General features: G+C 37.0%; 2 protein-coding genes and 1 pseudogene across 4 annotated transcripts; 1 reads left to right on the top strand and 2 right to left on the bottom strand.

Moving 5' to 3' along the window:
* Nucleotides 1-4,587: 4,587 nt before the first annotated feature.
* GAS2L3 (growth arrest specific 2 like 3) lies at nucleotides 4,588-59,319 on the bottom strand. Of its 3 annotated transcripts, none has more exons than XM_064376820.1 (9): nucleotides 59,256-59,319; nucleotides 37,917-37,964; nucleotides 31,284-31,452; nucleotides 30,174-30,289; nucleotides 19,645-19,786; nucleotides 13,708-13,771; nucleotides 12,934-13,072; nucleotides 10,885-10,992; nucleotides 4,588-9,366 (listed from the first exon to the last, which is right to left on the bottom strand). In XM_064376820.1, the coding sequence occupies exons 2-9, from the start codon at nucleotides 37,932-37,934 to the stop codon at nucleotides 8,050-8,052; spliced, it is 2,073 nt and encodes a 690-aa protein (XP_064232890.1). In that variant the 5' UTR covers nucleotides 37,935-37,964; nucleotides 59,256-59,319; the 3' UTR covers nucleotides 4,588-8,049. The 3 variants fall into 3 exon arrangements, with proteins under 3 accessions (XP_064232890.1, XP_021531242.2, XP_021531241.2); XM_021675567.2 differs by lacking the exon at nucleotides 59,256-59,319 and adding an exon at nucleotides 40,938-41,042; XM_021675566.2 differs by lacking the exon at nucleotides 59,256-59,319 and adding an exon at nucleotides 38,847-38,980.
* On the top strand, nucleotides 33,841-34,161 carry LOC105728723 (large ribosomal subunit protein eL42-like). Its single transcript, XM_012469248.3, has one exon. It carries the CDS (start codon nucleotides 33,841-33,843, stop codon nucleotides 34,159-34,161), a length of 321 nt encoding a protein of 106 aa, XP_012324671.2.
* LOC105708778 (phosphatidylinositol N-acetylglucosaminyltransferase subunit A-like) lies at nucleotides 52,881-54,328 on the bottom strand (annotated as a pseudogene).
* Nucleotides 59,320-60,948: the final 1,629 nt, after the last annotated feature.

Here is a 60,948-nt window from a genome sequence, read left to right on the forward strand (position 1 = left end):
ATTATAATCTCTTAGAGAGCAGTAATTGGGTTTGTCACTATATCCCTAGCACCTAGCTTAGTGTCTGAGTAGACACTTGATATCATAGGAGATCTCAAAGAGCTTGTTTGCTAAATGAGCAAATGAATGATGCTTTACTGTATTGTGGCCAAGCATACTGCTTTAGAACCAATCATAAATACAGATAATAAAAGGAATCTACCGTGCTAGACTCAGTACATTAAAGAGCTGTTGAAGGGGCTAGCACCTGGGATGATTCCCATCACGCCCTGGGACGACTACCTCGATTATTTTGACTTCATTCTGCTGCTCAGAGATTGGTTTTAAAGAAATAAAACTAACAGACTGAATTTCCTCCTCTGTTCCATGTGAGGATTAACTTGGGCGGTGGCAGGACACTTGCTAGTCTACATCAGTGTTATGCTCTCAGTAGCCTCTCACAACCCTGAAAATATTAATAAAAAAAAAACTAGACAATAAATTGGGACCTTTTCAACATCCTTCTTCTGTAAAAATACTACAATCTCTAGATGTTAATGCAACCAAAGAAATCCATAACTTTAAGGCCTCTCATAATTGCCCTCTTTTCCTCCTCCCTCCTCTCCTCTCTAAAACTAAGCAGGTTATGTCTTCAGGCTTCTTCAAGCTCTACCATGCCATTTTCTCAGGAAAAATCCTTGCACTGTAGGTGGGCCCAACAAAATCAAGCTAGAGGTTTTCTTTACACACATTGATGGCTTATTTATATCATTATATCAGTAAAAGGATATTTCCTTCCTTCCTTCCCTTCTTCCACAAACATCTGGTCACTGTGCTAAATACAAGGGGTGTAATTGTGAACAAGTGAGACAGAGTTCCCACTCTAGATTTGGTGAGAGATTTATATAAGTAAATGGGAAATTACAGTGCTAGATGCAATGCAATGATTAAAAAAAAAAAAAAAAAAAAGTAAGGTTGGAAGCATCCAGCCCAGGCTTGCAGGGTCTGAAGGCTTCTGAGTACGTGATATTTAAGCTGAGACATGAAGGGTAACTGTGAGCCAGGTGAAGAGTTGAGATAGGGGAAAAGAATGGGGAAAGTCAAAGGAACAGTGCGCCTGGCTCCTATCTGTTGGCATATCCTCTTAGGATTCCAAACTATTCTCCCTTAACTTGCCCTTTAAGCCTCATAGATTTCAAAGGCTACAATTCTCAGCAGGGTTGATTTTTTTTTTTTTCCTCTTACCTGTAAGAAGTCCTGGGGCTTTATGCATTCACACTTCAAAAATGCTTTTTCTGATGCTTAGGGTAAACAAAAACTACTGCAAATTGCTGTTTGAAGACACTTGCCTTCATTTAATTTCAGTGCTTGGAATAATAAAAAATTTAAATGTCACATTCCACTCCCCTTCCAGTTTACACCACAGGTTAGCTTATTCTTCAACAATTATTTATTGGATTCCTGCATGTCTAGCATGGTGCAATGAATTATTAAAGGAATCTACATAATACAACTTTGTATCACATCTTCAAGATTATGTGACAGAAATTTACATTTTTTTTTTCTTTTGGAAAAAGCCTATGAAACCTGCTCACTCAGAGGACAATCACTGATTTTTAGATTTTTTTTTAAAAAAAGGAGGTTCTAGGGTTACTTACAGTACTTTTCAACAATGTCTATTTCCATTGCACAGTCATAAATTTTAATTGCTAATACTGCATAAGAACTTTGTGCTAGATTTAACTTTTTTTCTCCTTCACTTATCCACCAAATATTTATAGAGCACCTTTATTGTATTGTCCTGGGACTGAATGCAATAATTCATTATTCCAAGAACAATGCTTTGTACACAGTGATTTATAAGTATTAAAGTAAAAAGTGTAAGAATATACTTTTTACTTTAATCTCTAAATCTTCAAGTTTACAATATTTAATAAAGGGTAATTCAAAAACAAAGATTTTTCCAAGAAATAAAGAAAAAGCAGGTGTTTTTTAAAGATGCCATGGAAGTCCAATTTCTGGATCATATTAACATAGAGAAGAACTCAACAGTTTGTGGGAAAGTATAAACAGGTTAAAAAAAATCAACCTTTAAAGTCCAATTAATCTATCCCAGTAGGTATTTTTATATCAACTGAGCAACAACTTTCTTGAGCCTTAGTATCCTCATCTGTAAAAAGGGAGTTCATTTATTTATATTTATTTATTTATTTATTTGAAATGGAGTTTTGCTCTTGTTGCCCAGGCTGCAGTGCAATGGTGCGATCTCGGCTCACCACAACCTCCCCCTCCCGAGTTCAAGCAATTCTCCTGCCTCAGCCTCCCGAATAGCTGGGATTACAGGCATGCGCCACCACATCCAATTAATTTTTTGTATTTTTAGTAAAGACAGGGTTTCTCTATGTTGGTCAGGATGGTCTCGAACTCTCAACCTCAGGCAATCCACCTGCCTTAGCCTCCCAAAGTGCTGAGTGAGCCACCGTGCCCAGTCTCATTTATTAACAAATAGTTGCTGAATGCCTACTACGTACATGCCAGGGACTGGTTTGGGCTTTGAGAGTACAGTGGTAAACAAAACAGATGTAATTCATGCCTTCACGGTGCTTACATTCTATTGAAGATAGTATCCATCTCATGGAATTGTTGGAAAGATTGCATGTTAGGTAATTACAAGTATTTTGTGCTTGCAAAGTGCTATGTAAACCCAAGGTTCTTGAATATCATGACTGTCTTATTCCTCTATCTCCCAGAATAGAAATCAGTAGGTATTAGTAAATGATGGTTTGAGTAGATACTAGACTTTTAACACTGCCACATTTCACTACTAGAAGTATTCAACAGTTACACACAACTCTAATTCATTCTATTCTATTTGTTCATTGTGATATAATTTGTGAAATGATTTACCTAAGGTAATTTAAGAAAATTAATTATAGTAAATAAAACGTATTATATGAAATCCTAAAAGACTACCCACAAGAGGTTAATTATAATAGATAACATTTATTGAGCCTATATATTATGTAACAGGTACTGTGCTATTCTGGAAGAATACAAAAGAAACATTATATATTAATGGTTGTTTTTTTTGTTTTTTTTTTTGAGACAGAGTCTTGCTCTGTCACCCAGGTTAGAGTGTAGTGGCACGGTCTCTGCTCACTGCAACCTCTGCCTCCCAGGTTCAAGTGATTCTCCTGCCTCAGCCTCCCAGGTACCTGGGATTACAGGCATCCGCCACCGTGTCCAGCTAATTTTTATGTTTTTAGTAGAGATGGGGTTTCATCAACTTGGCCAGGCTGGTCTTGAACTCCTGACTTTGTGATCCACTCACCTTTGCCTCCCACAGTGCTGGGATTACAGGCATGAGCCATTGCGCTTGGCCTATATTAATGTTTTATCACTGCAGTCTCTCAAAACAAACCACTTCATTACCATACTTACTACTTTTAAGATAAGTCAATGTCTACAATGTTTTTAATAACTATAATATTTTATGGCTGTACCAATATTAAAATTTTATAATTAACATCCTTATAACTAAATCTTGGCATGTATTATTTCCTCAAGTCTTACTGTGTTTTTCTACAAGAACAAAACAGTATAAGAACTTAAATGTAAGAAAATGTGTGCCTTTGTATTTCCAGACTTACTGCCATGTTTTAAATATTTTCCCAATATTACCCAAAATTTCATAAAGTGAATTTTAAGCTATAATATTTTACATTCACAAAAGGTTAGGAAAATACAAATAAAATTTTGTCTAAGTTGTGTTTTTCTGTTTCCTTTTTTGGAAACATCACAGGAAATACATATGGAATTAACTGCTTTTTATAATTGCTCTGGTCATGAATATAGCAAAAAGATGAGAATATTCAAGAATATTCTCATTGTATAAAAACATGAAATTAAAACACGATTACAGGCTAGGCGCGGTCTCTCATGCCTGTAATCCCAGTACTTTGGGAGGCCGAGAGGGGCCAATCACCTGAGGTGAGGAGTTCGAGACCCACATGACCACAAGACTCTGTCTCAAAAAAAAACAAAAAAGAACATGGAGAAGCCCCATCTCTACTAAAAATACAAAATTAGCTAAGTGTGGTGCACATACCTGTAATCCCAGCTACTTGGGAGGCTGTGGCAGGAGAATCACTTGAACCCAGGGGGCGAAGGTTGTGCCATTGCAGTCCAGGCTGGACAAGAGCAAAATTCCATCTCAAAAGAAGAAAAAAAAAACAGGATTACAGAAATCAAAAATTGGAAATTCCTACTATAAGTTATCTTTGGTGAATACAATGCTTGTATGATCTACAGAATTCTACCTTGACAACCAACAAATTACCACTATTATCTCAAAGATTATTAAATGTGAGTCTGGTCTTTCTGGAACAAACATCCAGTAGATACAGCAACCTGGGGAACAAATACTGTTGATTAATGACAAGGCTCTATAATCTCCTGGGTGCAGTGAAATAAATTTCAGAAATATAAAGAAGGCGTTTTTAATGGCATTCTTCTCAAATTGTGAATGTTCCTATATGCAACTTCCAACATGAATTAAGTGATCATAGTGTACTCAGAATACACCAAAAAAGCAAACTGAGACCTTGGTATAGATGTTTAAATTTTAATACCCAAGAAAACATAAGTTAAAATTGAATACAAATACTGCTAGCATAAGAAAAGAATATATACAAATTTGGATTCAAATGGGGTCATTATGTGAACCTGGATGTAAGAATATATCATAACAACCTGTTGTCGAAGCCTTTTAATAAAGTCACAGATTTTAAATCAGAGAGATATAAAAAGACTGAAGAAAGAACAGTAACTTTTCCTTAAATTCTCTTATCCATAACGAATGGCAAACTCCATATGGACAGTAAAGTTAGGGGTCATCTAAATTATCAAGGCATTTTGAAGACATAAGCCTTAAATACCTACTCTCTGCCCAAACAATGTAAAAATAATCGGTATTCTATTGTGTTCTGAAATTTAATTTTATATATCAGTCATGTTAACAAATTATAACAAATAAAAATAAAAGCATTTTCCATTTTGTTTAAAGTATGCATCATTACTTCTCCCAGGTATTTCAGTAATTTAAGCATAATGCTCATTTCTTTAAACATTAAACACAAAAAAGAACTTAAAATCTTGCATTGTTATTAGGAAGAGAGGGAAACTTCTTCCAACTTCAACAATGTAAAAGCTGTTTTTAAATTGTGAAAATTGTTAGAAACACTAGCTCTTTAGGAGAATTTCAAAATATATCTGAAGAAACTGTCTTTTGGATATTGTTTATTCAAACAAAACTTTTGGCCACGCCTACCACCACGCCCAGCTGATTTTTCTATATCTAGTAGCGGGGTTTCACCATGTTGGTCAGGCTGGTCTCAAACTCCTGACCTCGTGACCTGCCTGCCTTGGCCTCCCAAACTGCTGGGATTACAGGTGTGAGCCACCGTGCCCAGCCTCAAATAAGCAATTCTTTGGTTAATTCTGGAATTTGTGTCAGATGCCTGTGGGATACTTTTATTCCTGATCACACTCAATACAAAACTTAGTGTTGATATACTGTAAATTACATAATTTACATATTTATAAATTACATGGTTATAAATTACATATTGTAAAATCTACTAGGATTCATAGGTTGCCTACGATACCATTCACTTTTTGTTTTTTTTTTAAGTTCTAAAAGTTACTGATAAACAAGTATTACTTGGTTTTATAAGGGAATACATGATAAAATTCTTCCTGTCTGAAAGATGCACTAAATATTTCTGATCACTAAAAAAGTAAAGCTTCCAGCACCTCTTGAACATTGACTTCACTTTCCAAAGATGTACATATTATCTCTCTCAACGCCCAAGTCAATAGTCAAGCTAAACTAAGTATTTGGTGACTGTCTCTCTAAAGAAGAGAAGCATCAATTATTCTGAAAACTAGCCTGCACCTATCTTTGATTTTTATCTGTACTCTTCAAGCAAAAGATCACTTATCTTTATAGATTAAGTTTTCTTGCTTTGTAATCTAAAGAACTTTAGTAGCCAGCTTGAAATGCTTATTCTGTTTGTACATTTGTGTAAACTATTATTTTTTTCTTTAGAAAACACATTTTAGTTTAAAACAGAGAAACACAAACCTGAATACTGAATAACCTATGATAATTGACAATACTGTAAGGTTATTAAAAACACCCTTAAAACTTTTCAAAGTACATTAATAATTTTTAAATAGTCACAATCCCTTAAAAATAAATTATTTACAAGTATCACCTTAGGTTGATGGAGTTTATGCAGGCGTTACATGATCGGGATATGCTTCTTGAGACAGTCTGCCTACAGTGCAGAAAACCTTGAACATATCCTGTCTACCTGCCATTGGAAAACTGAAGGCAGCAAAACTTTATTAACAAAAATTAACATAATTGAGGCCGGTCTCAGTGGCTCATGCCTGTAATCCCAGCACTTTGGAAGGCTGAGGCAGGAAGATCACAAGGTCAGGAGATCGAGACCATCCTGCTGGCTAACACAGTGAAACCCCATCTCTACTAAAAAATACAAAAAAAAATTAGCTCAGGCTTGGTGGCATGTGCCTGTAGCCCCAGCTACTCAGGAGGCTGAGGCAAGAGAATCACTTGAACCTGGGAGGCAGAGGTTGCAGTGAGCCAAGATCATGCCACTGCACTCCAGCCTGAACCACAGAGTGAGACTCCATCTCAAAAAAAAAAAAAAAAAAAAAAAATTAACCTAATTGGAAGAAATTAATTAAAATTGGTATTGTGCTATCTAGAGAAAAATAATCTCATAATTTTTACATATTGTAACTAAAATTATTTTTATATCATCTTAGTTTTAAAGTTGTTACAACATAATTCTGATGTTTCACATTATCTTAATGGAAACTGTCAGATCTGCACTCACAGGAAATTACATTATAAAAAATTATTTTTAATATGCTAAAAGCTACTGTATCAGTTTCCCCTGTCACATTGCACAACATATAAAATATAAGGTGTCTAAGTTTTTATAGATAATATAAAAATTGTTTACAAAATTTGTTTATATATCAATAAGTTAATTTTTTTTTTACCAAAAATATTGGTAACAAAATATTACCACTGTAAATATAGGCCACGTAAAATAATCAGTTCCTTCTGATTTGGAAAGCTTAAAAAAATTAAATAAGGGCCGGGCATGGTGGCTCACGCCTGTAATCCTAGCACTTTGGGAGACCGAGGCGGGTGGATCACAAGGTCAAGAGATCGAGACCATCCCGGTCAACATGGTGAAACCCCGTCTCTACTAAAAATACAAAAAATTAGCTGGGCATGGTGGCGCGTGCCTGTAATCCCAGCTACTCAGGAGGCTGAGACAGGAGAATTGCCTGAACCCAGGAGGCGGAGGTTGCTGTGAGCCAAGATTGCGCCACTGCACTCCAGCCTGGGTAACAAGAGCGAAACTCTGTCTCAAAAAAAAAAAAAAAAATTAAATAATAAGAATTCTACCTAACACAGAGTAATGCCAAGCTAATCATCAGCAGCAATGACTTAGTATTGTTGGATCAGGCAATCCTGATCAGAAAATTAAATTAAGTGCCTTTTGTAGGGCAAATGCCAAACCGTTGCTTTTTTTTTTTTTAACCAAAATGCAATTAACTAATAGTAAGAGCACCACTGTCAATATTAGCAGGTATATAAACTCCATATTTAATACATATTCAAAAATATAGCAACTATTGTTAAAATTCTTGTAGTGTTAAATAACTTTTACATTTCCTGTAAAAGGCAGATGTTAACAAAGATGCTATAGATTGAAAATCATATACATGTCTATTATTAATAAAAACCTTGCAGTGATTTTTCAACTGTTTGCTTCAGAAGGGTTCCTTCTGGTGAATTCAGATATGTGAATTCTGATGAGCCCTTTCCTCATCCCAGCCTCCATCCCCCATATCTTATCCTTAGTGTCTGCACCTATTTGGACAAACACAAATAGGAGAGACTTTTAAGATGTGAAGCTAAGACATTCACTCTTCCTTTTCTGTTTTCTTATAATGACTATGTATTTATTTTCTAGGTTTCTTACTTCCAGTCATGACAAAATAATGGTCATCATCTTCCTTTTTCTTTACAGTAGTTTTTTTATCTCCACTATCCACATCCTTAACAGATGAGGGTGATTTCCTGGTTGAAGCTAGGGTTTTGCCACTTTTGGGAGGCCCTTTAGTTGAATGCTGGCCCTTAGCGACAGTCTGTGCTGACTTCGGTGCAGTTTGTGTTTTGGTAGAAGACTGCGGAAGGCTCACGATGGACAGGGGGGTACGGCTAGGAGACTTCGAGGGGCTGGGTCCTGTCTTCTGGCATGTACTTTTATTCTGAGGCTGCTTTTTGGCAATGGAAACTATATTCTTATCTTTCAATTTCTGTGTAGCTTTCACAGGAGAAACTGAGGACACAGAAACTGGCTGATTTAAATTCAAGGCCGATTTAAGTTTCTGTGCTGGGACTGGCCTTGCTTGTGGGGCTCCATTGGATGGTTGAGACTGTGTTCCTAGACCTATGGCTATGGTTTTGGAACTGGGTTTTGTCATTTTTGCAGAGGGCTGGAAAGAAGGTTTAGGCCTTACAGGTATATTTGCTTTAGGTAGCTTGGGGCACTTTGATGAATCTGAATGTGCAGCTAAGTGAAATACTGCATCATCTCTAGAAGAAATATGATTATGTTTCATATATTTAGGTTGAGTTTTTCCAGAGCATTTATTTGGCAAAAGTGTGGACTCAGGCAGATCTGCTGAATTCTGGGCTGGAATAACCTTGGCCTTAGGGATACTGGGGGATGGAAGACATTTTCTCAGTGACTTAGATACACAAGGTGCAATTCTTGGTGAAGAAGTGTTTTTACCTACTGGATTTAATGAAGCAAGTGAAGATGATACATTGCTTGAAGGAGCCTGCGGTTTTTTTATTACACCTTTTGAAGACCTGAGCTTGGGATGAGAAGGTGCTGCTGGAGAATTTGGAAATTTAGAATGGACTGACATGGAGCCCATATTACCACCTTTCAGTGAAGATGCTGGCAGCAATGCACCTGATGGACATCCCTGTTTTTCTTTGCTTTTTGGAATACTAACTGGGACGCTGGGTTTTGAATTTTGTTTCTGAAACATGCTAACTGCTGACAAAGGATTCATTTCAGGAGGCTGAGGAGTTCTGGCAGGCGAATCAGGTACACTTTCATTAGAAACTCCTTTTTGAAATGCTAAAATTTTTTGTTCTAGTGTGGCAAACTGTAATATTCGACAGGGGTCATATTTCAGCAGAAATCCTTGAAGAGTATCCCAGCCTCCACCAACGCGAACCATGACATGTTTTCCATGAAGCATCTGCCCCCAAAGGAAAATAAAAAGTAAAGCTGTAATACTATGAGGTTTACAGTTACATTTCATTAGCAGTTACAATTTGTGATGTCTGTGATCTATAAAATTCAGAGCATTTGCCAACAGCTTCACTACAAATTGACAGTTTCTTTCTTGTATTATTAACATAATAAACTTAATTCATATTCAATTACCCATCTAACGATACAAAGTCTTCCAATTTGTACGGAAGCTATTTATATATAACTTGCATCCTAAAAATCAAAGTTATTGCAAGAGCAGTATTGTTCAATGAGAAGTTGAATATTAAAAGGAAGGAGATAGGAGAGAAGGAAAGTGAGGGAAAGAAGGAAAAACAAAGACATAGGAAAAAATGCCTCATAATAAGGAAAAAATAATTCTGGATTAAAGATAAAATGACTAAACCATGTACTTCACAATTTAAAATTATTTTCATATGCATTATGTATCAATTTAAGCTTTAAAGCATTTTGGTATAATTTATTATTGTTTTTTTCTTTGCAGATGAGAAAATTATGGTTCTGAAAGATTAAGGAATTTTTCCCAAGTCATATAGCTTGGCCTGTCCTCAAATGTATGAGCTACCCCTAACCCAAATAGTACTTTTGTGAAGATAAGACATCCTGGCTCTGCCAGTATATCTCAAGTTGGGTTTTAGGGCCCTGTCTATTCAGCAGGCAAATCTGCACAATTGTATGAGATTACAAATTTTAACTTTTAAGTCCTATGTTCTGTGCACTACCACATCATACTGCCTTAAAAAAAAAAAGCTAATTAAAGAAAACACATGTGAATGTTTCTGTATGAGCTAGGTAGGGCTGAGGAGGTAATAATAATATGTGAAATAGAAGAATATATGTATGGTGAAATCATACTTTTAAATACTTTTATCTTATTTTCCTAGATTGGAAATAAGATAGCTCTTGTATGGGAAGTGAAAAGAATGATGAATAGGTGAAATTTCAATCTCCTTACCAGCAAAAGGAACAATTAATCAACTGTAGATGGGACAAAGGAAGGAAATGAACATATGTATCAGCATACTGGTATACATACTGATTCTGTGTCAGTGAGAAAAATATTTTCTGTTTAATGCCCAAAGCTTATTATAAACTATAACATTTCTTTTTTTTCCCTATGGATACTCAATCTTATTAGATGTTTTATTTTTTCTTCTTATGATGGAAAATTATTCCTTTTTCTAAGAAAATTTGAGAAATAAGTTCCTTGGGGTCTACAAGGAATTTTCCCCTATGATATTAAATGTCTAAATAATCTTAGCTATTGAAGTTAATTGTTTGCTGTGTAATGAGTGCTTACCTAAATTCATTATATACTCATAAAAGAAATTACTCTTTGTTTCCCTGTACAGTGAAATCCTTCCATTAATAGCATCTATTCCAATTTTTTTTAAGTAAAAGGGGAAGCAAAAGGTTAGTAAAGCAATAAATCCAATTTCAAAACAGTATTTATGTGTAAATAAAATGTAAATAATGGACTTACTCTTATAAAGAGTATTTTATCCCCTAGTCGGTATCGTCCTTCAGATAAATACTCAATAGAAAATCGATGAGAACAACTACAAGGAGGGTCTTCAGCAATATGTTTAACCTAAGATGATGAATAAATACAATTTAGTGCTTGTTACAAAAAGCATTTTGTTTAAACTGCAATATTATTTGATAGCTAAGGAAAACCAAACTCAAAGATAAAAATCTAAGACAGTTCGACGATTTAATCTCTTCTCCTGTGCTTGTTAACAAATATTGAGATTAGACATTGCCAATCTAACAAAAAAGCCAGCAGTGATGAAATCAGTCTCTCTCTCTCTCTCTCTCTCTCTCTCTCTCTCTCTCTCTCTCTCTCTCTCTCTCTCGCATTTAACAAACCAAACCATTGCCCTATCTGAGGGCAAAAAATTGCTTTCAATTTTTCACCATTCTAAGTCCTAATGCGAGAAACACTTTCATTTATCCTTTTTCCCTCTTCAACTACAATAAAAATGAAAAAGTAATATTTTTGTAGCTCTTAATATTTGTCTGTTTCTTTTTCAAAAGTTTACAGCATTTTCCATTGCCAACAGCAAACCCTAAGTACAGTTTACTAGAATTTAAAAGCACCAGGTTTCATAATTTTAAAAAATGTTGCTAATGGGGCAAATGGTATTTCATAGTTGTTTTAATCTGATTTTCTTGATTATCAGCAAGTTTCAACACTGCACTTTCTTCTTGTGTGAACACAGACTTCGCCCATTTACTTACTGCAATGTTTTTCTTATCAAACTTTGTAAGGTCTTTATATAATATGGAAATGAACTCACTGTATTTTCCACTTGATAAAAATATTTTCTCAATGTTTCCTTTTTACTTATCATTCTTTAACGTTATATGAGATTCAAAATAAATTTTATTTTCTATCTACTGCATTCTTTCTGCTTCCCATATTGATAATGACAGTCTACATATACATACACACACACACACACACACACACACACACACGTATATACATATATCAATAGCATAATATAGATATTTTGGCCAGATAAAACAGTTGTTCATTCTGACATATTCTTAATCTGTCTTGCAAGGTTATCTGATAGTTTTACCTAGACTTTTATTACATTAAACAAAACAAAGCAATACTTTAAAAATGTTTATTGGTAATTATTTATTATTTCTTTATTTTGTAAATTTCACACTTTTATAAAACCCTGCATCCTTTAAATAGTTCTAAACAACAGTCTAAGCAGAAAATGTTCATGCTCAGTTCACCTTCACTGCTCATATTGTAGTCACTGCAGGAGACCCACAACCCAAGGAATGGCAATTCTATTAACTTCTACCTAATGAACAGATAAAGTTAAGAAGACTGTCCAGTTGTAACCCACCATCTAACAAGTATGCATATATTGTGCAGGAGAGAATCCTCAAAAAAAACCCCATCAATCCTCCCTCACAACTTCTCCTCCTCCTGTATTCTGCAAGTATCAGTATACCATCTACTTAGAGAAACTTTGGAAATCACTCTAGATTTTCTCTCTCTCTCTCTCTCTCACAAGCAGTCACTAATTCCTGTCAATTCTCCTAACAATTCCTGCTAAATATGTGTTATATTTGTTCCTTTTGCTCCATCCCCACTATTGCTGCTCAAGTTCAAGCTCTCATCTTATGCCTGGATTATTACCATAAAACCAATATAACCTCTACATGACCATGAGCATATTCCTTACAATTTGCAAATCAGATTACAATAGTACCAGACTGAAAAAAGAATCAATGATCTCTTGTGGTCTATAGTACTCTTTATGATGAGTTCCAAGCCCCACCACTCCTCAACTACACATTTATTCCTATCATACACAAGCAATAAGAAATCATCTTTAAAATATAATGCCCTGAATTCATCAGAGAATGGAGAATAGTACTGGTTTATATTCTGAATAAGAAACACTTTCTTTTAAAAATAACATCACCTGTAGCAAACTAGAAGTGCTTAAAACTATGAGACTTCAAGGTATCATGGTCAAAAGAAAGTATAGCAACTACTTACAGCTTCATGTAGCTCTTCATGCTGACAGCATGATTTTGGAATGCTGATGGAATCTTCAGCCCCTGAAGTATTAAGCAAGGTCTCTTCTAACTCAATTTCTTTCTCAAGTTTTACTAACACTGGTGGCTCAACCCCATATCTGAAAAACAATCAGGAGATCTGATCATTCAAGCAAAGTTGACCCAAGCACTTGCCTGCATATCAAGATAGATTTTCTTTCTGAAGTAAAGTCCATATGATCCTCTTCTACCAATTGTTTCACTGGAATATTTGAAAATGCTTTTTAATGTCTCATCGATTGCAAAGTATCTATATGATAATCCTCACATCATAGCATATATTTGAGCTCTGGATGCTCCCAACATTCTGCCTGGGATCCTGAAACATGGCTTCAAATGAGCTGGTGAGTAAAGATAGAACTGAAGTAGGTATAGGAGACACCACGCCTTGGCCTTCTGTCAGATCCTTTCTGTGTTCAGAGGACTTGCTTTGCCTTGAACTGCCTTAGACTACATGCTCTTACCCTATCCTTAATCTAAAAAATTTAAGTAACCACTCCCATAGTTTAACAGTAAATGAATATAAGCCATATTGAGAACCCAGATGTTGACATATGCTCATGCAAACAGAAAAGTTAATAAAGAAACAAAAAGATAAAATATGAAAACAGTTAAGACAATGTTTTTATTTATAGAAAATAGTGTTCTAAGCTAAAATTCAGTAGCTTTAAAATGTTTTTAACATTGAAATTCTAAAATATTGTGGAATACATACCTTGACACAATTCGACCAATTTCAAGAAGACAAAGATACACCTGTCTTGGATCTTTGTGCAAAACTGTGGGAAAATAAAAAGACCTATTTTGTAGAGCAAAATTAAATTTGGAAACAGACTTCTGTCATGGAAGAAGAGAATTAAATAAAAAAGAATAATGAAGACGGTGGGTTTACTTGTTTAGAAAAAAATGAAGAAAATACACTTTTATTTTTCCTACATATTATCTTTGACAAGTGAGTTTTTTTTTTTTAAATAAAAACAACTAACAAGAAGAGAATGAAAAATTACCATGGACCTTTATTTGCACAGCATTTAAAGTCTAAAAAATTAAGGACTTGGTAATATTACTTATGCTTCAGATCTTTCAACAAGAGATACCATTAAAAGACATATATTACTTCAATTTTATTTTAAGCTATCTTTAGCAAAGGATTATGTGCTAATATCTTTCTCAAACTCTTACAAAGAGGAGAAAGTAATTCCTAACTCATTCTAGGATGACAGTGTTACCCTGATACAAAAGGTAGCCAGATGAAGACACCATGAGAAAACTAAAACCCAATATGTCTTATGAATATAGATATAAAAACCTTCAATGAAATACTAGCAAACCAAATCCAGCAGCATATGAAAGAATTATATACCATACAAGTGGCATTTATGGCAGAAATACATTGTTCAATATAAGAAAATCAACCAATGCAATATACTATTAGTGAATAAAGAAAAAACACATACAATTATCTCAAGAGACAAAGAAGCATTTCACCATTTCATGATTTAAAAAAAAAAATGACTGAACAAATTATGAAAAAAAGAAAAGTTTCTCAATCTGATAAAGGACATCTAGGAAAAACCCACAGCCAATATCATTCTTAAAGGTAAAAAGATTGAAAGTCTTCCTCTCAAGTCCAGGAAAAGACAAGGATGTCCACTCTTATTATTTCTACTCAGCATTGTATTAGAGGTTGTAACCCTGGTATTTAAGCAAGAAAAATAAATAAATCATATCTAGACTAGAAAGGAAGAAGAAAAACGATCTCTATTAACAGATGACATAGGCCAGACATGGTGGCTCACACCTATAATCCTAGCACTTTGGGAGACTGAGGCAGGAGGATCGCTTGAGGCTAGGAATTTGAGACCAGCCTGGGCAAAAAAGTGAGACTCTCTCTCTACAATTTTTTTTTTTTAATTAGTCAGGCACAGTGGCTCACACCTATAAATCCCAGCACTTTGGGAGGCCGAGGCAGGCAGATCACAAAGTCAAGAGATCAAGATCAAGACCATCCTGGTCAACATGGTGAAACCCTGTCTCTACTAAAAATACAAAAATTAGCTGGGCGTGGTGGTACACGCCTGTAGTCCCAGCTACTTGGGAAGCTAAGGCAGGAGAATTGCTTGAACCCGGGAGGCAGAGGTTGTGGTGAGTCAAGATGGCACCATTGCACTCCAGCCTAGGCAATGAGAGCAAAACTATGCCTCAAAAAAAAAAAAAAAAAAAAATCCAAGCATGGCTGGGCGCAGTGGTTCATGACTATAATCCCAGCACTTTGGGAGGCCAAGATGGGCAGAATGCCTGAGGTCAGAAGTTCGTGATCAGTCTGGCCAACATGGTGAAATCCCATCTCTATTAAAAATACAAAAAAATTAGCCAGGTGTGGTGGTATGCACCTGTAATCTCAGCTACTCCATAGGCTGAGGCAGAGGAATTTCTTGAACCAGGTTGCAGTGAGCTGAGATTGTGCCACTGCACTCTAGCCTGGGCAACACAGAGAGAAAAAGAAAAAAAAATTAGCCAGGCATGGTGGCACACACTTGTAATCCCAGATACTCAAGAGGCTGGGGCAGGAGGATAAACTGAGTTCATGAGTTTAAGACTACAGTGAGCTATTATCGTGCCACTATACTCCAGTCCTGGGTGACAGAGTGAGACCTTGCCTCAAAAAATAAAACAAACAAAAAAAACAAACAAGTGAAAAACAGGTAACATAATCCTATGTATAGAAGAAAACCCTGAATAATCTACAAAATAACTGTCAGAGCTAATAAGCAAGTTCAGCAAGTTGCAGGAGGTAACATCCATACACAAAAATTAGGTGAATACACTAGAAATGAATAGTTTGAAAATGAAATGAAGAAAATAATTCCATTTACAATGGCTTCGAAAAAGAATAAAGTACTTAGAAATAAACTTAATCACAGAAGTGTAATACTTGTACACTGAAAACTACAAAACACTGTTGAAAGAAATTTTAAAAGATTATAAATACGAACATATTTATAAACATAAAGGCATCTCATGCTCATGGATTGGAAAATAATATTGTTAAGATAGCAACATTCCCCAAACTGACCTACATATTCAGTGTAATCCCCACCAAAATTACAATAGCCTTTTTTTTTTCCAGAAATGGAAAAGCTGATGATAAAATTAATATGGAATTGCAAAGGGCACAGAAAAACTAAACCAATCTTAAAAAAGAAGAATAAAGTTGGAGACTTGCACCTCCCAATTGCAAAACTTACTATAAAACTACAGTAATCAAGACAGTGTATCACTGGCATAAGGAAAGATATACAGACCAATGGAATGGAAATTAGTGTCCAGAAACCCATACATTTATGTACAATTAATTTCAACAGGATGCTAAGACAATTCAATAAGGAGAAAACAGCCTTTTCAACAAATGGTGTTGGCACAACTGGACATCTACATGCAAAAGAATGAATTTGGACCTCTACCTCCCACCATATACAAAAATTAACTCAAAATGGATCCATGACCTAAAAGTAAGAGGCAAAAACTGTAACACTTATAGAAGAAAGCATAGGTAAAAAAATGTATGACCCTGATTAGGCAATGGATTTTCAGATGAACAAAAATATGGGTAAGCAAAAAAAAAAAAAAAAAAGATGAATGTCACCAAAATTCAAAACTTTTGCATATCAAAGGACACTATCAATAAAGTAAAAACATAACCCAAAGGCTAGGAGAAAATATTTGCAGATCCTATCTAACATGGGCCTAATATCTAGAATACATAAAGAATTCTTGCAAGTTAAAAAAAAAAAAAAGGATAAATGACTCAATTTTTAAAATAAGCAAAGGATTTGAATAGATATTCTCCAAAGAAGTTATACAAGTGGTTAACAAGCATATAAAAAGATGTTCAATGTCCTTAGGGAAATGCAAATCAAAACCACAACAAAATGCTACTTCACACCCACTAGGATGGTTATAATAAAAACAAAAACAGGCAATAACAAGTATTAACAAAGATGTGGAGAAACTGGAACGCTTGTGCACTGCTGGTGGAAATGTAAAATTGTACAGCCACTTTGAAAACAGCTCCTCAAAAAAGATAAACATAAAATTACCATATTATCTAGAAATTCCACTGCTAGGTATATTTCCACTGCTAGGTGTACAAATTCCACTTCAAAATTTGCACACAAATGTTCATAGTAACATTATTCATAATAGCCAAAAAGTGGAAACAATCCAAATGTCTACTAGCTGATGAATGGATTAAAAAAATATGGCATATCTATACAATGGAATATTAGTCTACCATAAAAAGGAATAAAGTACTGTTACATGATGCTACAACATGAATGAACCACTGTGCTAAGTAAAAGAAACAGACAGAAAAGCCACATATTATATGATTCTATTTATACGAAACATCCAGAATATGCAAATCCATAGAGACAGAGAATAGTGGTTGCCTTGGAATGGGGGAAGAGAATAATTGGGACTAATTGCTAATAGGTATAGATTTTCTAGAAATGTTCTGAAATTAGATAGTAGTAATGAATGTACAACATAGTGAATATACTAAAAAACCACTGAAATGTGCACTTTATGAATTTTACATTATGTATATCATATCTCAATTTTTATGCTACTACAAAAGAAACCTAACACACTTAAAAATGGTTAAGATAGTAATTTTTTTTTGAGGGGTTTCCCTCTTTCACCCAGGCTGGAATGCAGTGGAGCTATCTTGGCTCACTGCAACCTCTGCCTCCCAGGGTCAAGCAATTCTCCTGCCTCAGCCTCCTGAATAGCTGGGACTACGGGCGTGCGCCACCACACCCAGCTAATTTTTGTAGAGACGGGGTTTTGCCATGTTGGCCAGGATGGTCTCAAACTCCTGACCTCAGGTGATCCGCCCATTGTCAGATCAGCTGCAGCATTAGATTCTCTTAGGAGCTCGAACCTTATGAGATTCTGTTACAGGCATGAACCACTATGCCTGGCCTAAGATAGCAAATTTTATGTGCATTTTAATACAATTTTTAAAATAAAAATACATTTAAAAGGAAATATAATACAAAGGTAAACAGAGATCCTTAAAAAAAATTTTTTAAGCCTGATCATAGAACACATACTAAATGCAATGATATAGTAATTGTGGATCATCTACCTTTCTGTTCCAGTCCTTAAAGTTAGAAACTCTAGGAAACTTCTGAATCCTAATCCAATTATGTGCAATGTGTGCATGAATTGCATGTAGACTGATTCCCCCAATAGAAATGGTTAGTGTTCTTTGATTCATGAATAGCATCTATTACATACCCCAAGCACAAAGTATATGCTTTCAAAGCATAAAAAGCCTACATTTGAGTTCAAAATTCATACCAAAGAGGAATTTATCCTAAAATTTTTATTAAACTTGTTCTCGTAAATACTTTCTAAGTACCTTAAAATAGTATATTTGTTTCATAAAATACCTTTGAGTTGCTAGTAAAGGGTAAAACATTAAGAGGCTTATCTCTGAGACCTTTGGAAAGTAAAACATTAGCTCTTTGGTTCAATGCCTAGAAATGAATTACTGGTATTGACAGTGCTTTACTTAGTCCTATAATGACCTTCAGGACAGTGGAAAGATGCCTTCCACTGAAAATGAAAAGTATACAACAATCTTATGTCCTTTCAGAAACAATAAACTAGAAACTAGAGAATTCAAAGCATTTCCACTTTCTTTTGATCTCTAGAAAGTAGATGTGCCATTACATAAACTACACTGTCAATAATGATCAGCCTATCTGGATCTAAAGCAAGATGCAAAGACAGGGATAAAATAGCATCCCATGCTTGCTCTACACTGGATAGGGGTGCCCAGATGCAGAGCAAATGGGAGGCAGCTTACCCTGTGTGCAGGCAATAAGGGTGTGCACTGTCAAGAGAGAATTTTAAAACAATAATACAACCAACTAAAAGTCAGTTTGCTTTTTACTATTACCACAAACCAGCAATTCTAAACAACGTCAGTGATTTAAAAAAAAAACAAAAAACAAAAAAAACCTCTACCAGGGCAGACAGCTCCCACAGCCACTGCCCATAGCACACTGCTGCACTTACCACATTATGAATTCAGTGTGTGGGGGTGGGGTGTGGGTGTGTATGTACACATACATAAATGCTTTCAAATATAGTATAAAACTTAAATACCTACCACTTTAGTCACTGCACAGATACTTCTGTTGACTTAAAGGAAATGAAAATGACTTAAAGGAAATAAAAGCTAAACACCATGATTATACATTATTATGCCTTCTGTCATTTTCATAATTATCTGGTTAAAGGGAAGTTACTATTAATTTAGACTTGGTAGAGTAATTTTTAATGAAAATATTAATTACTAAAGCATTAGTCCAGAACCCTCCTGTAGCCAACTCATTTAGGAATTTAGAATTTTAAGGCATTATAGATACATAAAATCTTTAACAGTAAGTGAAAAGGTTAATATATTTGATTTAGTATCTGGTTCTCCAGTAGTTTTACATATATTTAAAGTATACATTTTTCTAGGAAAATAAGATCAGGCATTTGCGTCCTAATTTGGAAAGAAATATTAGAGGTGACAGATATTAAGACATCCTAATTAAGCATTAAAAACAAGAATGACAACAATATCACTTACCTAAACCTTCAGATTCAAAGAGGTAAGTTTCATCAATCCCAATGTCCCTACACCAGTGAAGGAAGTTTGCGGTATTGTCTCGAGCAAAGAATGAACCTGATGCAGCATCTTTCTTACAGGGCACTTTTCTCATTGGAAAGTTCTAGAAAAGACAAAATGGTTTCAAAAATGTATCAAGGATATTTTCATTAAATATTCATTGTGATATTACTAAACAAATGTTCAATCCACCACCTGTAGCTAAAAAGTACACAACTTTAGAGAAAAAAGATACTTTCAAAAACTATTTTATCTTACTTTAAAGCAGAGATCCCCAACCCCTGGGCCACAGACTGGTACCAGTGCATGGCCTGTTAGGAACCAGGCCGCACAGCAGGAGGTGAGCAGTGGATAAGCATGCATTATCACCTGAGCTCCGCCTCCTGTCACATCAGCGGCGGCATTAGATTCTCATAGAAGCTCGAACCCTATTGTGAACTGCACATGCAAGGGATCTAGGTTGCATGCTCCTTATGAGAATCTAATGCCTGATGATCTGAGGTGGAACAGTTTCATCCCAAAACCAACCCCCACCCAAATCTGTGGAAAAACTGTCTTCCATGAAACTGGATGATGATCATAGAACACATACTAAATACAATGATACAGTAATTGTGGATCATCTACCTTTCTGTTCCAGTCTTTAAAGTTCAGGAAACTTATGAATCCTAATCTAATAATGTGCAATGTGTGCATGAAGATTGGGGACTGCTACTTTAAAGTATCTTCCAGAAAATGATTCCTAGAAAAACAATTTGGTCAAAATTAGCAGTAGGGTCCCTCACCTCTTTTATAAAATGACACAAGAATCTTAATTAAAATTAAAACTGACAGTCTAATAATTGCAAAGCACATCTCTATGGTAGTCTCTCTATACACAGTTTAATACAAACCTCAAATTATTGCTATGTTAAAAGTTAACAGATAGGCATGATGGCTCACTTGTAATCCCATCACTTTGGGAGGCTAAAGCAGAAGGACTGCTTGAGTCTAGGAGTTCAAGACCAGCCTGGGCAACATAGTGTGACCTCATCTCTACAAAATATTATTTTAAATATTAGCCATGCGTGGTGACATGTAGCTAAAGTCTCAGCTGCTCAGGAGGCTGAGGTGAGAGGATCACTTGAGCCTAGAAGTTCCAGGATGCAGTAAGCTATGATTGGGCCACTATACTCCAGCCTGAGCAATACAGCAAGACTCATTCTCAAAAAAAAAATAAAAAAGAATCACAGACACCCATTTTTGCTTACTTCCTTCCATGCAGATTCATAAAGATGGTTCTGAGTTTCTTGAGAAGACTATCAAATAAGGAAGTAGTTGCTCCCTCTTTATTAAAGTTCTTTGAAAACTGATGATCTAAGTTATACAGAATTTTAATTTTTTTTTTACTATCTGGTCCAAGAGCAGATAATTCTTGTGAGGCTAAGGGATATTTTTGTTTTGGTTTGGTTTAAATTTTCACTTGTATAAGCAATTCATGAATATGATTTTTGTTAATTCAATAGGTACAGTAGGATATTAAGTCTTTCTCCCCCAGTTCTTACCCCCAGTTCCTCTCTTTCCATAGAGTTAACCACTATTACCAGTTCCTTGTACATCCTTCCTGGTACTATTTATTTCCAAAACTAAAATAACCTTCAAAGTTTGTTTCCTGATTAAATACAGAATATACAACCATTGCAAAAAAAAAATCAAACCAACAGCAAAATATAAAGTATCAACTGAAATCCTCTCACTCACATTTTGGTGAGACATCTCTGCAGAACTATACACATATTTGCATCTACAAAACATCACATAAACAAACTATTCTTCAATTTGATTTGTGTGTGTATATGTGCATATATACTAAATGACAGGTTGTAGACATCATCTGGGGTTCAAAATAGCATATTTTTAAAAAAGTTTCTAGTGAATGTGTAATATTCCAATGTATCTGGTTACCATCATTAATTTTTAACAATTTCTCTATTGATGAACATTTACGTTGTTCCTAATTTTTGTACTATCACTTTCACAAACTTCTGATTTTTTCAGAATAAACTCCTACAAGTAGAACTATGTATCAAAAGATGTGCTTTAGCGGGCAGAGCGAGATGGCCCCATACAAACCTACACCATTTGTCTTGCCCACAGGAACACCAAATTTTAACTACTAACTACACACAAAAAGCCCCGTCACAAGAATCAAAAATCAGATGAGAAATCTGGTTCTATGAGAAAGACATTGAAGAGGGCAGGAAAGACAGTCTTGAATTGCCCACTCCTCCCTCCATCTCCTGGCAGCAACCACATGGCACAGAGAATCTGTGCAACTGGGAAAGGGAGAACATAGTGATTGTGAGGCTACATTGACCTCGCTATTGTCCTTACACAGCAGAAGGCAGAACCAGACTTTAGTAGCTGATGCCTGCCCATGGAGAAAGCATTTGGACCAATCCCAGCTACAGGGGACTCACCCATTATAGCAGTCAGAGCTTGAGTTCACACAAGCCTTGCTACCACAAACTGGAGTGCTCTGGGACCCTAAGTGAACTTGAGGGGTAGACTAGGCCACAAGAATTGCAAGTCCTAGTCAAGTCCTAGTGCTGAGCTGGGCTCCGAGTCAGTGGACCAGAGGGGAAGATCATATTACCTACCAAGCCATCAGCCAGGGTAGCTAACTCTCCCCAACTCCTTGGCAGCAGCCATAGGGGGCAGAGAAAGCTGTGCACTTGGGAGACAGAGAGCGTAACAACTGGAGGACTTTACACTGAACTCAGTGCTGCCTTGTCACAGTGGTGACCTGGCAGGATTAATCACCTGCTGAGTAAAGAACCCCTGAGCCCTAAATAACCAGCAATGATACCCAGGTAATATGCCATGGGTGTCGGGCTCTGAGACATGCTAGCTTCAGGTGGGACTAAAAGTATTTCCAATTTTGGTGGCTCCAGTAGAAGACCCCTCCTGCTTCAGAAAGGCAGGGGGAAAAGTAAAGTGGACTCTTGTCTTGTGTCTTAGGGACCATCTCAGCCACAGTGGGGCAAAGCACCAAGCAGGCTCTGAGGGGTCCCTGAGTTGAGGCCTAGGATCTTGGTCAGCATTTCTGGACCTGACCTGGGCCAGAGGGGAGGCCACTGCCCTGAAGTATGAGTATCACGCCTGGCAAAATTCATCAGAAGCTGACTAAAGAGCCCTTGGGTTCTACTGGCAGTGGCCTGGCAGAAACCCACATGGGCCAGTCGTGGTAGAAGCCACAAGGAGAGGCTCCTCTGCCCATAAAAAGAGGAAGAAAGAGTGGGAAGGACTTTGGCTTGCAGTTTGAGTGCTGACTTAGCCTCAATAAAACAGAACATCAGGTAAATTTCTAAGGTTTAAGACTGTAATCTCTGGCTCCCAGACAGCATCTCTGGATCCAACTAGGGCCTGAGGGAACATGACTCTCAAGGGAGCAACACAAACCTGGCTAGATGTGCCACTTGCTGATAAAAGAGCCCCAGGGCTTTGAGTGAACTTAGGTGGCAAGTGAGTGGTGGTTACAGCAGGCCTTGGGCGAGACCCAGTGCTGTGCTGGCTTCAGGTGTGAATCAGCACAGTTCCAGCAGTGGTGGCCACAAGGGTACTTGTGTCCCCCCATCCCCAGATCCAGGAGGCCTAGCACAAAGAGAGACACTCCATTTGTTTGGGATAAAGTAAGGAAAACAAAAAAAGAGTCTCTACCTGGTAATCCAAAGAATTCTTCCAGATCTTATCCAAGAGCACTAAGGTGGTACCTCTGTAAGTCTGCAAGAACCATAGCATTATTGGGTTTGGGACCCAAGTCCCTTTGAATATCTGAAAAGCCTTCCCAAAAAAAAATGGGCACAAGCCCAGACTGCAAAGACTGCAATAAATGCCTAACTCTTCAATTCCCAGACACTGATGAACATTTACAAGTATCAAGACCATCCAGGAAAACATGACCTCACCAAATAAATAAGGTACCAGGGACCAATCCTAAATAAACAAAATATGTGTCCTTTCAGACAGAGAATTTAAAATTTAAAAGCTGTTTGGAAACTCAAAGAAATTCAAGATAACACAGGGAAACACTATCAGATAAATTTAACGAAGAGACTGAAATTATTTAAAAGAATCAAGTAGAAATTCTAGAGTTGAGAAATGCAACTGACATACTGAAGAATGCATCAGAGTCTCTTAATAGCAGAACTGATCAAGCAGAAGAATTATGGAGCTTCAAGACAGCCTACTTGAAAATACACAGTCAGAGGAGGCAAAAGAAAAGACCAAAAACAATGAAGCATACCTAAAGGATCTAGAAAATGGCCTCAAAAGGGCAAACCTAAGAGTTATTGGCCTTAAGGAGGAGACAGAGAGAGAGAGAGAGAGATGGGGATAGAAAGTTTATTCAAAGGGATAATATCACAGAATTTCCCAAACCTAGAGAAAGATATCAATATTCAAGTACAAGAAGGTTATGGAACACTAGCAGATTTAACCCAAAGATGACAACCTCAAGGTATTTAATAATCAAACTCCCAGAGGTCAAAGATTAAAAGAGGATACTCAAAGCAGCAAGAAAAAAGAAACAAATAATATAAAATGGAGCTCCAATATGTCTGGCAGCAGATGTTTCGGTGGAAACCTTACAGGCCAGGAGAGAGTAGCATGACATTTAAAGTGCTGAAGGAAAAAAAAAAACGTTTACTCTAGAATAGTATATCCAGTGAAAATATCCTTTAAGCATGAAGGAGAAATAAAGACTTTCCCAGACAACAAAAGCTAAGGGATTTCATCCATACCAGACCTTCCTACAAGAAATGCTAAAGTGAGTTCTTTAGTCTGAAAGAAAAGGATGTTAATGAGCAATAAGAATACTCTTGTCTCTCTTCAAATTGTATAGATCTTTTGCCTTTTAATGAGTAATAAGAAATCATCTGAAGGTACAAAATTCACAGGTAATAGCACACAGAAAAACACAAATTACTAAAACACTGTAATTATGGCATGTAAAATACTGTCTTAAAGTGGAAAGACTAAGCAATGAACCAATCAAAATTAATTACTACAATTTTTCAAGACACAGACAGTACAGTAAGATATAAAGAGAAACACTGAAAATTAAAAAGCAAGGGGATGAGTTAAAGTATAGAGTTTTTATTGGTTTTCTTTATGCTATTAATAGCATTTGCTTATGCAATCAGTTTAAAATAATGGGTTATAAGATAGTATTTGCAAGCCTCATGGTAACCTCAAATCAAAAAACATACAACAGATACACACAAAAAAATTAAAATTAAGAAATTAAAGCATACCACCAGAGAAAATCACCTTCACTAAAAGAAAGACAGGAAGGAAGGAAAGAAGGAGTCAATCAGAAAACAACCAGAAAACAACACAATGGCAGGAGTAAGTCCTTACTTATCAATAATAACACTGAATGTAAATAGACTAAATTCTCCAATTAAAAGACACAGACTAACTGAATGGATAAAAAAGCAAGATCCAATTATCTGTTGCCTCCAAGAAACACTCTTCACCTATAAATACACATATAGACTGAAAATAAAGAAATGGAAAAAGATAATCCATGCCAGTGGGAAACCAAAAAAGAACACGAGTAGCTATATTTATATATCAGAAAAAATGAATTCTAAGACAAAAACTGTAAGAAGAGGCAAGGGTCATTATATAATGAAAAAGAGGTCAATTCAGCAAGAGGATATAAAAATTCTAAATATATATGCACCCAATGCTACAGCACTCAGATAAATATTGTATTATTTTAATAATTACATTATATATTATTTAATATAATTAAATAATACCAAAAGAAAAAACAAATACCAAAATATTTCTTCTTTAATAAGAGAAAATAAATGCCAAATATAAGAATATAATATATATAATATATTATATTAATATATATATAATATATAATAATATATTATATTTTGGTATGTTTTTTCTTTATTATTTGTTTCAAGAAAAGTTGTCAATTTTCTTCTTAATTTCTTCATTGACCCACTGGTCATTCAGGAGCATATTGTTTAATTTCCATGTGTTTATATTGTTTTCAAAATTACTCTTGTTATGGATTTCTAGTTTTATAAAATTTCTAGTTTTATAAAATACATATATGATTTATAAATAAATATTGTTATAGTATAAAATTATTACAGCTAAAGAGAGAGAAAGACTCTAATACAGTAATAGCTGGAGACTTCAACACCCCACTTTCAGCATTGGTCACATCTTCCAGACAGAAAATCAAAAAAGACACATCAGACTTAATCTTCACAATAGAACAAATGGACCTAAGAGATATTTATAGAACATTTCATCCAGCAGCTGCTTTATTCTCCTTAGCAGATGGATCATTCTCAAGCTGAGATCATATGTTAGGTCACAAAACAAGTCCTAAAACAGTAAACATAAAACCTGAAGTAATATAAAGCATCTTCTCTGACCACAATGAAATAAAACTAGAAATCCATAACAAGAGAAATTTTGGAACCAATATAAACACATGGAAATTAAGCAATATGCTCCTGAATGACCAGTAGGTCAGTGAAGAAATTATGAAGAAAATTGGCAAGTTTTCTTGAAATAAATAATAATGAAAACACAAATACCAAAATGTATGGGATATAGTGAAAGCAGTATTGAGAGAAATTTATAGTTATAAGTGCCTACATCAAAAAAGAAGAAAAACTTAAATAACCTAATGATGCATCTTAAAGAACTAAAAAAGCAAGTGCAAATCAATTCAAAATTAGTACAAGAAAAGAAATAATGAACATCAGAGCAGAAATAAATGAAATTGAAATGACAAAAACAATACCAAAAGATAGACAAAAACTAAAGTTGGTTTTTTGAAAAGATAAATAAAATTGACAAATCTTTAATCAGACCAAAAAAAAAAAAAAAAAGAGAGAAGACCCAAATAAAATCAGAGACAAAAAAGGAGACATTACAACTAATACCACAGAAATTTAAAGGATCATTAGTGGCTACTGAGCAACTGTTCAACAACAAAACCAGAACAGACCAATAACAAGTGATAAGCTCAAAGCCATAATAAAAGGCCTCCCAGTAAAGAAAAGCCTGGGACCAGATGGCTTCACTGCTGAATTCTACCAAACATTTAAAGAAGAATAAATAGCAATCCTACTCAAACTATTCTGAAAAACAGAAGAGAAGGGATTACTTCCAAACTCGTTCTATGAGCCCAGTATTATACCAAAACCAGACAAGGACATAACAAAAAATGAAGACAATCGGTCAATATCTCTGATGAATACTGACACAAAAATTCTCAACAAAATACTAGCAAACTAAATTCAACAATACATTTAAAAGATTGTTCATCATGACCAAGTGGGATTTATCCCAGGGATGCAAAAATGTTTCAACATATGCAAATCAATCAATGTGATACATTGTATCAACAAAATGAAGTATAAAAACTATATATATCATTTCAATTCATGTTGAAAAAGCATTTGATAAATTTTAAATCCTTTTGTGTTAAAAACTCTAAAGAAACTGGGTATAGAAGGAACATACCTCAGCATAATAAAAGCCATATAATGACAGACCCACAGCTAGTATCATACTGAATGGGGGAACACTAAAGCCTTTCCTCTAAGGTCTGGAGCAAAACAAGGATGCCCACGTCCACCACTGTTATTCAACATAGCTCTGGAAGTCCTAGCTAGAGTAATCAGACAAGAGAAAGAAAGAATGGACATCCAAACTAGAAAGGAGGATGTCAAATATTCTTGTTTGCAGATGATATGATCTTATATTTAGAAAAGCCTAAAGACCCCCTACATACACACACACCAAAAAATAAAACTATTAGAGCTAATAAACAAATTCAGTAAAGTTTGAGGACACAAAAATCAACTACAAAAATCTGTAGCATTTCTATGCCAATAATCTGAAAGAGAAAAAAAAAATAATCCCATTTGCAAAAGTCACAAATAAAATTAAATTACCTAGGAATAACTTAACATAAGAAGTGAAATATCTCTACAATAAACAAAACAGCAATGAAAGAAGTTGAAAAAGACACCAAAAAAATGGAAAAATATTCCATGTGCACAGATTGGAAGAATCAATATTGTTAAAATGTCCATACTACTCAAAGCAATCTACAGACTCAATGCAATCCTTATAAAAATACCAATGACATTCTTCATAGAAATAGAAAAAAAATCCTAAAATTTCTATGGAATCATAAAAGATTGAGAATAGCCAAAGCTATCCTGAGCAAAAAGAACAAAACTGGAAGAATCACATTATCTGACTTCAACCAAAACAATATGGTACTGGCATAAAAAGAGACACAGATCAATGGAACAGAAAAGAGAATGCAGATATAAATCCACATACCTACAGTGAACTCATTTATAACAAAGGTACTAAGAACATACACTGGAAAAAGAACAGTCTCTTCAATAAATTTTGCTGGGAAAACTGGGTATTCACATGCAGAAGAATGAAACTTGACCCCTATCTCTCACCATATATAACAATGAAATAAAAATGGGTTAAAGACTTAAATCTAAGTCTTAATCTAAGACCTCATATTATGCAAGTGCTACAAGAAAACATTGGGGAAACTCTCCAGGAGATCAGTCTGGGTAAAAACTTCGTGAGTAATATGCCACAAGCAGAAGCAACGAAATAAAAAATAAATAGGATCACATCAAGTTAAAAACCCTTCTGCACAGTAAAGGAAACAATCAACATATTGAAGAGCAACCCACAGAATGGAGAAAATATTTGTAAACAACCCATCTGACAAGGGATTAATAAGAAGAATATATAAGAGATGAAACAACTCTATAGGAGAAAAATCTAATAATCCTATTTTAAAATGGGCAAAAAAATTGAATAGACATTTCTCAAAAGAAGACACACAAATGGCAAACAGGTATATGATCAATGAACAACATCACCGATCATCAGAGAAATGCAAATCAAAACTACAATGAGATATCATCTGACCCCAATTAAAATAGTTTTTATCCAAAAGACAAGCAGTAACAAATGCTAGCAAAGATGTGGAGCAAAAGGAACCCTCATATACTGCTGGTGGTAATACAAATTACTACAGCCACTATCGAGAACAGTTTCGAGGTTCCTCAATAAACTAAAAATAGAGCTTCCATATGACCCAACAACCCACTGTTGGGTATATACCCAATGGAAATGAAATCAGTATATTAAAGAGATACCTGCACTCCTATGTTGGCTGAAGCACTGTTCTCAATAGCCAAGATTTGGAATCAACCTAAAAGCCCATCAACAGATGACTAGGTAAAGAAAATGTGGCACCTATGTACAATAGAGTACCACTGAGCTATAAAAAAAGACTGAGATCCTGTCATTTGCAACAACATGTATAGAACTGGAGGTCATTATGTTAAGTGAAATACATCAGGCACAGAAAGACAAACATCACATGTTCTCACTTATTTGTGGGTGCTAAAAATCAAAATTGAACTCATGGAGATTAAGAGTAGAAGTACAGTTAGCAGAGGCTGGGAAGGGTTGTGGGAGGTGGGGTGAAGTGGAGATGGTTAAGGGTGCAAAAAAATATACTTAGAAAGAATGAATAAAACCTAGTATTCTATAGCACAACAGGGTGACTACAGTCAATAATAATTTAATTGTACATTTTAAAATAACTAAAAGAGTACAATTGGATTGCTTGTAACACAAAGAATAAATGCTTGAGGAAACAGATATCCTATTTTCTATGATGTGATTTATTACTTATTGCATGCCTGTATCAAAGTATCTCATGTACCACCTACTATGTACCCACAAAATATTTTTGAAAATACTTTATTTTCAGTGATATATATATATATGTACGTATGTATCATCCACTGTCCCACACGATGATACTCCTTTATATTTCCACCAACTGTGTGTAAATTTCCATATCCCAAACTCTTGAAAATACCCTTATGGGAAGAGAGGAAACCTTATCTACTTCAAATCATGACTTCAGGGTTAATCAATGAAAACTGTCTAAAAAAATTATTTATCCAATCAATACTTATAGAATTTACCACCAATGCAATATATGGAGAATATATAAAGAAGAAAATAATAATAATAGCAGCTGCTACTTGTATGCCAAGAACTATCACAAGCTCTTTTCCCATTTAACCCTCAAAACAATTCTATAAGGAAGTTATGTTAATGTTCTCAAAAAGAGTTGGATCTACCATGCATCAAGCACTATGTTAGACACCATCTATACATTCTCTCATTTAATGTGATTGAACTCTTACAAATAAATCCTAAGGGAAATGTTAATCTCATTTTACGAAAGAGAACATTTTTCCAGATCTTGAAAAGGGTTAAGTAAATTATTCAACGTCTCTTAGTCAGTTGGCGTGGAAGTTTACAATCTTCTAGAGATAAGAAATGTACATAAATTAATATGTATCAAGATATAAAATCAATACTGTCAAACATTTACTTACTCCTGATTCTTCAGAATTGCATGTTTTCACCATGTTTTGAAGAACATCAATCAGTTGACATAACAGTACTCCATTATCAAGTTCTTCCAATAATTTTTCTGCCTTAACTTTAATACCTAAAAAGATATTTCCAGATCAGACTCTAAATACTCTTAGAAGGTACAGTTTAAATAGCAAATAATGGCAAGTCAACTTAATGATATTGAAATAAAAATATCTGTAATGCAGAAGTACAGAAAAAGAAAATTCACATCAATTTTATTTCAGTTAAGATGAAATAAATTAACTGCATGTTCATATTCCTTGCACAAGAGAAAGAGTATCTATAAATAAGACAGACTTGATTGCAATTTTAAAATTAAAGACAATACCATAACAAATACCCAGGGAATACCAACTGTTTACTTCTAGAATGCCTTCTTTAAAAGCATGATTAAAATTACATAATAAACTCTAAACATTATCCATCAAACTGATAATAGATAACTATGGGTATTTGGTATTTAATTACCTTGGAAGGGCTATTAAGATATTCCTTTTCATGAGAACCTGATTAATTCTATACATAAAATTATTTAAAGTAAAATTTTTCTGGGGAGAAAGTTTAAAGCATTCAACATATTCTCTAATAGAGTAAAAAATATGATGTCGGACATTCTCCAACCTGACATTTCTTCCTACGTTTCATATGCCTCTATCCTTCAATGACTCAGAAATTGTAATCATTTTACCTACAGTTTATGTTTCACTCAAAAGTTCATGGCTTATACAAGACTCAGGTGGGTGGGGGGAATCAATAAAAAAAAAATTAGACCAATACACTTTTTAAAGATTATTTTAATATTAACAATGAAAATGTCGATTATTCAAAGCTTACAGACCTCTTCAGTTAAATCTCAAATTTCCTACCATTCAAGCCCTAAGATTCAGAGTGAATCAGAGTATTTCCCCAGCTGAAATGTAAGCTTGGTGAGAACAAGGGCATTGAATACTTCATTCATTAAAGTATCCCCAGCATCTATAGCAACCACTCCTTGAAAAAGAGTAAGGCTCTCAATGAATATATATTGAATAAGATAATTCAATTTTGGGTATTATTTCAAGCCTCACCTAATAAACCAGATAACCAGATTGACAGATCTTCTTGCATGGGCAACAAAGTGGCTTCATGCCTCACAGCTATCCACTCATCATACTGACAAACATTAGCCAATCCTGGTCCATGTCTGGGAGTCAGAGGACTCCGTGGACTTAGAGGCAGATCTTCTCCAAACCATACCTAAAGAAAAATAAAACAGTCAACTAAATGAATATAACTTTTGCTAAAAGTCATCATAATCCATATCAATATTTAAATGATGAAGCATAAATCATACATAATAGACACATATAAAAAACTGCTGTAGCTCACAGCAAATATATAAATTAGAAGTAAACTATTAGTCCTAGACATGTAAGTATTTTCTTTTCTTTCTTTCTTTCTTTGAAACAGGGTTTCATTGCTGCCCAGGCTAGAGTGCAGTAACGCAATCATGGCTCACTGCAGCCTCAACTCCCAGGCTCAAGCAATCCTCCCACCTCAGTCACCTGAGAAGCTGAGACACGGGTACATGCCACCACACCCAGCTAATTTTTAAATTTTATTTATTGCCGAGATGTGGCTTCCCTATGTTGCCCAGGCTGGTCTTGAATTCCTGGGCTCAAGTGATCCTTCTGCCTCACCTCCCAAAGTTCTGGGATTATAGGCATGAGCCACTGCACTCGTCCAAGACATTTTTAATATTCAATATTGTGTTCAATGTAAGAAAACCCCTAATTAATGAATGGATTCTACTATTGAGCCAAGAGGGTACAATTCAACAAGCTTAACAAGTTACTTGACCAGAGTTTTAGCATCTTAGCTGTAAGATGGGTCCTGCCTTATAAAATATACCTTTGTAGCATCTGGCATTGAGCCCAGCAGATAGCAGAGACTTAATCAACATTTGTTGAATGAATAAATGAAGCATAAATAGCATTTTGAAAACTTCAAATCACAATAACACTGTTATCTTAAAAAAACAATTTCTAAGTACTTTAGTTTAAAACAAGTGGGTGGCAAACTATAGTCCATGAGACAAATCTAGTCTCACCTGATTTTGTAAGCCCAGAAGCTAAGAATAGTTTTTAATTTTAAAATGGCTGTTTCGAGGTCAAGCACAGTGGCTCACGCCTGTAATTCCAGCACTATGGGAGGCCGAGGCAGGTGGATCACAAGGTCAGGAGTTCAAGACCACCCTGACCAATATGGTGAAACTCCGTCTCTACTAAAAATATAAAAATTAGCCGGGCATGGTGGCATGAGCCTGTAGTCCCAGCTACTCGGGAGCCTGAGGCAGGAGAATTGCTTGAGCCCGGGAGGCAGAGGTTGCAGTGAGCCGAGATCACGCCACTGCTCTCCAGCCTGGGTGACAGAGTGAGACTCTGTCTCTAAAAAAAGAAAAAAAAAAAAGACTGTTAGGTAAGTAACAGCATAATATCTCAATTTTGCCTACTGGCCCACAAAGCATGAAATACTACCTGACCAATTCACAGTTTAGAATAACAATGGACATTCTTTATAAATTTTATAATTTTATAGATGTTATAATCAACATTTGCAAAATCTTGAAATACAATTAGAGATTCTTTAATGTAAGATTATTTATAGAAAAGGCTGTATCAATTCTTCAAATTATAAAAGTAATCATGTCATCATGAAGTCACCTTTTTTTAAAACAGATATAAATATCTCTTGTCCTTCCCCTTCTTGAACAACTTAGAAAGGAATAATATTATTAGAGCCCAAAATGCATAGGAGATTCTCAGAACTGGTGGCTTGGAATGGAGACTCAGAGCTTGAGTGAGGTGAGAGGGCGTCTGGGTATGGGGGCAGCCCTGTGCAAGATGTCAGACCCTGAGTAGAATAAGGAAGGCATCCATTGGGGGCAAAGGGAGAACATTCCAATACAGAGTGTCAGAGTCCAAGTGAGCTGATCATCTACCCAGGGTGCAGGTGGCAGCAACAATGGGAGAATTTATCAACACATGAGGATTTATCAAATGGGAGCCAATCTTCTCACTGAAGAGAGGTTCAAATGTGGAATGAGAGAAGTAAGAATGAATCCTTTGGTGTTGAATTAGAATATCTCTTATCTGAAAGCAAAGAAACTCTCAAAGAGTGCCAAAAGGATACATAAGCCAGCATGAAGGGACTTCTGCTGAACTGAGGGCAATTTGAGCATTGAGGTAAATGATAGAAATGGATTATATCACACTGAATAAAATAGGAAACTGTGAGTTAATACAGATATAAATGAACACACTGAAATTTTAACAAGAATGAGATTTTTACACAGTTTCAAAGTCCCTGCACACAAAATACTTACTACAAAGGGAAAAAGAGTAATTTTACAGTTCAGAAACCTGACAGACAGCATTGTAACCAAATGATGGAGGTGAACTCCATCAATAATGGAACAAATCAAAATCGTATGCCACCTGATAGGATGCAATGAGAAAAATTCCTACCCAATATGCATAACCTGAGTTTAATCATGAAAAAATATCAAGCAAAACCAAACTGAGGGACATTCTACAAAATAACTGGTTTGGAGGTGCTTTCTGTGCTGAGGGCGCTCATGCAAACATGGTGAACGTTCCTAAAACCTGCCGGACTTTCTGCAAGAAGTCTGGCAAGCACCAACCCCACAAAGTGACACAGTACAAGAAGGGCAAGGATTCTCTATATGGCCAGGGAAAGCAATGTTATGATAGGAAGCAGAGTGGCTATGGTGGGCAAACTAAGCCAATTTTCCAGAAAAAGGCTAAAACTACAAAGAAGGTTGTGCTAAGGCTTGAGTGTGTTGAGCCCAAGTGCAGATCTAAGAGAGTGCTGGCCAGTAAAAGATGCAAGCATTTTGAAGTGGGAGGAGATAAGAAGAGAAAAGGCCAAGTGATCCAGTTCTAAGTCTCAGCTTTTCTTTTATGAAAACAATAAAATCTTGAGCTTGTGTTTTTTAAAAAACATATCAAGGTAATTAAAGACAAGCAAAGATTGACATACTGTTTCAGCCTAGTGAAGACTAAAGAGACAATGAAAACTAAATGCAACACATAATTCTGAACTGGATATTACTGGGACAACTGGCAACACTTGAAAGCAGTCTGCGTATTAAATGGTAGTACTGCAGCAGCATTAATATCCTGATTCTGATTATTTCATTGTGGTTGTGTAGGAAGATGTCCTTGTTTTTGAGAAATACATACCAAAATATTCAGATGTAATAGAGTATTAGATTCGCCACTTACTCTCAAATGGCTCAGGCAAACAAATTTCTCTGTACTACACTTGTGACGGCTTTTAAAAAATTTTTTTTAACTTATTTTAAAAAAAGTTTAGGTAAAAGGAATACCAAGTGAATCTAGTCCTTTCTTTATTTTTAAATATAGACCATTTTCCCCTTAAAATGTATTAAACTTATTGAGCTTCATTTGAGACAAGTCTTACTACCCCAGATCAAAAGTCATAGCAGTACCATAGGTAATGCAGACAAACTGGTGGCGGAGATGGCGGGGTGGGGAAACTACTTCCAATCTCCTACAATGAGAAATAAGCAAGTTATATTTTTTAATCCCAAGGCAAACAAAGAAAATGAATAAACACAAGAGGCATGCGGGGGTAGAGAAATCTAATTTAAAAAAAAAAAAAAAACCCTGTCAAAGACAAAAAAGAAATGTAAGTTATTTAAGAGACATTTACTTCAGGAATTAGGGTAGGGATTAGGAAATGAATTCCTAAATACATGAGGATCCTATGAACAGGAAAACGATGTTATTTATTTCTCTGAATTCTCTTAAAATTATTTCCAAGGAAGTACAGTAAAGCTTTACTAATTCTTCTCTTTATAAACATGTCTTACTTCTACTGCAATCCTAGGACTCAGTTTAATGCTTAGCACATAGTATTCAAACATATTTGTTCAATAATTGAGGAATAGATATTAGCATATGACTCTTTGTACCATCAAAATCAAAAATTATCTTACAATCAATTGTATTTGACAGTCAGTGGAATATATTATTTGTTCATTAACCATCTGGCTGAACTGAAAAAAGGCAGAGCAGATGTAAATGTTTGTCAAGGAAAGAAGAGCATGAATTAAGAGGATGGTTTTTTTAGTCATGCATGAAAATGGAGACGCTAACATTTAAAAAAAAGTCATTCTTACTTCTTATCACATTAGAGAGAAGAGTACATGTTGGATTTTCCTACTATTGCAAGCAGACGACTTTAGTAATCACCTGGGATAGTCAGCAGAAATTAGTATTAAAAGTTAGATATTAACCAAAACTGCATGTATGAAGGTTGTTCTCAAACATGCTGAAAGCTGTCATATTGTCATTAAGAGACATTTAATTCATAGGTAACTCTACAGATTAACTTAGGTACATGCACTTGCTTAAATTTAGTTAAAATTTTATGCCTATGTACAAATGGGCCTTTTCACAGAGAGTGATTTCATAGCCTTTGTTAGATTTTCAAACGGAACTATGATCCCAGAAAGGTTAAGAACTATTGTTCACTGGCTTTTATACTATATATTTATTAATCAGAATGAAGGACACAGATGAATCACAAGAACTATCTTAAAGTATGAAATTAATAAAACATCAATTGATAACAGCTATTCACTTGATGTCTCCTCTCTGCAAGGCACTTAATAACCAAGCAGCTGTCTAATATAATTGGCAGAGAAAGAGGCAGAAATCCTGGGAAGTCCTCACATTCAACAGCAAAAACCTCCATGAGACATGTGAAGGGAGGATAGTCCTAGGAAAAAAAAATCAATGAAGACAGCTCTTGGAATCTGGATCAGAGAAGATTTTATGAAACCATTAGACAAACTGTGAAATAATCTACCATGTTAAGAAAATATGAATGGCCATTAGTGTAGAAATGAGAAAAAACATGGGCAATGTGGCAATGATAAAAAAAAAACCTCTATAAGGAATCAAGAAAATATAATTGATAAGAAACTAATGACATTCCTGAGACTTGGATAAAAACAGGATGAACAGAAGTAATCAGTTCAAAAATGATTTTGAGTAATAACACAGTTCTGAGCATATGCAAGGGGATGTGAGAGGACCCGAAGATAAAGAATAAGACCTTTTGGGAGATAGTCATGGATTTCCCAGTCCCAAAAAAAACAGTATGATGGAACTCTATTAGTAGGATAGGCGATTATAGCTGCAGAATATAGGAAGGTGTACAACAGGGTCACATGCAGGGCTGTTCTTAACTATTTGATAAATTCTCTTCTCTAGGCTGTCATCCACTGTTACACTGATAAGAGAAAGGAAAGGAGAGAAGAGGAGGAAGAAGAGGAGGAGGAAAGACTAACTGACTTTTATGACATAGGTACTATCTCTAGGTTTATATCTGGACAGTTTTATCATACCAAGGATACAATCAAACTTCTGATATGCTTGCAGGCAATATATATTCTAGCAGGCCCTTTGCACACGCTATCTAACTGATTCCTCAAAACTACCCTGCAAATTAATCGCTATTATCCTCATCATAGAGGTAAGGAAGCAGAGACTCAGAGGTAAGATAACTTGCCAGAATCTTGGAATCAGAGGGGCAGAACTATGATCAGAATCGAAATCTAATTAATCCAAGTTTTTACTTCCCAAAGCAAATTTTATTATCAGTTGCTTGCTTCTTTCCAGGTAGATCTTCAATGTGACTTTTAAGTTAATATTCAATCATGTTCTATTTATACAAAAGAAAGAAAACCTAAAAATAAGAATAATATAGCAAACAACAACTCTGGAAATCATTCAAATATAAGGTTATTTTGGTTGTCTCATTACACCCAGCTTGCATGCCTCCACCAAAAAACAAACCAAAAAACTCACTCTTCAAAATTTTAATGCCCAGTCATATACAGACATTTATAGAGCACATGAACAACTACTTAAAATTTTAAAAGATACATTTGTTTTCACTGAAAGCTCTTTTAACCGTAAACACATGCTAAATTGTAATGAAGGGAAAAACCACAAAGTATTTCACCTCTTCCCAAGGTGGTATAAATAAGATAGACCTACCAAACCTAAGGTACTTTTACACTTGATCTTAGACAAAAGGCCAAGAAGAGATAACCCTAAAGTATTTTTGAATTTTACAAATATTTAGTATAAACAAAAGTTTAGAATTAAAAGTTTTTGAGAACTAGAAAGCCAAAATATAGTATTTCTGTTATTAAAATGTGATGCTTTAGGCCGGGCGCAGTGGCTCATGCCTTAATCCCAGCACTTTGGGAGGCTGAGGTGGGAGGATAACAAGGTCAAGAGATCGAGACCATCCTGGCCAACATGGTGAAACCCCATCTGTACTAAAAATACAAAAATTTGCTGGGAGTGGTGGCACATGCCTGTAGTCCCAGCTACTCAGGAGGCTGAGGCAGGAGAATTGCCTGAACCCGGGAGGCAGAGGTTGCAGTGAGCCAAGATCGCGCCACTGCACTCCAACCTGGTGCCTGGCAACGAAGCGACACTCTGTCTCAAAACAACAACAACAACAACAACAACAAAACGTGATGCTTTAAAAAGCTAACACAATAAACATTTTGTGATAATCTTATGTTTGCTAACTATTATAGTTCAAGTATATTAATCTCATAATTTAAATATTTTTTCCAAAAAAAAACTTACTTGAATTGCAGGCTGCATAGTCACCTATATTGAACTGAAATTTCTTTTCTGAAAAAAGAACAAAATATTAACATACAGTTAACAATGCAAGTTTTGTTACTTCCCCAAACCCCCAAATTACAAGATTTAGGAATATGTTTATTCGACTGCAAATGCAAAACTTTTCTTCTAGTTAGAATAGTCTGACAATTCATATCACTCCTTGCTTCTTACTTCATAAAAGACTACTCATTTGAAAAAGTAAAACCTGAAACAGACTTTAATATAATATGTAGTTTCTGGCATTATCATCAAAGTAATTCTTGAACCATCTGGACAGTTTTGAAAAAAAATCAACAACAAAATTTAGCTCATATGAAAGTCTCCCAGAATTTTATTTTTCCCTGTGAACATAATGTAAGTATAAATATTACAACAACTGATATTAAAAGTCAAGTATCTTCTGTCATCAAAATCATAACAGGTCATGTGGACTTTGCATAAATTAATAAATTTAACTATAAGCTTATTTTGCTACACAAGGTAAACTGTGAACCAAAAGGCACAATGCCTTCCTATAATAATTTTCCAAAGACAAAAAACAAAAAAAACAGCAACTTTAGCTCCAAAGTAGTATTCCTGAAATCTACATGGAAAAATGTACTTTAATTTATTGAATTAGGTAACTGCAATGCTTTTCTATATTTTCAGAAGGATAAAAGTGAAGAGTTTAAAAACAGTCAATAATATAGACTATATAAAATCTAGGATTTTTTTAATGCTCATAGCAGCATAAACTAGTCTGTTTTTATTATAAACCTCCTTTAAAACATTTTAAGAAAAAATATACAGTAATTATAAAGCTGTAATGCTATTACTTTCCAAGAAAAAGTTATTTTTTCCTCTAAGTTATATCAGACATACCTCACGCACAGTGTCAACTATACATACCACTTTCCTTTCAGGAATATTTCTTCTAGTACCAAAGTTCAACCTGAGCTAAACCATACTGAAAAACCTAATATTATAAGACATTTTCTTTGCAGGAAGGCAAAAGACAACAGAATGTCCTTTTGGATGTCATTTTCTCTTCTCTCCACCACAGCAAAAGGCCAAAGTACAAGAGAGCATTACTAATGAGCTTGTTATGCTTCCCACGAGCTAATTCAGTGGGGAATACATTTTCCTTTAGCATAAATAATCCTTTGTCCCCAACAAAGATCCATTTCTCGGAAGTAAGAAGCTTCCAAGACCATTTTTTAAAAATGCAGCAAAGAAGCTGCTCCTATTAAAATGGAGTTCCACATAATCAGACAAGAGCTTTAACAGTTGGAGCTGCCAGCCCAAAACAAAAGAAAGTCTAAATTATAAGGCGTGTGCAAATCAAGAACAGTGACACATTCACAAAGAAGCTATCATAAGAATGTTTAGTAGTTGCACTTTTTATGGAAAATTCAACAAAATTAGTTTTATGAAAGAAAGAATTTATGTACAATATTTGGTCACTTGAACTTCAGCAAAAGAATCTTTACATATATTTTTAAAATCATTCATCTTGCATAACAGAAAAAACTACTTTTAAGATGACAAAAATATAAGCATCTAGATTAACTTTAAAAAATAAATTCCTTAATAAAATACTATGCAGATAAATTATATTTTCATATATGAAAAGCTATAATATACACGAACATATGCCTTTAATTGATGAGATTTTATCAGTAATTCATCAATTAAGTAATGAGTATTCACTATATTACAGATACTAAGAGCCAGTCTTTGGTATTTTCTAGTCATTCACTGTCATCTTTCCAAGATATTTTTGTGTCTCAGGCATTTGTTTCCAAGAGTAGTTTCTTAGCTCCAGTCCCCAATCTGTATCACAATCACAATTCTTGCTTCTCCTTCATTTTATTACTATTTTCCTCTTTTTTTATCATTCCCTAAAAATCTCTATTTGTTTCATATAAATCAATTACACTAAACCAGTTACACTTCATTTTGCATCTTAATTAGCAACATGTTGTCCTTATTTTTTGTGTTTGTCTTTCTGTATGTTTAGAGAAGCCTATTTCAATTCTTTGCCAACTTGAGGAAGTCTTTTCCCTTAGATTTGGAGGAAAAAAAGACCTCTCATGTAACCAAGTCTAAACTACACTCTAAACCTGCTGGGAATCTTTCACAAGACACTCTTATGCATAGATAGTGCAAAAAATCCTATACTTCTAAAATTCAAGGAAAATGTTGGAAACACAGAATGTGCTCATCCACCTTAAATTTGACCAGAATTTGAGCCTAACGCGTTCATCTTTAAAAATTTCAGTCATGAGGTACTCAAGATTATTTGCATTAAGGCTCTTCATTCTACTCTGATTTCAGATCATAATGAGATTAAAAACACTAACTACTGAACTGATCCTTCGTCCCAAAGATATAGGCTTTGAAACATATATTTTCAATCCTTTCCCACATTATACGATATGATGGGGAGAATTCCAAGTGTCATGGCGCCATCTGTTACAAATCGGAAGTCAACCAAGAAGAGTGGCAAACAACAGAAGCAAAGAAATAAGCTAAGTTTCTTCAGGAAAAAGAATAATATTAATTGCCACTGTACCACATATCCATTCAACACTCAGCCACCAGATTATTGCCAAGATACTCAAGAAGCAAGGATAGGATAAAGTTGAGATAGTGGTTACTACTGAGGAGAGAGAGGAAAATGACCCCAGGGAGGAATGCACAAGGGCCTTTGAACTGTTACCAGTAAGATTTTATTTCAAGATAAGTGGTAAGAACAAAGGTATTATTATACTAGTCTGTATGACTTTCTGTGTGTCAAAATATTTCATCCTTTTTAATGCTTCATTTAGAAAAATAGCTGAAGAATACATCCTTTCTGATTTAGTCAGAAAAAAAAAGTTTCTTAGCTTTAAAATTTTGAGTTAAATGTTTCTTCACTGCCTAATAAAGAAAATAGAAATACTTTATCTACACCAAACATATTTCATGTATTTCTTAATGCGTACTAAAATAACTCACCACAAAGACAGCACTGGGGTAGTAGAAGGTATCAAATACATCTGATTTGAATTCCAGCTCCAGAAAATACTGCCTACATAATTTTGGAGTAGTTGACTTCTCTAAGCCCCATATATATCCAACATAGATATGTGTATAAATATGAATATACCTGTTCTGATCTGTAAAATGAGATATGATCATCTCCTTCTTATGACTCCTGTAAAAATTAAATGAGATGATACTTATAAAGTACCTGGCACATAGCACTTAACAAATGAATTATGAGTATGGTGATGAGACAAAATTATAGCTCATTTGGGATCATTTATCTAAATGAGAAGAGATAAGAAAACAAAGCTAGTAATATTCAGATATCATTAAGCATAATTTGGAAAGCTTCCTTTACTAACATAAAAATAAATATAGTTACAAATGAAAGAAGCTTTAAAATACCCATATCATAATTGGCAGGACACTCAGATAAAAATTTGAGATTGACAACTCACTTTGCTAGAATAAGTATAGGAATTTATTTAACACATACCCTTTGCTCCCTTTAGCCTGTCTCCTCAATATCATCTCTATCAGTATACTTATTTCTGGGGCTATTTAATGGTTTTCACTGTATCTTTTTTCATGTTGTATGCACTTATTTATTTATTAACCCCCTTTATTGAGCTAGACACCACAGGCAAGAGACACAGTGATAAACATACCAGACATGTTACTGCCCTCATGGAGCTAATATACCTGTTGGGAAGATTGAAAATAGCAATACATAATTCTATTTTTTACTTTTCCATAAGTTATTGGGGTACAGGTGGTATTTGGTTACATGAGTAAGTTCTTTAGTGGTAATCTGTGAGATTCTGGTGCATCTATCACCTGAGCAGTATAAACTGCACCAAATTTGTAGCCTTCTTATCCCTCACCCCTCTCCCACTCTTCCCCCCAAGTCCCCAAAGTCCACTGCATCATTCTTACACATATACGTCCTCATAGCATAGCTCCCACATATCAGTGAGAACATATGATGTTTGGTTTTCTATTCCTGAGTTACTTCACTTAGTATAATAATAGTCTCCAATCTCATCCAGTCACTGCAAATGCTATTAATTCATTTCTTTTTATGGCTTCTTAGTAGTCCAACATATATATGTGTATAAATATGAATATACCTATGTATATGTATATTTGCATATATATATGTATGTGTGTATGTATATATGTGGGCGTGTGTGTACATATATATATCACAGTTTCTTTACTCATTGATTGATGGGTATTTGGGTTGATTCCACGATTTTGCAATTGTGAATTGTGCTGTTATAAACATGCATGTGCAAGTATCTTTTTCAAATAATGACTTCCTCTGGGTAGATACCCAGTAGTGGGATTTCTGGATCAAAAGACAGTTCTATTAGTTTTTTAAGGAATCTCCACACTGTTTTCCATAGCATCCGTACTAGTTTACATTCCTACCAGCAGTGCAGAAGTATTCCTTGTTCACCACATCCATGCCATCATCTACTGTTTTTTTATTTTTTGATTATGGCCATTCTTGCAGGAGTGAGGTGGTATTGCACTGTGGTTTTGATTTGCATTTCCTTGATCATTAGTGATGTTGAGCATTTTTCATGCTTGTTGGCCATTTGTATACCTTCTTTTGAGACTTGTCTATTCAGGTCCTTAGCCCATTTTTGATGGAATTGTTTGTTTTTTTTCTTACTGATTTGAGTTTGTTGTAGATTCTGGATATTAGTTCTTTGTCAGGTGTACAGATTGTGACAGTCCTTTGTATATGTATAGACTGTGCAGATTTTCTCCCACTCTGGGTTGTCTGTTTACTCTGCTGACTGTTCCTTTTACCGTGCAAAAGTTCTTTAGTTTAATTAGGTTCCAGCTATTTATCTTTGTTTTTATTGCATTTGCTTTTGGGTTCTTGGTCATGAAATCCTTGCCTAAACCCATATCTAGAAAAGTTTTTCCAATGTTATCTTCTAGAATTTTTATAGTTTCAGGTCTTAGGTTTAAGTCCTTAACCCATCTGGAGTTGACTTTTGTATAAGGTGAGAGATAAGGATCCTACATATGGCTAGCCAATTATCCCAGCACCATTTGTTGAAAAGGGTGTCCTTTCCCCACTTTACGTTTTGTTTGCTTCAGTCCGTTATAAGTATTTGGGTTCATTTCTGGGTTCTCTATTCTGTTCCACTGGTCTATGTGCCTATTTTTATAGCAGTACCATGCTGTTTAGGTAACTGCGCCCTTATAGTATAGTTTGAAATTAGGTAGTGTGATGCCTCCAGATTTGATCTTTTTGCTTAGTCTTGCTTTGGCTATGCAGGTTCTTTTTGGTTCCATATGAATTTTAAAATTGCTTTTTGTAATTCTGTGAAGAATAATGGTGGTATTTCGATGGAGATTCTGTTGAATTTGTAGATTGTTTTTGGCAGTATGGTAATTTTCACAATATTGATTCTATCCATCCGTGAGCATGGGATGTGTTTCCATTTGTTCACGTTGTCTATGATTCATTTCAGCAGTGTTTTGTAGTTTTCCTTGTAGAGCTCTTTTGGCTCCTTGGTTAGGTATATTCATATATATATATATATATTTGCAGCTATTATAAAAGTGGTTGAGTTCTTGATTGGATTCTCTGCTTGGTCACTGCTGGTGTATAGAAGAGTGGTGTATAGAAGAGCTACTGATTTGTGTACATTAATCTTGTATACAGAAACTTTGCAGAATTATTTTTTCTGTTCTAAGAGCTTCCTGGAGGAGGCCTTAGGGTTTTCAAAGTAAACAATAATATTGTCAGCAATCAGTGTCGGTTTGACTTTCTCTTTACCAATTTGGTTGCCCTTTATTTCGTTCTCATCTCATTGCTTTGGCTAGGACTTCCAGTACTATGTTGAAGAAAAGTGGTGAGAGTGGGCATCTTTCTCTTGTTCTAGTTCTTAGAGGGAATGCTTTCAACTCTTCCCCATTCAGTATTACATTGGATGTGGGTTTGTCATAGATGGCTTTTATTATATTAAGGTATGCCCCTTGTATGCCAATTTTGCTGAGAGTTTTAATCATAAAGGGATGCTGGATTTTGTTGAATGCTTTTTCTGCATCTACTGAAATGATCACTGATTTTCATTTTTAATTTTGTTTATGTGGTGTATCACATTTACTGACTTGCATATGTTAAACCATCCCTGCATCCCTGGTATGAAATCCACTTGATCATGGTGGATTATCTTTTTTTTTTTTTTTTTTTTTTTTTTGAGACATAGTTTTGCTCTGTCACCCAGGCTGGAGCGCAATGGTGTGATCTTAGCTCACCTCAACCTCCATCTCCTGGGTTCAAGTGATTCTCCAGCCTCAGCCTCCTGAGTGGCTGGGATTACAGGTGCTTGCCACCACCCCTGGCTGGTTGGTGAGTTCTTATCCATTCTGCAGTTCTGTATCTTTTAAGTGGAGTATTTAGGCCATTTACATTCAATGTTAGTATCGAAAATGCGAGGTACCATTACACTCAATGTGCTCTTTGTTGCCTGTGTACTTTGGGGTTTTTTGTTTTTGCTTTTTAACTTGTATTTTTGTTTTGTAGGCCCTGTGTGACTTATGCTTTAAAGAGGTTCTGTTTTGCTTTGTTTCCAGGACTTGTTTCAAGATTTAGAGCTCCTTTTAGCAGTTCTTGTAGTGGTGGCTTGGTAATGGTGAATTCCCTCAGCATTTATTTGTCTGAAAAAGACTGTATCTTTCGTACATATATGATGCTTAGTTTCACTGGATACAGTATTCTTGGCTGATAATTGTTTTGTCTGAAGAGGCTGAAGATAGGGCCCCAATCCTTTCTAGCTTGTAGGGTTTCCACTGAGAAATCTGCTGTTAATTGGGTAGGTTTTCTTTTATAGGTTATCTGCTACTTCTGTCTCTTAGCTCTTAAGATTCTTTCCTTTATCTTAACTTTGGATAACAAGGTGCCTAGGCAAAGATCTGTTTGCAATGAATTCTCCAGGTGTTCTTTGTGCTTCTTTTTTTGGACATCTAGGTCTCTAGCAAGGCTGGGGAAGTTTTTCTCAATTATTACCCCAAATATGTTTCCCAAGCTTTTAGAATTCTCTTCTTCCCCAGGAACACTGATTATTCTTAGGTTTAGTCATTTAACATAATCCCAAACTTCTTGGAGGCTTTGTTCATATTTTCTTATTCTTTTTTCTTTGTCTTTGTTGGATTGGGTTAATTCAAAGACCTTATTTTCAACCTCTGAATTTCTTTCTTCTACTTGTTCAATTCCATCACTGAGACTTTCCAGAGCATTTTGTATTTCTAAGTGTGTCCAATGTCTCCTGAATTTTTTATTGTTTTTTTTCTTTAAGCTATCTATTTCCTTGAATATTTCTCCCTTCACTTCTTGTATCATATTTTGGATTTCCTTCATTTGGCTTTGCCTTTCTCTGGTCCCTCCCTGATTAGTTTAATAACTAACCTCCTGAATTTCTTTTCAGGTAAATCAGGGATTGCTTTTTGGTTTGGATCCACTGCTGGTGAATTAGTGTGATTTTTTGGAGGTTGCTAAAGAGCCTTGTTTTGTCATATTACCAGGGTTGGTTTTCTGGTTCCTTCTCATTTGGGTAGCCTCTGTCAGAGGAAAGGTCTAGGGCTGAAGGCTGTTGTTCAGACTCTTTTGTTCCACAGGGTGTTCTCTTGATGTAGTACTCTCCCCCTTTTCCTATGAATGTGGCTTTCTGTGAGCCAAACTGCAGTGGTTGTCTCTCTTCTGGGTCTAGCCACCCAGTGAGTCTACCTGGCTCTGGACTGGTACTGGGGTTTGTCTGCACAGAGTCCTGTGATGTGAACCATCTATGGGTCTCTCAGCCATGGATACCAGTGCCTGTTCCAGTGGAGGTGGCGGGGGGTGCAATGGACTCCATGAGGGTTCTTTGGTGCTTTAATGCTCTATTTTTGTGCTGGTTGGCCATTTGCCAGGAGGTGGCGCTTTCCAGAGAGCATCAGCTGTGGTGGTATGGTGAGGAACCGGTGGTGAGTAGGGCCCTAGAACTCCCAAGATTATATGCCCTTTGTCTTCAGCTAGCAGGGTGGGTAGGGAAGGACCATCGGGTGGGGGCTAGGCATGTCTGAACTCAGACTGTCCTTGGGTGGGTCATTCTGCAGCTGCTGTGGAGAATGAGGGTGAGGTTCCCAGATCATTGGAGTTATGTACCTGGGAGGATTATGGCTGCCTCTTCTGTGTCATGCAGGTTGTGAGGAACCTTATCCAGCTCCCATATAAACCGAAGGGCCAGTCTCACTCCCACTGTGGCCCCCACAGCAGCCCCCAGACTATTTCCAGGCAGAGAGCAAGAAGGGCTTGAAAAGGCCCCAAGCTATCTGCTACCCAGCTGCAAAAGAAAAGGGCTTGGTTCTTCCACCAGCTGTGAAGTCTGCACACCAGATTTGCACCCTCCACTGAGTTCTGGCCAGGAGGCTTCTCACCCCATTCAAATTGTTACAAATTTCACCTAGAGATTTGCTTCTTCCTGTATAGTTTTACCCCCTGCTCCTCTCCCGATGGATCTCTGTGGTGCCAGCCAGGAATGGCCTGCCAGGGGACCCAGCAAGCTCCCAGGGCCTTTCTGGTGCTTCCTCTATGCCTGTAATTTGCTCGGCTCTCCAAATTGACTCAGCTCCAGGTAAAGTCAGAAACTTCTTGGGCAAAGAAGTTTGCCCAAGACCTTTAGCTTCTCCAGTGGGGGTGCATGTTCTGGAGAGGAGGGTCTCCCTTTCCCACTTCCGCAATTGGGATGCTCACAGTTTCAGAAGGATTTCCTGGGTCCTGCAGGAGTAGTCCACTTCCTTCCGGGGGTCTTAGGTCCTCCCAGGATTGTTGGTTTATTCTTGCAGTTGATCTGGAGCTAAAATTCACAATGCAAACCCCAGTTCACTGCTCTGTCCGGAGCTGCAATCTAGTCCTACCTCTTGTATGCCATGATCTCCACTCCTTAATGAATATGTAATTTTAAATCATAATTTTTTTGAACGAAAGCAGAATGCCACAACAGAGAAAAACAGCAGGAGCCTACTTGAGGCTTTGAGTGATTAGAAACAATTTTGCTAGGGAAAAAATATGAATTTGAAGAATGACAGGAATCAACTAAGGAATGAAGAAGAAGAGTTCTGTGCATAGAGAATAAGCTTTGCAAAGTCTCTGAAATAGTTTGATGCATTCCAAAAACTGAAAGAAGCCAGTATAGCTGAAGCATGGAGAATGTGTGGTTTAGAACAGGGTTGGATAGTCACACAAGGCCATGTTGAGGAAAACTAGTTATTATCCTAAAAGCAGTAGAAGCCACTAATGAATTTTAACTAAGAGAGTAGTAACATGATCCAATTCACAGTTTTGAAAGAAATCTGAAGCCAGGCATGGTGGCTCACACCTGTAATCCCAACACTTTGGTAGGCTGAGGCGGGCAGATTGCCTGAGGTCAGGAGTTCGACACCAGTCTGGCCAAAAAGGTGAAACCCCGTCTCTATTAAAAATACAAAAAAATTAGCTAGACATGGTGGCATGCGCCTGTAATCTCAGCTGCTTGGGAGGCTGAGGCAGGGGAATTGCTTAAACCAGGGAGATAGAAGGTGCAGTGAGCTGAGATCGTGCCACTGCATTCCAGTCTGGGTGACAGAGCAAGACTCCGTCTCAAAAAAATAAATAAAATAAAATAAATCTGAGGAAGAGAGAGAAATAAAGGAGTGAAACATTGAAGGGTTTAACAGAGAAAAGGGGGGGAAATGGGAAATGGATGAAGATGGAAAAAAAGAACTAGGGGAAACAGTGAGAGAAGGATAAACAAGTATGGGTAGAAAAGGTGACAGTCAAAGAAACAGTGTATAAGAAATGAGATAGGAGAGCAGTGTGGAAGAGGGAAGAGTCCACTGCAGTAGTTCAGTAACAAATGGTGGTGACTGAGCTAAAATTTAACAGTCTACATTGGAAAGGAGGAGATGGATCTGACATATATTTGGAGTTAGGAACAAAAGGACTTGGCAGTTGTCAAAGATGATGGGCTAAAGGTGAGGAACATAAGGGCCAGAGTGCCAAGAACAACTCCTAAGTTTCATGCTTAGGGAATCTGAGCAGAGACAGAGGCAGCATTTACTGAGATAAGGGTGATGAGCAAACTGAAGCAGGACACACAGCATACATGGGTCAAGAGTGCTGTGATTTGGTTATGTTTATTTCAGGAAGCCTATAAAGACATTCAAATAGGAATGTTAAGTAGGCAGTTGCAAATACGAATCTAGAACTAAGAAAAAAATCCAGGAGGAGATAAAAATTGTCAGCAAATATTTGGGAGTTAAAGCCATTGGAAAGAATGAAATCATCTGAGGGAAACAGAGAAGGGAGTGACAAGGGTCTAAGAACAAGATCTGTAAAAATCCAACATTTACACTTTGGAGGAGGAGTCAGCAAAGGAGGCAGAGAAGAGAGTTGCTTCATGATCTTAAATAATCTAGGCTTATAACTATTTTGATTCACATCTTTCTAGTAGCCCTTCCTGACTGGCCTGAATTAATTCTGATTGTATCTTTAGCTCTTGAATTCATCTCTCTCCCTACCACTTGCCTTTATGGTGCTATTCTGAGCTACTCCTGTACACTGCTTAGCCAAGCATAAGTCTTCCCAGATTGCTATTGGAAATAGTGTAGACAGAGTATTTAAGTCTAGAGTTTAGGGAACAGTTTTTGTAGGAGAAATGTGACAATACCTAGAAATGTGACAAAAACTGCTTGTCTCCGTTCTCCATGTGTTTCTGCTATAGAAGAAATGTTACAGTAAAGTTTAGAAGCAGCCACATAGTGAATGGCATCTGGTGGGGGACCTTTTTTGATATCATTTATTATTTATTATTTATGTGACCTGAACTGATATATAATTTTGCCTCTCACCCAACATGTTCCAGGTAAAATATGTACAACGATTATGGTCAAGGTACCAGCAGGTCAAGTGAGCTGCCTGATATAACCAGAGGAATTACTAAGGAAAAAATGACTAATGTTGGTGTGTAGGCAGAGGTTTCAAGTTAACAGGACAATAGCTATGCCAAGGAGCAAGGATTCTGATAAATGAGCTACTACTCAGGAATTCATACAACTGCCCCAGAGGACATAAACATTTTTACACCTTAAATCAACTCCACGTGTGGTAAACAGAATGATCTCGAAGTTTTCTACATCCTAATCCTCAGAACCTGTGAATATGTGACCTTACAAGGCAAATGGAACCTTTTAGATTAATTAAATTGAGGATTTTGAGATGGGAGATTATCCAACGTAGTGACAGGAGTTCTTTTAAGAGGGATGCAGAGCTGCTCTGCCTATGGAGTAGCCATTCTTTATTCCTTTACTTTCTTAATAAATTTGTTTCACTTTACTCTATGGACTTGTCCCATTTCTTTCTTGCATAAGATCCAAGAACCCTCTCTTGGGGGTAAAGAAAAAAAAGAGGGATGCAGAAAGGTCAGAGTCACTGAAGGTGATGTGAGGACAGCTGCAGAGAGACAGGAGAAATCATGATGGAAGAGCAATAGAGAGAGAGAGATTCAGGTGCTATGCTGCAGGCTGGGAAGATGGAGGAGGGAGTCAAGGAATGTAGGTATCAGTGGAAACTGGGAAAGGAAAAGAACTCTCCCCTGGAGGCTCCAAAACCAGTACAACCCTGTCAGTACTTTTTAGCACTGAAAGACTCTGAGTTCTGCTTGTTAAACTGTAAGATACTGAATTTGTATTGTCTTAAACCACTAAATTTGTGGTAATTTATTATAGCAGTGACTAGAAGCTAATACACAACTTTTTTTTTTTTTTTTGCCATTCTGGTCTTTATTTTAGGACATGTAGCATGTTTTAACAAATCAGTTTTTCATGGGCAACCTTTTGAAACATCAAAAGAAATACAATATGTTTTTCATACATTCCTCATCACTATAAATTCCCTTTCAAATCAATCTAAGTGGCAGAGCAGAACAATGTGTTTCCACACAATGACCAGTGCAACACTGACAGTTACAATTAAGGTATTCAGAAAGGTTGAAAATTAAGATTTATGGCTGGGCACGGTGGTTCACACCTGTAATCCCAGCACTTTGGAAGGCTGAGGCAGGAGAATTACCAGGTCAGAAGTTTGAGACCAGCATGGCCAACGTAGTGAAACCCCATCTCTACTAAAACTACAAACATTTAGCTGAGTGTGGTGGCAGTTTCCTGTAACCAGCTACTCAGGAGGCTGAGGCAGGAGAATCACTTGAACCTGGGAGGTGGAGGTTGCAGTGAGCTGAGATCGAGCCACTGCACTTTAGCCTGGGTGACAGTGTGAGACTACATCAAAAAAAAAAGAGAGAGAATGGAAGAAAAGGAAGGAAGGAAGGAAGGAAGGAAATATACTTCCATTTGTTTTTTTTAAAAAAAAAGAATTTTAATTTGCAAGTTACGTATTTTACAGGCAAAGGCAGCTAACTTTAAATCTTATTTCTATCTCAAATAAATGACAATTTAAGAATTAAATGACAATTTTTTTAAATTAAGCAAAAATGTAAGGAAAAGATGGTGGCGTGGCTTTAAAACCTGCTGAGTAGAATAAATGAAAAACAAATATTACAGTTTCTCACTTTACCATGAATATTGGCACTGTTTGTTTCATGTTCCTTTGTGAGTTTCTATGCATAAAAATCCCAGTAAGACTGAATGGTTTAGATCACTCCATCCTTCTCCAGTAAAAGAGCCCCTTAACTTCTAGACTTTAAAAACCGCACTCTTGCTTTTGCATTCTAGTGCAAACAAAATACAAATATATTTCTTTTTATGTCAGTGCCACAAGTTAATAGGTATATAAGATTTGTGAATATCGTCATTTTAAAAAGTCCTTTACAGAATCACAGTACTGACGGAATCTATCTAGTGCACCCACAAGTGCCTCCGTGTTTTGATTTCACAGTCCTTTTCTCACAAAAACCTTAAGAGTTTAAAGAATTAATAATACACACCATATGGACAATTTGGGGTTAAAAAACCCATGGCTCTGGGCAACAACAATTACAGTTAATAACATCTACCCACAAAGACTGTGTTCCTATAACTTTCAGACTTGGTTTGCTATAAATAAAACATTCTGAAATAAAGCCTTATGCACACTGACAACACTTATCAGATATTAGCGAGGCTGTGCAATTCCTCGTTAGTATAGTGGTGAGTATCCCCGCCTGTCACGCGGGAGACTGGGGTTCGATTCCCTGACAGGGAGACACAAGAGATATTAGCAAGGCCACAGCAAAGGAGAGTGACATTAAAAGGACAGGGTAGCATCTGGTTTGGGGATGGCACACCTCGTACATTCTGCTCAGAAAACACAAAGGCGTTCACAGAAAACTTAATTATGCACTCAAAAATGTGGAAGGTTTCTCTGCACTATCAACAGTGATATAGGTCCCTAGTATTTAAAAAGCCAAAAAAAAAAAATCTTCATTAACACAACTGAAGATGAAGACTCTACCTAGGAGAATGCATACAACAGGATCAAAGAAATACTAATAGTGTGTTAGCAATTTTTTTCCTGGCATTAACTGGCATGAGCATTTTCGGTGCATGTTGGATATTTAACTATCTTATCAACCTTGACTCCGACGAAGTAAGCCATTCGAATGATAAACAAAGAGTGAATGCACCCCTGGTCCTTAATGGCAGACAGCATCTAGTTCAACATTCCACACATAGCAAGTGCTCAAAATGTGCTGGTAACTGATGGATTATCTTACTCAAGGAACCTGTTAATTGTATGTAACACCTACTGAGTGAACCTAATAAATGTTTAAAGACATGACTTAGATTTCTAATAAATATATATGAACATGACTTAAAATAGTTCACATAGGCTGGGTGCGGTGGCTCACGCCTGTAATCTCAACACTGGGAGGCCAAGGCAAGCGGATCACGAGGTCAGGAAATCGAGACCATCCTGGCCAACATGGTGAAACCCCATCTCTACTAAAATACAAAAATATTAGCCAGGCGTGGTGGGGCGTGCCTGTAGTCCTAGCTGCTCAGGAGGCTGAGGCAGGGGAATGGCTTCAACCCGAGTAGCGGAGGATGCTGTGAGCAGAGATCATGCCACTGCACTACAGCCTGAGCGACAGATGTCTCAAAAAAAATAGTTCATATAGTTGTTGTACTTCCCTAAAGAAAACTTGTAAACATCTAGTAAGTTTCTAACTAATGGTATTAACATTAAAAACTGGCAGAAAAAAAAGAAAAAAAAAAAAGCCCAGAAAATGTTTGGCCCTTCAGCACCCAAAGCTCTCAAAATATAATTAAAGTATCTCTGCTACAGGGGTTTCAGTAGTCTGAAATGTTTTGTACCTGAGTGGCTTAAATGTTCTCTCCCTAAATTTTAAATAAGTACAAGAAGTGTCTACTCTCAGGAATCACGTAAGTTTTTATCTTTTCTCCAAAGAAAACATTGAATGATATAGAGGTAGCATAACTTACCGAATTAACTTATAAAAAAACTAATTTTAAAAAAAACAAAAGCAAGGTTATTTTCTGTAGTCTCTCTTTTTTTTTTTTTTTTTTTTTTTTTTTTGAGACGGAGTCTTGCTCTTTTGTCAGCCTGGAGTGCAAGTGGCATGATCTCGGCTCACTGCAACCTCCATCTCCCTGATTCAAGCGATTCCCCTGCCTCAGCCTCCTGAGTAGCTGGGACTACGGGCGTGCACCACCACACCCAGCTAATTTTTTGTATTTTAGTAGAGATGGGGTTTCACCATGGCCAGGATGGTCTCGATATCCTGACCTCATGGTCCACCCGCCTCGGCCTCCCAAAGTGCTGGGATGACAGGTGTGAGCCACTGCACCCAACCTTTTCTGTAGTCTTAATAGAATTATTATAAATGTTCAAAATCTTACAATGTAGGCTTTCTTCTACCTGGTTTTAGATGTCTTATTATTCTCACTCCCTCTTTTACTGTGAGAACTTCTATGAGTCCAGGCACCCTTTGGCCCAGTGGCATCTATTCCAACATCAATGATAGAATCTGGGGTCATCCATCTCAAGAAAATGAGGAAGAAGAAGTTGAAAGCAGCCAACAAAGCAAAGATGTAGCCTGTTTCTGGGCTGCAGTGATAGATAAGTATGTCCAGTCATTTGTCTATTGGGAACACAGATTCCACTGATAGCTGGTCATGCACTTTTTCAGTTCTCTCCACAACATTCCTCCAGGTGTACAAAGTCTTTACTATGTTATGGATATTTTCTGGAGCCAGCAACACCCCTGACTTCAGTTAGAAAATAGCTTTTTCCAATCCTTCACACAAAGATTTTACTGAATGCTCGCATAAAACAGTAAGATTTTCTGGAAGCACCTCAGGAATTCCACCAACACTGGTACTTCCTTTTGAAATGTGTGGCAGAGATTCAACCTGTAAACCACAACTGGCTGCTTCCAGTTGCCATGCAGAATGCTTCAGTAAGGTGGGTATGAAGAAAAACATGTCCTTGAACTAATACATTTCTAACATCCTTGTGTTCTAAAGCTCCCAAAAGACACACCCTGTCACGCAGCTGGCATCTTTCCTGAACTTCTTGCAAAATGATTCTCTTTGGTTCTTCTCCTCTAATTATGAAATTTAAATCTGGATATTTCTGACAGAGTTTGGGTATTATACCAGTAAGCAAATCAGTTCCTTTTCTGTAAACAAGTCCGCTGACAACAACAATAGTTATACTACCATGCCTTCTAAATGCGTCTGGAGTAAAGTCAGTAGGATCTACAGCATAGGAATGACAGACACTATTTCAGGATTCAGTGCCACTCTTAGCATTTTCCTTACTAGTATAAAAAACAAATGATATGGTTTGTGTCACAAACAGACACAGTTAGAAGCTTGTTTGTAAGCTCCAACATCAGTAAATCTAGAAAGAGAAAAGTCTGTGAAGACTGACACCCCATTGTCTTGACATGGAAAAGAACATCATGGGCCATGGCAGAAACCAAACTATGTGAATGGATAGTCATGACTCTCTCCCAAACAAATGTGTAGCTGAACAATGGCAGACTGTGAAAGAGGGTCAGACTGCTTATACATGACTTTCAGAGGCAAGTAAACTTTGAGGCCATTAGTGAGGTAATGGATGCCTTTTCGGTTTCCATAAGCATGGTGGCAATTATAACCTTATGCCCTCCTTCAGTCAGGCACTGAAAGAGCTGGCAAATGTGGCTTTCTACACCTTCCATATTTGGGTAGAAAAAATCAGACACCATGCATATATTATGGATACGGGTTCTACATGTGTAAAGACTTCCAGGGCTAACCTGAGAGAGTGCAGCTGAGGGAGGCTGGCCATGCCCACCTCCTCCTTTACACGCCATGCTGAGATGGTTTAGGTATCAGTTCTTAGAGCAATCCAGTTACAAGTTAAGAGTATTACCAGCGAGTTCCATGGTACCTGTGTCCGGACTTCCCATGGTTGCCACTAATACACATCTTTTTTTTTTTTTTTTTTTGAGACGGAGTTTCGCTCTTGTTACCCAGACTGGAGTGCAATGGCGCGATCTCGGCTCACCGCAGCCTCCGCCTCCTGGGTTCAGGCAATTCTCCTGCCTCAGCCTCCTGAGTAGCTGGGATTACAGGCACGCACCACCATGCACAGCTAATTTTTTGTATTTTTAGTAGAGACGGGGTTTCGCCATGTTGACCAGGATGGTCTCAATCTCTTGACCTCGTGATCCAGCCGCCTCGGCCCCCCGAAGTGCTGGGATTACAGGCGTAAGCCACCGCGCCCAGCCCTAATACACATCTTAAGTGAAGAAAGGAAGATCTGCCAAGCATGTCAGGACATCTGACCTAGAGAAAGTAATATATATCCAAAATATGATATACAATTAGAAGATGCAGTGAGCCTAGTCTGTTGCAGTAATGAAGAAAAGAGCACCAGCTATATAAAGCATGCAAAAGAAAAAAAAACTGATAGGTTAAACCTACTGCAAATACTATATGTTTACTATCACCCTCCTCATCAAATGGTCCTGCCTTTGTACATCTATCATTCATCCATCCATTCATTCATTTATATGTTTACAGAGGCCATCTGTGTTTACCATCACAGGGAACACCATCAACATTCACTAAGTTACCAGGAATTCTTGATTCTCTCCTCTCTCACACCTCCACCTGCCCCTATCTTTCCTCAGCCAAAACAGTGACCATATCTTGTCGCTTCTACCTCTAAATTTTCTCAATACCTACAGCTCCTCCTGTAGTTCAAGCCGCCATCATCTTTCTCCAGGTTTACTTAAACAGTCACCATTTCTCCAGCCTTGCAACCCTGTTCTTCATGAACCGCAGCCAGAGTGATTTTTCACAACTCTGATTCAAGGATATTTTATTACTATCCTGCTTAAAACACTTAATGGTTGTCCAGTGTTTTCAGGATAAAGCCCAAACTCCTTAACCAAGCTAACAAACGTTTGTAGGATCCCCACCAGCCCTGTTTCTTGACTCTTACACTTCAGCCTCAATGAAATTTTCAAAAATCCTTCTGAGCACAGTGCTTTCACCTCTAGGTCTTCGCACTTGCTGATCCATCTATGTGGAGCACTCTTCTTGCACCTCTTTTCCAGACTCACCCTTACCTGTCCAGATTCTATTTCTCCAAAGTCTCCCTTGAATCATTTCCCCAATTTAGGAATATAGCAATATTACATGCTTCTATTTTGCTGCACTCTATACTTTTAAAACAAGGTAGTTAACAGTCTTCATTTCTTCTACGTCACTATAGAAATCAGTGTTAAAATTAGTACTAGAATTACTCCTAAATGTGACAGATGCTTCTATTGCAGATAAAGAGTTTTATAAGAAAAATAAGATTTCTGCAGTTTAATAAAACATTACATGTCATTTGGAAAAATACAGAGACTTTGTTGAGAATCTTTAATTTTATTTGAAATTTTCCTTTTGAAATGTTTGGCAGAGATTCAACCTGAATAACTTAATTTTATATTAGATATAATTTTTAGTTTGTCAAAAATTTTGTTGCATACAATTTTTTTAACGAACTTAAGATCAGTTTGCCTTTATAGATGATAGATTAAAAGACTGTACAGGAACATACATAAACACTAACATAAAAAAAATAAGAACAATATCTAACTATCCATTAACAAGGAACTGCTCAAATAACTTATTCATACAGTGAACTCATTTAACCACTTCAAAAAATAAGACAGAGCTATATCCACTAATACGAAAAGATGTCTATCATGTTAACAAAAGCAACCTGTAGAACAGTATATGTAATATTACAGGGATCACAGTGCTTTTCTAAATTATGTGTGTGTGCAAAAAAGAAGAAATGCTGAACATAAAACATTTTTTTCAACAGCTAACTATCTATATAAAGTGGGCCCTTCACCATAGCTAATATACTTTCTTAGAGAAACGTTTATGTTTTATGATAAACTGTCTGTGAGTCAGCACTTCAGCAATATCCAGCACATGATTGATGGTCATACTATAAATTCCTAGGATGCTTACAGAGGCAAAGATGACATTACATTTAGCAATCTGCTACATTTTATTACATTCTAGTTCTTTAGAAATTTGTAACACACTTATGAAATACATGGTAGCTTCTGTTAACCAAAACACCCTACCTACTCTGTAACAATCTAATCAAATGAAAACACTTATTGAGTTTATAGGAGAAACACTAAAGAAATACAGTTATAATTATGGCCTGTATCTCATAAACATTACTTCTGGAGCATTTCTCTATGACAACTAAATTGTAATTAAAAATGAAGAAACTTAGTGTGAGACAAATTGGTCAACTGACTCAAGTTTCCTATTCTCTCAAATTCTATGTCCATTGCATGGCTCATTAGACATGTAGAGGTATATCTAGTATCAAAGTATGAAAAGCAACAAGTAAAATACACGCACGTTGCTGTAAGAACATAAAACATAATAATATCATTAAGTTTAATTTCTTACTTTCCTCACCATCAAGAGCAAGCTCTTTAGTAATCTAACTCTCCAAATAACTGCACCTTTCCTATTATCTTCAAACTTAAATTGAGACAGGAAAAAAAAATGGAAGAGTAGTTTAGTAAAAACAGTGAATAAACAAAAATTAAATGAGAAAATATAAATTAGGAGACATTACTTTTAAAATGACCAATTCTCCAAATATCATTTCTATTTATCAAAATGTAAATTAGAAAAAATATATATGTATATAAATGAGAAACGTCATTTCTGAACTGGCCATTCCTCCAAACATCCAAACTCCAAAATCTCCAAAATACCATTTTTTTTTTAATAATAGCATGCATTTTGTTGACACTATTCTTTTATCACACATTTTGATTTACCATCACAAGTTATTTCTCATTATTTTAAAATTTATAATGTATTCAAAATAAATCCATACTCACAGCAGAAATTAATCTGTGTCACCCTGATGACCCAGTGCAGGGAAGTTGCTTAATATTAGGAATATATAGGTGTGCAACACATAAAAAAAAAAGCCTGCACTGAATTCCAATGAACTCTACTAAGTCATTTCCCTTCTTTGAGCTTCAGTTTTGTCCTCTACAAAATAGGGATAACACGAACTACAGCAGGATTACTAAAAGGTATAACAATAATATAAGTAAAAACACAATACCTGGTATAGTCAAGGTAATTATGAGTTTGATAAACAATAATCCACATGTTTATATTGTGTCAGATACTGTTTTAAGTGCTTTACGTGTATAATTTAGTCAATGAACAATAATTATCCCCATCTCTGGTACTGCCTTCAACTTCTACCTCTCCCCACCCTTTGGGGACAAGCTCAAAACGTTTTAGCCAAGTTAAACAGCAGAGAAATAATAATAGCTATGTGTCAGGCACTGTGCTAAATTAGTTGCGTGGAATTTCATTTAATCCTTTACAACAACCCTCTCATTAATAAAGCAGGAACTATTATTAACCTTCTTTCACAGACTAGGAAATTTAAGCTTAAAAAGATTAATTTGTCTAAAGTCACACATATCCAATAAAGTCTGATTTCAGAGCCCCCATGCTTAGCAACTGTGTCACACACACACACGCACACACACAATACTACTTCTAATTCAATAATGTCAAAATAGCAAACACCTACTGTTCAATGACAGTTGGTTTCTAATGCCATTTTGAAACAGATGAGTCAGACAACAGGTATCAGGATCTACACCAGATCACTGGCGTTTCCACTTCTGTCATTTGAAACAATCCCAATCTCTTCCCAAAGGGAATCTGGGGTGGTGAGAACTCCAATTTCTAATCATTTAAGTACCAAGACTGGTGATCAGATAGCAATTCACAAAATGTTTTTTGCTCTCCATACGAGCAAAGCAAAACCCAGGCTCTGACCTACACCGGGTCTGCAAAAAAAAATGCTCTTCACTTAGTAAAGACTGGGGATCAGCTATTCCACCACGCCATGCCACAAAACACTCTAAATTTACAACATTCAATCCCTCGGTGTGAAACGATTAGGGAAGGAACCAGGGGTGACCGCATAGAGGAGCACGCCCTAGAAAACTTTTCTCTGACTTCCAAGGCACTTCGCAAGCCTTCCCTTTCTTTTGCCAGCCTCTTCCCCGCGCAGTCCTCCAAACTGAGCGGGGTGGGTGGAAGGCATCGCGCAGGGTCTCCAACTCTATTCCCTAGTTCCGCACATCTGGGCGTTCTAGACCCTGCATGGACTGGGGAGGAAAAATAGGGAAGAGCCTATAAACTTTGCTAGAGAGCAAGAATAACTGTCTCCTTCTCTTTGCAGGGCCAGACACTTCATCGATTCTTTCGGCGGGTGATAAGCAGAATAAAGCGACCCCTCTAAGTGCTAGGCGTTTAGGGATGAGGGCGCCCCTGTAGATCCTACAGTAGCTTCCGGCTCTGATACCTCTCTGGCTTTAAAGCAGGGCGGTTAGCGGCTGGATCCGCCCACCCTAGGCGAGCTGGTCCACACCTGCAGCCCCAACCTCCCAGCACACCGGTCGCCCCTCTCCCAGCACCTGAGTGGGCAGGTGAAGGCAGGCGCAACGTCACCCTGACGGCCCCAGGGGCGAATCAGAGCACGAGACTGCCGCAGCCAGCCAATCGCAGGGCGTCCTGGCTCCCGCAGTCCAGAGACCCAACCAAACCTCCGCTTCGGGCCCTTAGAGTTCTGGGGGCTCCTGGAGCCCTCAGGCTGAGGCGCGGAGGCCCTAAGACAGCGAGTAAAAGTTCGCGAGGAAAAGAGAAGGCAAACAGGGAAGTACTCACCAGGCGCAGGAGGGTCACTTCTCCTAGCGGGGAGACAACTCGGCTCAATCTGTGCAGTGACCGGCACGCCCCTGACCAACCGCCGTCGCCGAGCCGCCGCCGCCGCCTGGGCCTCAGGATCAGTAGCCTCTCGCCGCCGCCTGTTTCGAAGGGACCAATCATAAGGTGGGGGCGTGGTCTGGTGCCCCGCCCCCTGGCTCCCGGGACGCACGCTACCCGCGAGCGCGCCGCTGTCAGCGCATCCCGTGCTGCGCCTCCGGGCGCCTCTAAGTTTAGGTGGCCAAGTCCCTCTGCTCATTGAAAGGCGAAGTGGCTCAGTCACAGAGCAGGTCCTCAGCTCTGGCCCCTCAGCGACAGCCAGAGCGAGAGCGAGAGCCCCTCCTGTTGTTCCCACAGGCAAGAGGGGTGAATGAACCTCGCCTCTAAGAATTGCTTCTTGGCATGCTGCGGTGAAGTTGAAGGCGCTTCCCCGAGTTTTATCCTGATCTGTTAAGAACACCTCCCAAACCCCACATCCACTCGGGAGCTGGCTGTCTTGAGGTTTCCAGAGACACAGCAGGGAACCCAGCAGGAATGGGGGGTCCTCAGAAATCCTTAAAGAGAGGCCCCTTTTCTCATAGTTGTGTAGGGATGAGGAGGCATCCTGTAGCCCCCGAGCACAAAAAGAGGATGTTGGTTCTTCAGCAAAAACCGGAGCCTGGGGGAAGCGAAAAAAATGAACTTCAACATCAGGGAAGCTTATTAGCTCCCAGGGTTTAAATAAAGCCAAGACTAGACATCAGTGTAACAATGTAACAATCCTAAGTCAGGTTACATCTGTAAATATGGCTCGTTAACACGCGCCTGTGGTCCCAGCTACTTGGAGGCTGAGGCAGGAGAATTGCTTGAACTCGGGAGGCGGAGGTTGCAGTGAGCCGAGGTCGCGCCACTGCCCTCCAGCCTGGCGCCTGGTGACAGAGTGAGACTCTCTCTCAAAAAAAAAAAAGAAAAAAAATCACTGGCTTTGTCCTGGGACCTGTGTTGCAGCCCAGGCCCTTTTTTGTTGTTGTTCTTTTGAGACAGAGTCTTGCCCTGTTACCCAGGCTGGAATGCAGTGGCACAATCTCGGCTCACTGCAGCCTCGGCCTACCAGACTCAATTCATCCTCCCACCTCAGCCTCCAGAGTAGCTGAAATTACAGGCGTGTGCCAACACCAGTCTAATTTTTATACGTGTGTGGTTTTTTGTTTTGTTTTTTTGTTGTTGTTTTCTGTAGAGATGGGTTTTCGCCATGTTGCCCAGGCTGGTCTTGAACTCCTGGGCTCAAGTGATCCTCCCCCCTCGGCCTCCCAAAGTGCTGGGATTATAGGCCTGAGCCACCACACTTGGCCCTATTAGCTCTTTTAATTTTCTCAAATCATGTCTCTTCTCTGGGCCTCAGTTCTCCAACTGTGAAGTATGGGCATTGAACTGGAATGACATCTCTCTCTAGGATTTATTCCTTCCTTCACTCGACAAAAACAATGAGATGTACTGTTGCTTGCTAAACAAACTGAAATGAAGAAAACAGTCTCAGGCTTCAAAGTGCTCAGCAGCATGGCAAAGGCCAAATGGAAGTCTGTAGAGGTCCGTGAAAGAAGGAACCCCTAACAGTCTTGGAGAGTGATGGCAGACGTTTGAAAGGAGCTGAATTTTGAAGGATGAATTAAGACTG

This window comes from Aotus nancymaae, unplaced genomic scaffold (genome assembly GCF_030222135.1).
Source record: "Aotus nancymaae isolate 86718 unplaced genomic scaffold, 86718_ANA_hifiasm-v0.15.2.pri h1tg000016l, whole genome shotgun sequence".
Classification (NCBI taxonomy): Eukaryota; Metazoa; Chordata; class Mammalia; order Primates; family Aotidae; genus Aotus; species Aotus nancymaae.

Excerpts from the sequence above, each read along its gene's own strand:
- LOC105728723 (XM_012469248.3), top strand. The coding sequence starts at position 33,841 with ATGGTGAACGTTCCTAAAACCTGCCGGACTTTCTGCAAGAAGTCTGGC.
- GAS2L3 (XM_064376820.1), bottom strand. Across the intron at positions 30,290-31,283 it reads CTGGTTATCTGGTTTATTAG|GTATTAAAGTTAAGGCAGAA; the intron begins GTGAGGCTTGAA and ends ATATCTTTTTAG. Across the intron at positions 19,787-30,173 it reads GCAATTCTGAAGAATCAGGA|AACTTTCCAATGAGAAAAGT; the intron begins GTAAGTAAATGT and ends TGTCTTTTCTAG.